General features: G+C 43.4%; 2 protein-coding genes across 3 annotated transcripts; one reads left to right on the top strand and one right to left on the bottom strand.

The window, feature by feature from the left end:
* Positions 1-36,649: 36,649 nt before the first annotated feature.
* On the top strand, positions 36,650-51,638 carry CDC23 (cell division cycle 23). 2 transcript variants are annotated; one of them, XM_063121016.1, is made up of 16 exons: positions 36,650-36,791; positions 39,497-39,569; positions 40,595-40,732; positions 41,007-41,049; positions 41,853-41,958; positions 42,626-42,758; positions 43,091-43,268; positions 43,349-43,446; positions 44,251-44,332; positions 44,459-44,612; positions 44,962-45,081; positions 46,495-46,570; positions 48,144-48,205; positions 48,552-48,630; positions 48,710-48,829; positions 49,719-51,638. In XM_063121016.1, exons 1-16 carry the CDS (start codon positions 36,658-36,660, stop codon positions 49,887-49,889), a joined length of 1,767 nt encoding a protein of 588 aa, XP_062977086.1. In that variant the 5' UTR covers positions 36,650-36,657; the 3' UTR covers positions 49,890-51,638. The 2 variants fall into 2 exon arrangements, with proteins under 2 accessions (XP_062977086.1, XP_062977087.1); XM_063121017.1 differs by lacking the exon at positions 36,650-36,791 and having other exon boundaries at positions 39,504-39,569; positions 40,599-40,732.
* A 940-nt stretch (positions 51,639-52,578) lies between these two features.
* KIF20A (kinesin family member 20A) lies at positions 52,579-69,595 on the bottom strand. Its single transcript, XM_063121048.1, has 18 exons — positions 69,429-69,595; positions 68,511-68,597; positions 67,592-67,711; positions 66,132-66,270; positions 65,846-66,033; positions 65,263-65,407; positions 63,914-64,114; positions 63,513-63,624; positions 63,252-63,323; positions 62,679-62,822; positions 62,128-62,293; positions 59,994-60,155; positions 57,886-58,025; positions 57,655-57,757; positions 56,048-56,237; positions 54,450-54,541; positions 54,121-54,258; positions 52,579-53,246 (listed from the first exon to the last, which is right to left on the bottom strand). Exons 1-18 carry the CDS (start codon positions 69,579-69,581, stop codon positions 52,905-52,907), a joined length of 2,694 nt encoding a protein of 897 aa, XP_062977118.1. The 5' UTR covers positions 69,582-69,595; the 3' UTR covers positions 52,579-52,904.
* Positions 69,596-71,729: the final 2,134 nt, after the last annotated feature.

Below are 71,729 nucleotides of genomic sequence, written 5' to 3'. Positions count from 1 at the left end.
GCTTAAGGGCACAATCCTACGCTGGCTTGGAAATGCTGGGAGTTTTAGGCCTTTTTTGTTGGTGGTCTAAACTAGGGCTGTGCGTGGTCCCCCCGATTCACCTTGGAGGCCAGTTCGGAGCCCCCATAAGAGCCCCGATTTGACTCGGGGTGCTTCGGGGGTTGCCCGCCTCAGTGCCAAAGGTGAGGCGAGATTCAGGCCCCTCGAGGCGACTCAGCCTTGCTGACCTGGAACCGACTTAGAACCAAGCAGCGGTGAGCAAAATTAGCCCCCCTTACCTCGGTTTCGGGGATTCAGCCCGAGGCGGTGCACAGCCCTAGTCTAAACATGAAAGGATTATGCCCTTAATGACATCACATCCTATGTTTGTCCTGTATCTTGAATTACATATGGTGCTTTTTATGAATGTAGGTCACACACATCAGTTGTTAAAACTGCTGTCAAAGTAAGTGTGCAAACTAAGGGGGGCATGCCGTATTTTCTCTTTGAGAAAGAGTAGTGTTTTTAATATGTAAGAACACAATCCTATGCCTGTTTAGACAGAAAAAAAGTCCTACAACTCCCGCCATTCCCCACCCAGCCATGCCAGGAGTTGTAGGGCTTTGTGTGTGTGTGTCTAAACAGGCATAAGAATTGTGCCTTAATGTGATTTACAATCAATGTCTATGCATAAATCAACTGATATTGACTGTCACTTTACCTTTTGAAAAAGCCAAAGATATCAGTTCTAAAGTCCACACAAAATATCTGCCATATCTGATGATCCTTTAACTGGAGTTGCCATAGACTGAATTTGGGATATCCTGCTTGCAGAGAGTGCTCTACTACTGAACACCTTTTGTGAATACATTCTTTGTCATATTTCAAGGACTAATTATGCCATGTTCCGCTATGTGCCTAGGCTGACAAATACCATAGTGGTGACGAGATCTAAGGAGTGCAGGGTTCCTGTGTCTTTAAAAGCTGTGCTGAAATGATGATTTTGGCCAGTGTGGCTCATTTACTCAACTATTCAAGGTGCAGGAGCCTGTCGTCTTGGCATGCCAGGGTCTCCAAGGGAAATAGACATGCATTTCCCTGCTATTGGCATGTGCCAGCATTGTGACAATAAAAATCCCATTAGGAAGACTGGAGCTTTTCTGCATTTATTTATTTATTTATTTATTTATTTATTTCTGCATTTGAATCCCACCTTTTTTCCTCCAAAGAACCCAAGGTGGTATATATAATCCTCTTCCCCTCCATTTTATCCTCATAACAACAACCCTGTGAGGTAGGTTGGGCTGAGCATCTGTGACTGGCCCAAAGTTACCCAGTGAGTTCCATGGCTGAGTGGGGACTAGAACCCAGATCTCCCGACTCCCAGTCCAATATTCTGGCCACTACTATTTGGTAGCTTATACCCCAAATTTCACTTTGGCTGTCCTGCAAGTGGTTTATAATGAGAACAAGATACAATGAAATAAATATATCTGTGCTCTGAATCTGTGCTTGGATGTGGTAATGGACTAGATGATGGCAAACAAATGGACAGATGCGCCGCACAAGACACAGGTAGGGTTGGTTGGTAATTTGTCCACCTGGCTGAAAAGGGCTGCAAGATTATTAACTGGGACTGGGCTTTTTTTTTTTTTTAACCACATTAAGCCTGTAATGTCAGCTGCATTGCCTCCCAATCCGTTTCTGGGCCCAATTTAAAGAATTGGTCTCATCTCTGAAAGCCCTAAATGGCTTGGGACCAGTTACTGAAATACCACCTTCTTCCATATATGCACCTATCTGAACATTAAGATCTTCTTCAGAGGTCCTGCTCTGGGTGCCCCCATCAAATGTGGAAAAGCTGGGGGCCTTTTCAGTGGTGGCACACCAGTTATAGAACAGCCTCCCCAAAGAGGATTGCAATACTTGACATCATCTTTGTGGTCTTTTTGGTGCAGATGAAGGTCTTTTTATTCACCCAGACCTTTTCATTAACTTGTGCTGTATTTTATTTTTTTTAGTCTAAAGCCCTCCGTTTAAAAGTCTGGTTTTCAACTGTTTTTTTAAATTATTTTAATAGTTATTTTAATACTGTATTTTAATGATATGTTCGTTCCTGAGCTGAATGTCTGTTTATGAGGCAGCTATATAAATAGAATAAGAAAGAAAGTTTTAAGAAACGCATAAAAAAGATTCAGTTTGCTAGTTGAGGCAACATACCCCTAATTAAACTAACCAATTTAGCATAGATTAATAAACATATCTCAGAAGCAGTAGAGTTTATCCTGCTACTTTAAACAAACTTTATACACATGGTATCTTAACAGTGTGATTGACAAACATGAGTTGTTTTCCCCGACACAGTAACTCATCCGGCTGTGTGTAGCACTCCCTGAAATGGAAGAGCTACACCGTGTAACTCCCATTACCTTTCCATTTTAATTAAATGTTCCTCGGATAAATCTTGTATTTACATTCTTGCAATGTGCTTCTAGTACTGACTGCTCCATTTAAAAACCGACTGGACACAGTCCAATCATCTCCAGTTAATGTACCTGCCACTCATTGAGAGCTAAGACTCCTGGGAGATTTGCTGAATGCGTCCTTTTGTTTGCTACAGTTATTAACTGTTATGTCTCTGAAACTGAATTATTAATATTCATTAAACATCTATATACACCTTTTGGACCATTATCTTTTACCAGAAAGAAAGAAGGCAAAACTCCAACATTACAAATGTCTTCTTCAAGACTACTTAGAAAAGTTCTAGTTACATAGGGATGATCTACACAGAGATGGTTTCTGAGGCAATCATATATATATATATATATATATATATATATATATATATATATATATATATTCAAAGTCAGGAGTTAGTTGGTCATCCCTTATTCCTGTTGACCAATACGTCATTGGAACACTTGACATGCAGATTTCACAAATAACAACAGTTTTCATTATAATTCAAAGTCAGGAGTTTATTTATGCCCATAAAGAGTTTTATTTAAGAATTTATTTAAGAATTAGGCTATCTTATAAAACAATGTACTATAACATTTTATTTTGAATATAAAAATGTCAAGTATAAATCATTTTGCAAATTGGAGCAAAATGAAATATGAACACAAAAAAGTCTCTGTACACCTGGATGTAGTGGTCGGGTGGTGGTGGTTTAGACAGCCATATGTATTACTTCTGTTATGAAGAACACAACTAACATTTCTCTTCGCCTCCACAACCACTATTCCATGATTTAAAGCTGCTCTTACATTCCCAGTCCATTAGAAGAATAACAACAAAACTGGTTGGCAATCTTGATTATTATTTTTAAAAAGCCACCCACTTAAATCACAGCACCTTCGTGACTAGAGGAGTAAAATGGAGTTTGCTTCTGCTGCGCTCATCATCTACTACTCTCCGAGTGGTCCTTTGGGCCCCTCTTGGCTCTGGGCCTTGGATTTGGGCCTCAATGTGCAGCCCTAACTGCAACAACAAGAACTCTTCATGCAACCAGAAGCTCTGCTTTAGGGCCCCTAATCACGCAAGGAGTTCTGCTCATGTTCAAGAAATAATGAATAGACTTTGCCGCATCAGGGAGGCCATTGTCTACTAAGGCCCGCCCCTGGCCACAATTCCACTCTGCTAGGCATGAAGCAATAATGATTTCTATCATCATCATCATTATCATCATCATTATCATCATCATCAGGAACAGGGGATGGGTGTTTTAGCAGATTGCAACACAACAGCAAACAATTAGAACAACCATTTCTTCAGAGTTCTGTTGGTGTTTGCTTGGGAAAAAATATTTTAGAAATCCCTGGACGTTTGACTGGGAGAAAACCCAGCTCTTCCTATGTGTTCCAAGAAATGTGTTCCAAGAAATGGGTCCACAACCAGTTGGCACAGGGATCTGATTAAAATGATCTTCCCAAAAACTAGATTAAGTGATACAGATCAGCCCCCATGTAGGGATGGTGGATAAACTGGAGGAAGATATTCCCTCTGTGTATTGTTTTATAACTGGATTATAGTAGGGGGCATTGAAGGGCTTGCTGGATCCCACCCTCCAATCCCTATTACTAATACCACGCCTTTTCTGAATAATGCAGTATTTCTACATTCTAACCCTCAGATAGTTAGAAGAAAGTCTCTTGCTTGCTATGGCTTCTTGTCTCTTCTGCACCCATTTAGGTATTTTTCTTGGCTCTAAGAGATGGCAATAATCAAATTTTACCTACAGTCATTAAAAAGAGTACTTTTTCATTCTTTAGGAAATTGCTGTTCTAACCATAATGATGCATTAACAAAGCCTCCTAGCTTCCCATCGGCAGACCGTACTAAAAGCAGTGTTGAAAATGAAGCTATTTCTATTTTCCTTTCAATGATAGCTAATAGCAGGTCCAGGGCTCTTGGGTTTCTGTCTAAATGTAAAGGAGTTTCTAAGTTATTCTGTGTAAAAATGAGTATCTATGGCATTCACTTAACTATACTGCAGTGATTGGTGTTGATTCACCATGCTACACCTTAGCTTTCAGCAAAGAAACATCTCAAGTGGGACCTGCAACAAAATCTCGCAGTGTGGAACATTCCCATTCAGCAACAGCTAGCCAGCCAGCCAGGCCTTGTTCCAGGATATGAGAGGCAGTATGCCTATGTACATCAGTTGTTGGGAAACGTGGGTGGGATGATACTGTTGCATTCATGTTCTACTTGTGGATTTCCCATGGGCAGCTGGTTGGCCAGTGTGTGAACAGAATTTTGGACTAGATGGACCCTTGGTCTGACCCAGCATGGCTCTTCTTATGGTCTTATCATACTCCATTCCCCCCCCCCCCCCGCACAAGCTGGGTTCACTGAGTGTGCTCAGTCCTCAGTGAGCTATTTTTGGGAAGTGATGTCCCCTTAAGAGTTTTTTTCCTAAATATTTTTGTGGTTCTGCAAACCTTTGGAAACAACCCACTGTTGTTTCCCAGATCCTTTCTACATGAGGCATTTATTGTGTGCTTGTGATTTGCATGTGCTTTATATGACATCATCACCCTCCAGGGCCTCACCCATACTTTGCAACCATTATAGCTTGTTTTTTTTAAAAAAAAAAAAATATTTATTTATTTATTTATACTTCCCAACAGCCTAGGCTCTGTGCAGCATGAAACTGTGGTGTATTTGTGCAATTCTGCTATACCACAGCACCACCTAGTGGTTGTATAGTGCAACATCTAGAAAGGGGAGAAAAACCTGCAGAAAGAAAAGAGAAAGTAAACCTGCAGGGGGGGGGGAAAACATGTGTAAAGGCCACTCTTAATCCTGCAAAGAATATGGCACCAGAAACCTCGGTAAAGTGGCGGGTGAAAAGCTTCATAGAAAAGTCCTCAGTGGCCCCTTTTTGACTACAGTCATGTCAGAGCTCTCCAACTGAGTTCACTATTGGAAAGAGTGATAGCTTAGGAGGTACTCTCACTGAAATGAGACTAGTTATTTCCTGAGTAATATACAGTCAGATTCTTGTATACCTCACTTTCACATCTTTCAAAACCAGTCTGTTAGAAATATTACAAGATACACAGAGCTTGCTGCTGGGCCATGGTTAATCCTTATGTGGAGTACAACCATTTCCCCAGACCCACTCACATCATTGGTTGTTGTTGGTAGTGGTGGAGAAGCACCCAGTTCCATTGAAAACTCAACAATAGCTAAACAAAACATGCTGTTGTGTGGCAAATAACAGCCAGCGGCTCAGCGTATTTTCAATTGCAATTTCAGAAGAATGTGGGAAAATGTGGGGCTTGTTTCTTCTGCAAATTTGAGCTTGTATTCTTTGTTTAGTGCTCCTTCCCATACACAAGGAGGATAGATACTATGCCTGTTTTTAGCACCAGGCACTTATGCATACCATGCTAGTGAAAAGTAGTTCTGCAGCCACTTTTCCCTGGAACTATAGGGAATTTCAGCAGGTGTCAGTTGTACACATGCAGCACCTGATGAAATTCCATCTTCATCCCAACAGCTAAAGTTGCAGGAGCCAAGCCCTCTTGACCAGATACAAACAACCCCTGCCATCCAGACAACACGACAAACCATGTCACCCACCCACCCACCCCGCCGGGCATTGAATATTCAAAATGGCTGCCAGCATGCACCACAACCCACTGTGGGTTAAATAAGTATACAAACTATTTAAATAAGTCGAGGTGGGCTGCGACTATGGTGCGAACAACTGAGTCATAATCTCAGCAAACACAGGCTTGGGAACACTCATTTGCTGAGATAATGGTGTGGTGTATTTCTGCCCTAAGGAATCAAACCTGGGCCATAGCTAGACGGAGTGAAATCCCGGGGTGATCCCTGGGATCGTCCCTGTACATCCACATGATGCACAGGGGATCCCAGGATCAGGGAGGGATGATCGCTCCCTTGCCCTGGGATCTCACCCTACCCTTTAGACCCAGTTTTTCCGTGGTCTAGGGCTCTGCCTGAGACCGCAGAACATGTAGCTGGGCGCTATGGCTTATCTTGGCTCCTCGTGAGGAGCCGGGACCCACGCACGGGGCACAGAGTTCCTCAGGAGCACTGCACCCATCGGGGGTGGGGTGGGGTGAATGGGGAAAGTAATGATTTTTTTTAAAAAAAAACACCTATTGCGCACGAGTGCTGCTGCCTCTTTAAAAATAACAAAACGTTGGGCTTGTCACCTCTCCCTCTGAGGTTGTCACGCGCTGCGTGTGAACGGAGAGGGGATCTCGCGATAAAAACATCACGTGACCTTCAGTCCTCCATCGCGCAATAACAGGTAGGTCTAGCTAACTGCAGTACAGGATGCTTCTCTGTAAACATGGCCTTAGATTCTGTTCAGTAGCAGAAACTTATTTATGGTATCAAACCTGGGCAGGCGGATGCCTTGGACGTCGTTTAACCAGCCCACAGTTATTTTGGGTGAGACATGCCATTTAATTCCCACAACTGTAGTTGATTGTGACCACAAAAGTTTCCATTCTCTCGAATGGATGGAAGGGCTCTCAGTCTAGATTCTGCAGTAAAAACAGTGCAGCTGACGGGCCTGATCTGATCTAGCAATCCCAATGACAGCCATAAAACATATACGATGATGCTGTAGCTTGCAACACTTATGACTTAATTTTTTTCAGATTGCCTAATAGGGCATCTTACACAGCAACCTCCAGGAAATAAGTTTTACATTTGCGGCTAATGTACTGACAGCATATAAACCTTAGTGGCTGATTTACTGCTTCGTGATGAGAATGTACATGGAACCATCTTATCTTTTATCTGAGTCAATGTGGCCAATAAAAATAGAATTCCAATACGGCCAATTAGTTTGACTTGAAAGTATCTCATCTCATGGTGAGGGTTGTCATCCATCCAGGGTTTTCTGGGAACCTCATGATGCATGATCAGGTTCAGGGCCCGACATTGTTATTTGGAGCCAAGTGCAAACTTGCAACACCCCTCGCCCCACATACCACAATCCCATCCCATACATGCAATCTCATGAATAAGGAAATATTCATTATTTTATTTTATATTTTAACCCTGAGATCACATTTTTCTTCATATCTGAAATTACACCATGGCCCACAATGGGGTTTTTCTAACAACTCCTCCAGCACAACATTTTTGGCTACTTTTTGCTTAACTGTTACATAACACCTAGCCTGAAGAAGAATCCTACAAAGTACGCTGACTATTTTGTAACTGCTTGGTTGGTTCTAACAAAGGACTCCTGTTGAGTGTTTTGATTTTTGATTCTAATGGACCAAACATTTCATAATAATATGAATTCACTTTAAAGCTTTCTTTTCTGTTCTGATTTCTCAATGAAAAATCAGAAACCTTTTGTTATGATTTTAGGTCATCCTGGCCTTTAAAAAAAGAAGCCATGAACGAGATAGTGTAGCGCTACTGCATTTTGTAAACATTCTTCTGAATATAATGCAGGTTAATACTGAGATTACCCAACCATATTTTGAAAGAATTAGATTGCACTTGTATCTGGGAGCTTTTCTTCATCATTGGTTGCCACAGACACAGAGCTTTTCTATACAAGGGATTGATTGTGTGCTTGTGATTCCTCACTCATGGCAGTTTGTGGGTACTTCACATGACATTGTCATCCTCCAGTGCCTCTCCTGTACTTTACAACCATCATAGTGTTTTGTTGGGGTGTTTTTTTTTTCCTGTGGAGGAAAGTTTGGTATTTCTATGAATAGCAGCATGAAATCATGGTGTATTTGCACAATTGTGGTTTACCACAGCGCCACCTAGTGGTTGTGTAATGGGATACATAGAAAGGCAGAGAAAGAAAAACCCTGGGAAAAAGCACATCTAAAGAAGCTGATCTTAATACCACAAAGAATCCGGAAGTAGAAGCCTGGATAAAGTGGTGGGATAAAAGTCTTATGTAGAAAAGCCCAGCATCTGTATATGGAAGTTATGTTCACCTTTTTATTGTTGTTGTTCATATGCTTGTTTGTGCAACCCTATGCATGTTTGGACAGAGCCAGTGGTGGTGTAGTGGCTAAGGTGTTGGACTGGAAGTCGGAATATCCAGGTTCTAGTCCCCACTTGGCCATGGAAACCCACTGGGTGACTTTGGACCAGTCACATACTCTCAGCCCAACCTACCTCACAGGGTTGTTGTTGTTGTGAGGATAACATGGAGAGGAGGAGGATTATGTACGCTGCCTTGGGTTCCTTGGAGGAAAAAGGGTAGGATATAAATGTAATGAATAAATAAATAAAAAAGACTTGTAACTCCATGCTGGGAGTTGTGGGACTTTCCCCCCTGTCTTAACATGCATAGGGTTGCACCCTTACTCATGTACATTTGAGGCTTATAAATCCTACCAGCAACCTTAGCTTCCACTATCCCTGGGATCAATTATAGTGTTCCATCCCTCCCTCCTGATTCTGCACAGCACAAGGAATTATATCTAACATAGCTTCTTATAGGCTCCAGCAAATCTCACAAGGTTTAGAAAACTTTCCATATATATCCCAAACATGATAAAGAGGTTGCCCTATTGCCCCCCCGTAAAGTGCAGCTGTCCCTCCTCCCCACTTGTGTCCCCCATCAGACATGTCACCTGCCCAATTTTGAACTGTGCAAACCACCAGCACCGCTTCTCCACTCTTTTTGGATAAGTCACAAGTGAGTTTTGGTCTGCCTTGATGCTAGACAACAGGCAGTTTTAAATGTCCATATATTTAAATTAGTCCTGGAAGATTTTCTCCCCCACCCCACCCTCCCACACATAGTATTGCAACCTTTAAAAAGTATATAAAACGATGTATGTATTGGGGAAGGATTTGCATCTCTTATCCGTAGAGGCTTAATGGATATTATGTATTAGATGCTTGTGATCCCTGTATGCCAGAGGGCTTTTGTGCATGAGGCTTTTAATCCACCACTTTACTGAGGTTTCTGCTTCCGGATTCTTTGTGGAATTAAGATTGTTCCTTTACACATTTTTTTTCTTTCCCTGCCTTTCTATATGTTCTGTTATACAACCACTAGATGGCACTGTGGTATAACAGAATGCGCAAATACACCAGGGCTCCATGCCACCATTCACAGAAATACCAGACTTTCCTCATTAGAAAAAACATCAACACTATAATGGTTGCAAAGCATGGGAGAGGCCCTACAGGGAGATGCTGCTGTGTAAAGCACCCTCAAACTACAGTAAGAAAACATGAGCACACAATAAATGCCTCATGTAGAAAGGCTCAGCATCTACAAAGCACTTACAAACACAATGCAGGCACTAGCTTAGGGGGATTTGTTGTTGGGCATTTTCCGCAACAACAAAATATTGCAATTTGGATCCTGAGCAAATGTGATTTCCTGGCAATAAAAATGCTACTTTGAAGGGAAAGAGTCATCTTGATAATCCACACTAACTGTGTTACTTTGAAGAAAGACATTTTGTTTTCCTGAAACATCTGAGTAATAGCTGCCCTCATTACCACCACAAGATCCATATGGCAAACTGCCACAAAAGGGTTTGGAATGAGAATAAGTAAAAAATGTGGACACAATGATGTTCACTTTTTGCGGATACTGTATACTCATAGAACTTGTCTGGACCTCATATCTGAGTCATGTCTTATTATGGAGTCCAATTGTGCTTCCTCTGGCATTTTGGTCACATCTCATGATATACTTCATGTTCCCCTTTAAATCCCAGCTCTTCAAGTCAGGTGAGAATCTAATATTCTTTCTTTATCTTTTAAAGCAGAGTCTAGCACTCAGCATGGCAGAGGAAAGCTTTGTGGATGGTGTTCTATCTCTGCTCTCTCATAAACACGCTGACACCATCTTGTCTTTGGGTGTCATCAGACTAGCGTTTTATTGCACACTCATTACTGGGCACTCACAGATTTTTGCAGGTCCTATTCATGACGTCGTCTGTGTCCTGAGCACCTCCTGCCTGTTCTAGCCTTCTTCACGCAACACCCCCACCCACCCCGGTAAATCCAAATTATTTTTGAGACAGAACTTGCCGCTTTCTCCTGCTGTGTGTAGGAGAAGCAGCAGGATTGAAGCGGCCTACTGAATGGGCCACGTGCACATCTTTTGAAAGAGGAAGTAACAAGGGACAAACGTGCGAGTGGAGAAGCGATGGTAAGCAAACACAATTTTCCCCTGTATGCTGCTGCTGTTTGTAACAACAACTTCTTCATTCAGCCTTCCAGTACTTTCTTTACCACAGTGTATAGTGCTCTTTATTGACCCCTCTGGTACCTGAGAGAATGCATCATTGACTTTTTCTACATATTACAGATGGGAAGGGGGAAGCTTCTTAAAAGCAATAAATAAGGAAAATTAACCAAAACCAAATGTACTATTAGGCCTATAGTCCATTAAAAAAACTTACTCATAAGCATTTTAATCAATTAAGTCTGCACACATTTGCATTTGAATAAAACAATAATTCTGAAGAAAATGCCCTTTTCTTTGTTTTTAGATGATGCCTACATATATCTAAGAACATAAGAAGAGCCCTGCTGGATCAGACCAAGGATCCATCTAGTCCAGCACTCTGTTAGGCCATCCAGCTGTCAACCAGGGTGCAACAGCACCTTCCCATCCATGTTCCTCAGCAACCTGTGTACATAGGCTTACTGCCTCTGATACTGGAGGTAGTACATAGCCATCAGGACTAGTAGCCATTGATAGCCTTCTCTTCCAGGAATTTATCCAACCCCTTTTTAAAGCCATCCAAATTGGTGGCCATCACTCCATCTTGTGGTAGCGAATTCCATATCTCTAAAGGGTGGGTTGTGGGCAGCAGTCTGATGTGAGCCAGGAGCCAGTAACTGTGGGACGAGCCACTAGTCAGGACCAAAATGAAGTCAGGAACAAAGGACAAGGCAGAAGGCTTGTTGCTCAAGCAGAGCTTAGCTGGAACTGGAAGCTCTTTATATTCCTCTTGTCCAGAAGGATCCAATAGCCAGCCATGTGGGCTGAGTCAGGCCAGAGACTGAAGGTGAGAAGACTGCCATTCGCAATTCAGTGGTTCGCCACACAGGGTCAGCCACGCACAAATTCCAGCAGCTCCTAACACCACAGTTGCTTCCAGATGAGGCTTTTATCGTGCCATGACTCAATCATGAAATGTTATGGGGGTTCCAAACAATGACATCTTCCACTTGCAGCCCTCCATGTTTTCCCACTGTTTCGCCCCCCCTTTTTTTCTTGCCATGGAAAATGTTAAATAAGAAAAGACAGAATAGCTGCACAGTGCATTCTGACTGCTGGCACTAGGAACCTGCTGTCGGGAGGTATCCCATATCAGAAGAGGCATTCTGTCTTCCTGTATATGAAAGAAGGAATGCTTCTTCCTAGAAGGAGCTGGCCACTCATAGCTTTTTAAACTAAGTGCTTGTGTTAGAAATAATTAATTTTTAAAAATTAATCTGGCACACCTTTTTGTTATAAAGTATTTATTTGTTTGTTTATTTATTTACAATATTTATATACAGCTCCCCATTGAAAATTTTGGAGCGGTGTACAAGGTTTTCAATTAAAATGATTAACTGTTAAAACTATGTAGATGTACTCAGCGTCTTTATTTATTAAAAGGCAGCCAAAGGCAGTTAAAGAGGTTTTCATCTGATTCTTAAATGCTGGCAGTCCGAAGGCTGCATGCAGGAAAGGTGTCCTCTTCTTTCAGCAAAGGTTATGGCAGAAACACTCACCATCTCCACACCCCATGCATGCACAAAGCTCTACGAAGGGAGGCTGCATCTCCAAGTGATCCAAAGAGACAGAGGAGACGTCGGAGCTGAAGTGCCACTTTGCATCGCCTAGTGAGTGCTGCGGTCATTTGGAGGCAAGGTGTACTGCTAATGGGGAACACCGTTCAGAGGAAATTTGCTGTGGCAGACTCCATTCAGTCTAGGCCAGGCTTAGAAAATCCAGCTGACAGGTGACAGGGCAGAGCTGGGGCCCTGCGTTCCTGTAGGGCATATTGCCTTTCAGTTGAACGAAGCCCTCCCTCTCCCCCATCTTCTTCCTCCTCCTTTCTAGGAATGGTACTTACAGTCAAGAGCCACTGAAATTAAAGGAGACAGTGCCAGGAAAGAATCTGAGAGAATCCAAATATTATACTCTTAGCCCAATGTAGGCTCCCATCCTAGCCCATTTAGACACCATGTCAGCTGGGACTGATGGGAATTTATGTCTAAAACATTGGTTGGGCATAAGTAAGAACCTTTCTACAAGAAGCTTTTATTGCGCTCTTGTGATTGCTCACTCATGATAATTTGTGGGTCCTTTACATAATGTTGACATCCTTCAGGGCCTCTCCTGTGGTTTGTTACCATTATTGGAGGGGTGTGTGTGTTTGCTTTTTTCTTAATGGGGAAGTGTGGTATTTTTTCTGAATGGCCTCTATAACACTGTAGAAAACCTGTGCAATTCTGCTATACCACAGCACCAGCTTGTGGTTGTATAATGGAATAGATAGATAGATGAAAGAAAGAAAGAGAGAAAGAAAGAAAGAAAGAAAGAAAGAAAGAAAGAAAGAAAGAAAGAAAGAAAGGCTGTAAAGGAGCCAATCTTAATCCTGTAAATAATTCAGAAGCAGAAGCCTCAGTAACAGTGTGGGTTAAAAGCTTCATGTAGAAAAGCCCTAAGTTCCACTGATCCCATAGTTCTTACTTCCAAGTAAGTGTGCTTAGAGCAGCAGCCTTCCTTAATCTGATGCCCTCTAGATGTTTTGGGTGTCAATTCCCACCAGCACCAGCCAGCATAGTCAATGGTGGTCAGGGGGTATGGGGGCTATAGTCCAAAATATCAGGAGGGCTCCAAGTTGGGGGCTGGATTAGGGCTTCTACATATGTCTGTTTGTGCCCGTGGCATCTCTGTGTTTTTTGAGCCCATGCTGACCTGCCAAGGCTTGAGCTGGTCATTTGACTGCCACCACTGCCTCCTGTCATGTGCTGTGCTGAGCCCAGATTAGCTTTCATTAGAACTGCAGCTGCTTTTGGCAAGAACAGGGGCTGTGGGCATGGGGAGAGGACAATGGGGGAACAAAAGGAAATGGATCACGGTATACATTTGAGTAGACCCAAGGAAGCAGTAGCCACTGGAGAAGGTTGCCTAAGCAATCCCAGCAGCCGCTTTGAGTAGCTGTAATCTTATGGGTGCCAAAGAAACAGCATGAGACCGAAGGGCTGAACTTCGCATCTTTGGCAACAAGCGAAGCCTCATGAGCTGCAGCTCCTTGCCGCCCCGCACGTACACACGTACTCATGGCCCTGAGTATTTCTGTAGAAGTGCTAACAGTTGCAAGTACAAACTGAAAAGGAAGGGAGTTGTCTCTTTTTGTGCCGGTGTTTAATTTCTTTAGCTATGTTGCAATTATTTACTTTTTTGTTCATTCCTTTCTTAGTTACCTGGCTGTGGTTAAATACAACTGCCCCCACCCGTAGAAAGGAGCTCAGTGAATGGCCAGAATTGAATAAAGTTACCAAGTATTCAAAAGCTTCTTAGTAATGATGAGTCACGGTAAAACTATACCTGGGGTTAAATAAGTGCATCTTATGTGAATGTAAATATGGGCATGTTTTTAAAAATGCAAATTGCATCTGGTGGGGTGGGGGGAGTTGCTGATAAAGATGTGTGGGAATTTAACCATTTCCTTCCCTGCTGCAATTCTGAAGAAAACTCCTCTTCTGAAGCTAATATTTGCTTTTGGGTGGTGGTGGAGGGAATATCTCACTGATGCCAACACAAACACTAGCATCAGAAAAGGGGTTTCCTTCAGAAACACAGCAGAGGACGAAAGGATTGAATTCTGCCTCTGTGCCTGCTCTGATCCTATTAATTATCCCACCCTGCCAGCGGATGCAATTTGCATTGGGGGGGGGGAGGTTAGATGGGAAAACTCGTTTAGCTTCACATATAGTTCAGCCCTCATTTAATACTTAAAGGGGAAATGATATAATAAACTGGGAGAAAACCTTTAGTTGTTTGGAAACCATATCCATTACAAGTGTACTGTTATCACAAAGGCAGAATTTCTACATGACTTCTGAAAAAATGCCAAACTTATTTATTTATTACATTTATATACCGCCCCATATCTGAAGCTCCCTTGTGATGCCACTCCCCAAAAGCCACCCTCAGACTTGCCACTGTACTTATGTTCATGTAGTGTGCCATCTCATCTATGGCCCTAGGCATTTGGTTTTGTGTTAGCACAAAAACCACTAGGTGGCACCATGCAGGGAGGCTGGAGTGCTTAAACAGGGCATCAAAGAGCTTCTTTAAACAAGCATTTTATAGCACGCATGTTCCTGGCCATTCACGGATGTTCGTGGGTCGTTCTGATGACACTCATCAGCCTCCTGTGCATCTCCTGCTCCATTTTTCCATTCTAGCACTAAAAAATAAAACCTCAGAAAACCCGACTCTTCTGGGATAAATCGATATTTGTCGGGTTTTCCTGCCGTATGCAGACAAAGGTGCGCTTTAAAATGCCCATTAGAGGGTGCTGTCCCAGTCAAGTGCATTGAGGATGTGCAAGCCACATGGTTGCTGCTCTCTTCCTTGTGTAATTACAGCTCTTTGCAGAAGCGGAAGAGATGCAGGAAGAAGAGGAAACACAATTTCCTCCTGGTGTTCCACCACATCTTCTGTTAAATCTACATAGGCTTTATGTTGCTCAAAGCACTGAGCAGATGGAGCTATAGCTGCCAATCTTTAGTCTTAAAGCACCTGAGTGCCTTTATCAGGCACAGAACAAACGGGGGAGTTTGTATCTCCAGTCGATGCAGCTCGGTTCTGTTCCAAAGTAATGTTTACCAAACTTTCTCATAAAGGCTCCCTTAGGAAGGAATCTGGATTCGAGTGCATGAGGCCTCTCAAAATCCTCTGATTCAATTTGCTTTTTAGAGTTGGACTTCGCAATGAACACTGGTAATGATGGCAACAAAAAACGAGTTTCTGGCTGGCTTTAGATGCTGTGCATTTGCTAATGGATTCCTGGGGCCATTTAAAACAAGTAGCTGAAGGCAAGGTGGCTGCCTTTCCATTGCATGAATCAGGGTGCCCTGGAGACAACGCTCGCCATTCAGTCTCAATTTATTAACAGTATCACTCATCTCACCTGAGAGTTATACGAACCCAAGCAGGGGAAGATTTACAGCAGTCTTGACACGTTGAACCTCCATTATGAAATCACCCTGTTGCAATGGTGAAGTCAGAGACAGATCACCAGCTGCCTGGAATTAAGGGCCAGACCAGAATGGCAGAAAACTGAAATCAAAAGAAAGAAAAGGCAGAGGACGCGTCATCTGAGCAGCGAGCGGATCAGGGCAGAAAAGCAGAATCATCAGACCTGGATGAAATTGTATTTCTCTTGCATATTGCACAAGTGCTTCAAACTGGCATTGCATCCTATGAGATTTTAGCCAGGTTAATGTATCTGCTGGGCCACTTAGCTACATGTATTCCCATTATAATCAATAATGCGATTGCAAGTAAGTGGTCAAGAAATGGGGGCTTCTGCGACCAAATAATCTTTGGAGCACTCTTGTGGTTTAATGGACTGACTTTTAAAATGGCCCTTAACAAGTTTGCTCAGGAGTTGGTTTCTTTCAGAGGAGAGAGGGTATGTCTGGACCAGCTTGTTTTGCAGAAACTGTTGCAGAAAACAGTATGGAGGGCTAGGGAGGTTCACACCTAGAATTTACTGTACCTGCTTCATTTCCAGATTTCATCATGTAAAACAGCATGGGAAACCTCTTTCAGCTGAAGAGCCAAATTCAGTTTTGGATGCACTCTTAGGTTTAAGCATTCTAGTGGCAGGTGGGTCTGGAAACAGAGGGGGATGGGCCAAAGGCAAAAGGAGGTGAGGTCAAACTTACAAAAACCACCAGTATTTTAGCTTAAAGCTTTTACTGCAAATAATTAAGGGCTTTTAACCTGCCACTGTACCAAGGCTTCTGCTTCCAGTTGTTTTGTGGGACAAAGATCAGCTCCTTACGCATGTTTATTTCCGGAGGTTTTCTTTCTCTGCCTTTCCATATGTCCCTTTACACAACCACTAGGTGGTGCTGTGGCATAGCAGAATTGCACAAATACACAAAGGTTTCATTCCATTCACAGACTTTCCTCTTTAGATTTTTGTATGTGTGCTGGAATCCCTCTAACCATAATAGCAGAATGGCATGTTAGGTGTCAATGGCTCCCTAGAGCTGGTTCTTTTTGGACATCATATTGTTTCTTTAGGGTATAGCTGACAACATGTGTGGTGTGCACATTCAGAAAGATAGCTGTGGAACTCCCTGCCAATGGAGACTAGGTTGGCTGCCTCCTGCTGTCTTTCTGCCAGCAAGCAAAGATGTTATTTTTCAGACTTTCAGTGTGGAAAAAGGGTCTGTTGGATTGACTGCTGTTTTTACTCTGTTATTGTTGTGTTTTAAATGTATTAGTTTTATTATTGTTTTAATGTGTTATCTGTACAGCACCATGTACATTGATGGTGCTATATAAATAATAATAATAATAATAATAATAATAATAATAAATTTTTTATTTTTATTTTTTAGTAGTTCCTATTATTGCATGCTGCCCCGAGTGCCATTTTCTTGGTAGAAAGGTGGGCTACAAATCAAATCAATCAATCAATCAATAAATAGTTACAAGGTGCATATTAATTTGTAAACATTATTGCAGATAGCCAAAGGCCTTTGCAAACCTCACCTGTCACAAATGTATAATTTTAGGGTGACCATATGGAAAGGAGGACAGGGCTCCTGTATCTTTAACAGTTGAATAGAAAAGGGAATTTCAGCAGGTGTCATTTGTATGCATGCAGCACCTGGTGAAATTCCCTCTTCTCACAACAGTTAAATCTGCAGGAGTTATACTAGAGTGACCAGATACAAAAGAGGACAGGGCTCCTGCATATTTAACTGTAGTAATGAAGAGGGGATTTCACCAGGTGCTGCATGCATACAAATGACATCTGCTGAAATACCCTTTTCTATTCAACTATTAAAAATACAGGAGCCCTGCCCTCCTTTTCATAAATAATTTACAAAATAAAATGTGCATTGATCAGATACATAAAAACCTCACATAATTATAAGTAATCTCCATACAAAGGTTTACTCAGTTTAAGTCATTAACAAGATTCATTAAAAAGAAAATGCATGTAATTTCTTCTCCTAGCTGCTGTAGCAAAGTAAGGACACCACATAACTAATGTAACACAGGTTATCAAATCTGCCACAATTACTTGAGGTGTTCTCTAGAGGTAGCGCAAAAGAATATTTGATTTAAAAATGCCCTTGGGTCAGAATATGGTGGGCAGAATAATAAATAGTCAATTAGATTTCCAATATCCATAGACACATTTTTGTTTTGTGCCAGGATAATTGTAAAGCAGTATAGCAAAATCTACTCAGTAAAATGATACCAACATGGAACATTGTTATTGGCCAGGGATGGCTCCAGGTTTTGTGGGACCGATGCACAATGCACCTTCATCTGCCCACCCCACCATACCTGAGTAGCTCCTCCTTACTGTGGCTGCTGCCCATTGTCTTGCCCCCATGACTTTCTGGGCCCAACCTGCACCACCACTTAGTCTTAGAGGAAGGGGATGGGTGAGCAGGCAGCACCTGCAAGGAGGAGCAACAGCAGGATCTGTGGGTTGGCAGTGCGCCCCCTGCAGGTGCTTAATGATACTGGTCCCTGATTGGAACGGATATTGTCCGCATTCCAAGGGTTACAGATCATCCTAGAAGATCCTTCACCCTGATGTGTTGGGCCACAACTCATAAGAAAATAAGAACATAAGAAGAGCCATGCTGGATCAAGCCAAGGGTCCATCTAGTCCAGCATACTGTTCACGCAGTGGCCAACCAGCTGCCAGTGGGAAACCCACAAGCAGGACAGGGGTGCAACAGCACCCTTCGTCCATGTAGGTGGTGTATATTGGCTCACTGCCTCTCTGCTACTGGGCGTAGCAAATAGCCATCAGGACTAGTAGCCATTGATAGCCTTCACCTACACAAATTTGTCCAACCCCTTTTTAAAGTCATCCAAATTGGTGGCCATCAGAAAATCTAGTGGAAGTGAATTCCATAGTTTGACTGTGTACTTTCTTTTATCTGTCTTGAAACTCCAATTATCCCCAGGACCATGGTGACTGTGGTCCGACACCAGATTGGGGAAAGCTGCCCTAAAACGTTCTAACAAGAAAGCTCACTTGAGTCTCCGTTTCTAGAGGACCAGCTTACATTTAGCCCGTTTCCACCTAGTGCCTTCCATGCAATATTATCTTTCCTACAAAAACCTACGTTAATATCTCCCTACGTAGTTCACAGGCCATCCTGGCTCATAATGCAAACTAGTCTTTTCCTACGCTCAATCTCAGTAGAGAGGCCACATTCAGAATAAACCATGGAGACAATATTTCATTATCAGTTGCAAAAAGTCAATGGCAGTGATGTAGGGCTTGTGCAGATGGAAGAATCGTTTCTAGGGCTAGCAGCCTGGCACCTTTTGCCAGCAAAAGATGTCAGGAATAAATAAACTCTTGCAATGAATGGTTTGCTCCTGCCATTTGTGTAATGAGGAAGGGCCTGTTTTCAATCAGTGCCGCTGCCTGCCTTCCCTTAAGTGTATTCTATCATTGATTGTCCCCTAAGGGCTGGAGACTAGATAGCACTGCATCAAATAATTGGAAAGTCAAACTCTGTGTTCTATTACTCATGTTAACAGGCTCTCCAGATAGTAGATGTTTCAGATTGAGAGCTAATCATCACCGCCACCAAGGACTGTGCGTCTGGTGTGTCTGCCTGTCACATGAGACATCATCCTGGCAACAGCCAATGAAATTGCCTCTCTGGCTTAGCAATGCAAAGTTCCTGATTTGTAAGATGACTAGAGAGAAGAGAGGGAATGAGTAGAGAATTAGAAGGATAAAAGAATCAGAAAGAACAGTTGTCTAACTAACAGTGGTCTAACTTTAGCAACCTAGTGGTCAGAGCAGGCGTCTCAGTTCCTGCAGCTTTAGCCCCCTCTGCAGGGCTGGACTCATCCAGGGAAGCTGAGGCACATCGGGAAAGGGACACTTTGCCCCCTCCCTGCCCTCAGTTTGTTTGTTTATTTATTTATTTATTTATTTTGCATTTATATCCTGCCTTTTTTCCTACAAGGAACCCAAGGCAGCATACATAATCCTCCTCCTCCTCTCCATTTTATCCTTACAACAACAACCCTGTGAGGTGGGTTGGGCTGAGAGTGTGTGACTAGCCCAAAGTCACCCAGTGGGTTTCCATGGCCAAGTGGGGACTAGAACCCGGATCTCCTGACTCCCAGTACCACACTTTAGCCACTACACCACACTGGCTCTCACAGTTGCTTCACTTCGGTTTGATTTTATTCATGTTTTCTTTTATCCCCTTTGCTTATGATCAGATTTTCTCTGCTCAAGCCTTCTCTATTGTAAGTTATTTTCATCATTACAAAAATTAATCATTTCACTGAAATGCAAACTTTTTCATTTTCTTTGGCTCAAATTTCTTTCAGGTTTTCTAGGTGTAATGAATTTTGCATTTTGTTCATATGCTTTATCTTTTTAAAAACAATGATTGCTTGAACAGGACTGTGTTTAGTATACCACCACCTATGTGTTTAAAGTGTTAAGGGTGCGATCCTATGCATGGTGAGAATGAAAAAAAGGCCTACATCTGCCAGCATTGCTGGCTGGGGCATGCTAGGAACTGCAGGACTTTCTTCTGTCTAAACATGTGTAGGGCTGTGCCCTAAACGTTCATTTTTTAGGTTGCATAAAACTCATATTTGAATGTAGGTGTTAAAATAAAACTATAAACATAAAAAATAATGTATATATATGGATGTTGCTTCCTGATCTGAGTTGAGTGTATGCTCTTGTTACAGTAATCTACTATTGAGCTGCATCGTAGAAACCCCATTATACTGATAATTTGGAGGAACAAAACATTTATCTGCAAGACCTGGCAACATAAAGCATATAATCTGTGGTTATCTGCGTATGTCAGGCAGAAGGGGATGCAGCAGTTATTTTATGTACACTAAGGTTTCCACTATCTGTTCTTGAAATTTGCTCCTATTCCCTTAGCAGCTTCATGGTGGGTGGAAATTTGGCAGGTATGGTTTCTTCCATTCATGCAACGCTATGGTGGGAGGAGGAGACGCTGTTGCCAACTTTCTCCCTTCCACTCAGCTTTTCAAATGCCAAGAGCTCTCTTTGAGCCTGGAGTTCGTATAACTCCAAGAATGGCCTCTAATATAATATAATGGTATACAATGGGTAGACCAATGGCAATCTAATAGTACAACCATCTTATGACACAACACCAAATCTCTGGAGCAAGTGTAATGAGGTCGGCAGAATGGATCCAGGTATCAAGTATCACTTTCTGCTATGGATTCATTGTGTGGCCTTGGGCATGTCATTATCCCTCAACCTTAGTTTCCAAGCTCTAATGTAACCCTTGGGTCGGTACCCAGGGCCGGGTTCTATGTCTAGGGGTTGTTAGTTTTTCCCTTAAGGTTAGCTCAGGCTCAAGCCCCCACCCAGGAAACCTGGGACACCAATTTAGAGATGTCTGAGTAGCAACCTCACCCACACACCTGAGGTATAAGTACTGGTATTTATTCAGTTTGACAACAAGCAACAAAAATAGAACATGGGAGACAACCTTTTGATTAACACATTTCCCTCCCAGGGGCTAGGTAGGCCGATGGAAGCCTGTGTCCTTTAGCCTTATTCACAAACCCAGGAGACAGTGAATGAATAGGGATCCTCCAGGCATGCAATAAGGTGGATGGTAGGTGGCAGCAACCGGAACTGGGGTGCGCTGCAAAGAGAGCTGATTCAGCAGCATCAGGAACTGGGGTGTGCTGCAAAGAGAACTGATTCAGTAGGCCCAAACCAGGAACTGGGGTGCGCTGCAAGAGAGCTGATTTAGCAGGCCCAAACCAGGAGCCATCTCCAACATTAACCATGTCAAAGTTCAGCTCCTCCTTCTGCAGCCAGAGACTGTTGCATGCACAACACTATATGCAAATGAGCTCCTTCATGTTAGGGCATGTTTTCCCTGCTCCCTCCCACTGGGTGGCGTGTACTCATTTCTCTACTGCTTTACACTAACATAAGTATGATGGTGACTCTCCTGGCTAGAGGAAGGACCTGTAGGACATAGGCCCACCAACAGTTCCATACTAGTTAGAGAGGGGTCAAGTCCAGTAAAGCAGAGTCAGAGCAGAGCCAAAGCAAAGTAAGGAACTGTCAGGACCCTGGACAGCATACTGCAGGGGATACTGACCAGAGCATTGCCCTGCAAGGAGAGCAAGGGACTGTAAGCAACTGAGGCCTTAAAATGGCTGGCAGCCCAGAACTTTCAAAGGCCCTGCCCCTGCTGGAGCCCTTAAAGGACCCACAGTTATTTTTGTAGCCTTATGCTTTTATGCGGCTGTGGAACAGGAGAACTTGTGGGGGAGTTATTCTCAGAGTCTGAGATGACAGCTATGTCCTCAGGTCAGGAAGCTACATGAGGGTATGCTGAGGGTGGGGCAGCCAGTGGTTCATGAGAACCTAAGTCATCTTTGGCATGCTTCTGAGCCTGGGAATATAATACTGGCCTTCATTGAATGCAGTGGGATAGGATGTAGGGTAAAATGCAGAAGAAGGGTCATAGCTCAGTGGTAGAGCAGATGCTTAAATGCAGAAGGTCCCAGGTTCAGTACCCGGCATCTCCAACTATGGTTGGGAAAGACTTCTCTCTTAAACCCTGGAGAGTCATTGCTGCCAGCCAATGACTCAGTTTGCATATCACAATAAACCTATGGTGCTCTGAGATGTGCACCAGCTGCCATTTTAAATATGCAAGCTGCAGCAGGGACACACCACAGCTTGTTGTGTCATGAGAACCCTGACATCATGGGTTATTTGAAGATAAACAACCCTCAGATAACCCTAGAACAACCCATGGAAGTATCTCTTCAAACTGGGAGAATGGGAATCAAATGCCAAATGCAGTTCAATGTAAGCAAGTGTAAAGTGATGCAAACTGGGGCTAAAAATTCCAGCTTCACTGATGGGATCTAACCAAGAAAAAGATCTTGGGGTTTTGGTGGACAACTTGATGAACATGTTAACCCAGTGTGCAGCTGCTGTAAAGAAGGGGAACTCTATGTTAGGCATTATTTGAATAGTAATTGAGAATAAAACTGCCAGTATCATACTGCCTTTATACAAATCTATGGTGCGACCACACTTAGAATACTGTGTACAGTTCTGGTCACCACATCTAAAAAAGGATATTGTAGAGCTGGAAAAAGTGCAGAAAAGGGCAACTAAAATTATCAAGGGACTGGAGCATCTTCCCTGTGAGGCAAGGTTACAAAAGCTGGAATTGATTAGCTTGGAAAAAAGGACGCTGAGAGGAAACATGATGGAGATGTATAAAAGTATGCATGGTGTGGAGAATGTGAATAGGGAGACATTTTTCTCCCTCTCCCATACTACTAGAACCCGGGGTCATGCCATGAAGCTGATTGGTGGGAGATTCAGGACAGATAAAAAGTACTTCTTCACACAGTAGTTAAACTATGGAATTCACTACCACTAGATGTAGTGATGGCCACCAATTTGGATGGCTTTAAAAAGGGGTTGGATAAATTCCTGAAGGAGAAGGTTATCCATGGCTACTGGTCCTGGTGGCTGTGTGCTACCTCCAGTATCAGAGGGAACATGGGTGGGAGGATGCTGTTCCACCATGTCCTGCTTTGTGGACCTCTGGTTGACAGCTGGTTGGCCTCTGTGTGAAGAAAGTGGTGGACTAGATTGATCCTTGGTCTGATCCAGTAGGGCTCTTCTTACATTCTCATGGTTTTGCCATTCTTACCATCTTTCATAACAAGGAATTAGATGGCACCAGAAAAGCATGGGGCAAGAATAATTGAAGCATAAGATTGCAAGGTAACTAATATTTGCCAAAACCAGCCTTCCAAATGTTTTGGACTACCAGTTTCAAGGACCCCATTTGTTCTGTGTTTCAAATGTTATGTTTAGCACACATGTGAAATTGAGAGCATGTGAATCTACCTATACTTGACGTCTTTGTGGAGATGGCATGCAGAAACATGAGCTCTGGTGCTTTGGAATAAATGGTTATTTATTTATTTATAATGTATTATTATAATAGGTTATTAATAGGGAGGGCTCCTGCCTTGAAAGGTGGCCAAGAAACATTTTAAATAAATACATTCACAGGGAGTTCTGCTGTTTCATTTGCCAGTAGTTAGTATATCATCAATAGTTACGCTATTGAGTGGTATCAAAACATAATAAATAAATAAAGGCTATTGTATCTGTGGAGGCAAGGAAACACTTAGGATGTAATTTAAATAAGACTCATCTCCCAATAGTCTATCTACACTTCTTTATGCTGTACCTAGTGCTGGCCTATACACATTATTATGGGTCTAATACATACTGCTTGTGTGGTATCCCATACTATTATTATTATTATTATTATTATCATCAATCAATTACTATCTAAAACAGGACCATTAGGGCAGGGAAAGGACCATGCAAGGAAAGGGTAGGCAAAGAGGCAAAGAATGGAGGTTTAGAGATCATGGCAGAAAGGATACATTCCAAGGACAGAGAGATTCGGATGTGCGCATTGGACAGGGGAGGGGGCAATGAGAGGGAAAGAAATGTGAAATAGGCTTAACCTGAGGTTCATACAAGAAGAGTAGAAGGAGAGTGGAAGGCAAAGAGTGAGATAAACATAGAAAAACATAGGGGGGAAAAAGAAAGAAGCCAAAGCAAGAAGTGATTGAAAAGCAGAAAGTAGTCATTTTTACCTCACCAATCAGCTAAACCAATTAAGGCCTTTAATGCTTTAAAGTGAGCTGCTTGGCACCTCTTCCTTTCTTTCCCCGCACCTTCCTGACTTGGTTTGGTACCATTCCGCGTTAATGAGGTGGGGAAGATACTGCCTGGAGAAGCCCTAAAATAAGAGCCGGCATTGGGTTCATGCCGATAAGCCTCCAAAGTAATCAGAGGTTAAAGATAATCTAGTTATCTTTGGACAGAAGAGGAATTTAGAAACACAAGAGGTTTCTGTAAAAAGCCATTAAACTGAAGACAACCAACACACAAAATGCAGACACAAATGTGAATTACTAACTGTTCTAAAAGGGCAATGATTTCCCCACCCCACCCCATTCCAATTAGGAGTGCAAGATTTGCTCAGAATCCTGTGTATGCAGGACTGTCCAGCAAAATGCTCTTTGCCGTTGTTATAGTTCATATTATTATTATTTTAGTATAAACTGCAGGCTTGAGGTCTTTAACCTTACAAATAAACCCTTATAGCCTGATAATTGTTGTATCTTAGCAATTTATTCATGTAATGGGCACATTAGCCTTCATCTTTTTATTGATTCTCGGCCGCTCTCTCGCTAGCAGGTTCTTCCAGGGGAGGGCAGAGATTATTAGTCTAAAATCGGGCCGTTGTGCAATGATGTGATGAACTAACTTCTGCTTTTCCAATGGCTCCTCATTTAATGTCAGCTAAGTTAATCTGCAGCTCTCTCTGATGTTATCAGCTTCATGCACGGCGTATTTAATTAGCCTCCTGCTTAAAAGCCAGCCCTGGGTGTCACTTAAAAGATGCATCTATTACATAGTGGAGTGACAGAATGAATTATGAGCTCTCATTATGAAGCCAGTCTGGAGAAATTGGATTAGTGAACTCTTAGCAATCAGTACCCTTTCGCCCTTTTCACTCCAGCTTTCAAGGAAAAGCCCAAAGCGCCATCTTCTGCTCACTAACTGGAACCAAAAATAATGCAAGCACTCAGCTCTTTCCAAGGGGAATTGCTAAGAGAGAGGCCTTATAAATTTAAATCTAGCTGCCTGTCCATCAGCTCAACCTCTTCTGCCTCTGTGTGCATATACCACATGCCAGCCAGAAGTGCCCATACCTTCACACAAACTGCTGAATAGCCAGTCAAAACCGGCACGCTGACATTGGCAAGTGTCATGCCTAAAGAGATGTAGAATGACTACAATTGGAACCCTTCCCAGCATAAAGAGTAACAATGTTCTCTTCTTTGTGCCTCCTCCAAATTAATATGCCATTTTAAACCTCCTTGGGCAAGACAGAAGAGAGAGAAGGGTATTGTGATCCAATTGCGCACAGCAGGGCTGGAGATTCTCTTATATTCCAGGCACACTGCCAATTCAAAATTGGCTAGAAGGCAGGAGAGCATCAGAAATGCTCGCTTGCACTCCCATACGTATGTACAGGCATGTGTATCTGCTCTCATGGACCTCTTCGCAAAGCTAGCATGTGCACCCTATCTTGTACAGATATACTTTCCCATAGGCATGCTTATTTTCACAAATATTTAGCTTCTCTTTCATGCGTGGAGAAAATAAACAATTACTAGAGAGTTGGGTTTGGATGCAAGTGTGGTTTGGGTGGCCTTAGGAAGTCGTTCTGCCTCAGCCTATATTGGTCCTGTTGAGAAGGCGCCTTAAACCACAGCTTTAACCATGGTGAATAAGACTTTTTGCCTTATTCACTGTGGCGAAAGCCATGTTTAAGGTGTCTTCTGAACAGGGCCATTTCCCCGCAGGACTGTTGTTCGGCTAAAACAAGGTAATCCCATGTATTGATTATCACATTTGCACATTTTTCCAAGGATCTATGTATATGGCTTTTTCCTCCACCTTTTCCTCATAACAACCCTGTGAAGTAGGTTAGTCTGAAAGACAGTCACTTGCTCAAGGCCATCCAGCGGATATCATGACAAAGCAGAGATTTGTACTTGGATGTTTCCTGTCCTTGAAGGAAAGACAGAATACAAATGCTTTTGATGAAGTTCCCCTTCAGCCAGCAGGAAGGGAATGGAGGACAGGAAAGTCATCTGTTCTGCTTCCCCGACAGAGGTGAAAACAGCATGGCAAGTGAGGGGGTGTGTGCTTTCATCTCTTCTCTCTATGCTTGGTAGCCCACCTACTGAAGTAGGCTTTGTGACCCTATCCAGGACTGGCAAGCAGGCATGGCCAGGCACCTGCTGAAGGCCCACACTCCAGCAGGGGCCCACCAACAAGAGCCCCTGAGACTTGCTCCTCCTCTTTACCAGGACCTCTTCACATGTTCTCCTTTTCACAGTTTCCTTAGAACCTCTTTTCCAAATCACTGCCTCCTTTTCTCTCCTCACAGTCTCCTCAGAACTGCTTATTTACCTGCCTCTCACTCTGGCCCTGTCATGACCATGCTGGACAACATCTTGCCCACCCCTGTTATAGTGCACCGCAGAGCACTAAAAGTCCCAAATTTAGTTCATTTGCAAGCAAAATTTGACCCTTTTAGTGCTCCATGGCCACTCCGTAATGCTGAAAGGGTCAAATTTAGCTAGCAATCATGCTAAATTTTACCCTTCTAGCACTACGGAGTGCTATAGAGCAGTAACTGCTGAATTTTTAAATTTCAGAGTGTAAAAATGCCCCCTGGACCTGCAATTGGCTACTGATTTTATAACCTGATTCTACGCCGAGTAAAGCATGCTTAAGTCTACTGATTGCAATTGGTATAGCTGCATCTATCTTTGAAAAGAACCTAGCTGTTTGGTCTTTCAAATATACCAAACAAGGCAGCCTTTGCGATATTAGGGGATGGCCACTTTAATATCTGTTTTCTTTTTCATAATTGACATTTTAACCTTTTAACTTAGGGCTCATCTACACCAAGCAGGATATTCCACTATGAAAGCGGTATATAAAAGTCAGGAGCCACACTACTGCTTTATAGCAGTATTGAAGTGCACCGACAACTGTTGGGGCTCATGACACATCTACACCAAGCAGGATAGAACACTATGAAAGTGGTATATAGTATGTGTCAATGGGCTTCAACAGTTGTCAGTGCACTTGAATACTGCTATAAAGCAGTAGTATGGCTCCTGCCTTTCTTTCTGACACTTTCTGCATAGCTTAGGGCTGTCAGTTTTTGAAATCTCCTTGAACATCACATTTAAATGACCATGTTAGCACATGCTGAAGTGTGAGCATGTGTGCTGTATTTTATAAGGTGTATTGCTTTTCTTTGATATGTCAAGAACCTTTAGGCAACCTGTTATGTTTACAGTTTGAAATGCCTGATCAGTGATGTATGTGAAGCATTAGTTCATTCTTTTCTCCTGTGTTATCCTGCACTTTCCCCCAGTCTACAGTAGCCAACGCCAACAACAACAACAACAACAACAACAATAATATTATAAAGGGGGAGTCGGCTGATATTGGGTGTATTGTATGAAGGTGATTAAAATGGGACTCCCTGCATTGCAGCTTCCATGGTTTTGGGGGACAGCAGCTATGTGCACGTTTTATTTTAAACATGTCACAACCTCTTATATGACCAATTGGCATATGTTGGAGGATTATATGCCCCTGACCAATTGCATGGGCCTACGGCCTAGTTGGATTCCACCTGGAGTTGAGCCTTCAGTGTGGTAGTTCCTCTCTGTAGAATTCTCTACCTCCTGATGTCAGGCAGTGTTCCCTGATTGACCAGCCAAGGGTCCCACCTTGCTCACCCCTGTTTTGAGAGCACTTTAAAAGATTGATTATTTTTGCTTAGGACACAACCATGAGCATAATCTCGTGTGTGTGTGTGTGTGTGTGTTTAGGTGAACAGCAGCCACAGGAGGGGTGGGAACAGATGGGGACCACAATGCTGGGGGAAGTGGTTAACCCTTTCCTCTCATACATTTTCTCAGCCAAAGTGTCTCCCCGCTCAAAGCTGCTACTTGTCCTGTATGAGGAAACACCTTTTCCCTCACAAGGCAAGTAGCAACTTGGGGGTGGGGTGTTAATCTGGAAAATGGATGTTTGAAAAGGTTAACTCTCCTTCCTCAGTGCCATGGTTCTGATCTGATTCAGTACACGCATACTCCACAGATTGTATTTTAAAACACACGCACACACAAAGAGAACCAAACTAGATAAGATGCAGGAGATTCGTGATAAGATCCTTTTCATGAATCTCCAGCATCTTATCTAGTTTGCATCATTTCTAGCTTGGCCTTTATCAATGGGTGGGCAACCTGCAGTCCATGGGTCATTTACTCTGATGCCTAGCCTGACATCTTTAGTGTAATCATTGTGGGACTGAACCCTTCTTGAAAGGAGAAACATGGCTTTGACTAAGGGTGGACAACTTCTGGCTCTCCAAGATTATCCCTGAAAAGGATGCAACCTCCAATTAAAAATGTGGATTTGGTTTTTCCAGATATTGCTTTATATCATCAGGCTTATCTCTGCTAACTTGTATTGAATTTTGGTCTTTCCTGTCTGCATTGGCTCTCCCACCTTTGTCAACTTTGGAATCTTCTTGCCTGGCTCCTCTCTCAAAATGTGTTGCATTAGGGTATATTCATACAAAAATGTATAGATTTCCTCACACATTTTTTACAGTTAAGAGATGTGTGGCACATAATGTCACATCAATTACACTTTGAACCATTTTCCCATGCTAAATTGACTTTATGGAGCAATCGAGATCTAAAATATGGTTTAAAAAACGTTTTGTGCTGGACAAGGACAGATAAGGTGATTTTTACTTTGGATCAACTGGTGCGTGCTGATGATGATTTGGTCCTGCATGCCAAAAATGACTTGCTGGCTTTTGCTGAATGGCAATCCTTACAATTGCAGCGTTTTTTAGTATCTAGGTTTGGCCCAGCTGTTTTTACAGAGTCTCTGTCATTATTGGAAGAACTTATTGAGGCTGGTTAGGCAAAGCAACTCACAATCCATGTCTATAAATACTTGTTATTGGTGAATAAATATGATATACACAATTTTAGGCAGGAATGCAATAGGGAATTGCATTGTCCCATTCTGGCTAATTAGTGGATCACTGCTTTGGTGTCTATGCCTGTTGCATCTATGGATCTTAGGCTGTATCTTATTCAGTTCCATGTCAATTGGACCCCGCAAAGTCTCTTTAATGAAGGAATGTCTAATTCAGCTAATTGCTGGTAGTGCAGTGCAAGCTAATACTTCTTTTGAACATATGTTTTGGTAATGTCCAGTAATTGCTTCTTTTGGGAAGGAAGTTATCATACAGATAAATTTTGTACTGGAACAGGCTTTAATATTTGCTGATGTACATGCTCTTTTAAATTATTCAACTGCTTCATGGAAATTAATGAAAGGTCTATGTAAATAGATTCTCCATGCCCTCTTGACAGTTAAAAGACTAATATTACGATGTTGGGAGGATAAACACTCACTTCTTCTAATGTAATGGATTGAGGACCTGATAATACTTTCAACATTTGAATAGGTGGCATATAGGTGCCACTTTCAAATGGATACTTATTTGGATATTTGGTCTGTTTTTGTTGAAGCCTAATTGCTAGTAAGTAATATATATATATATATATATATATATATATATATATATATATATATATAGCATTTCATATGTATTCATTGGTATGGATATATACAAATTCATGTGTGTATATTTTTTTAAAAAAACTTGTAGCTCTCCAGATGTTTTGGGCTACATCTCCCTCAGCCCTAGCCAGCATATCCAATGGTGAGGGATGATGGCAATAGTAGTCTAAAACATCTGGATGAGTACAAGTTGTCCACCCAGGCCCAGGCTATTAATTCCTCTCAAGCTAAGGGCCTGATCAGCATAACAGCCTGATCTTATGCAGACTTAAGTCAACACCTGGGCTTACATGAGACTAATTTTGCACAGAAGTTGGCTTTAAGTCACAAAAGGCAATATCCATTTCAGAAAACACCCCAGATGTTGGTCTGAATAACAGCACACTGTACAAACAAGTAGATAGCTCTCAGTAACCACAGATGAGAAGAGAGCATGAAATATTCCATACAGGTTCAGATAAATGTGTGAAATTCAGTAATAGCTGCTTTTAAGAGACCTCATAATATTTCCCCATTATGGTAATTACAGAGAGAGCCTGGTGACATCATGCTAATCAATGTGCTTGTTTCATGATGCAGGGGATCTCTGACCCAAATGCAGACACCTGTGACACCATGATGGCCTCACTTAGAACCTTTATGGTTGTGACAAAGGGATGATAACAGTAATCACCATTAACATACATTTCTGAAGCAAAGGGGTGGGTGTGGGGTGGGGTGGAACTCCATAATATTCATGCGTCCATCTCTATGGAGACATTCAAAGTGGTCAGAGGCTGAAAAACCACAACCATCATTCTCTGAAGTAAAGACTGCTTTTCGGAGAGGCTGCTAGCAATACACGAATATGGGCAGGAAGAATTTTTTTAACTTTATTTTATTCAATCATTGTGCATTGTACAATGAGCTTATAGTCAACAAATACAATAACAGTCAACTATTCAAACAAAAATTATAAAAAGAAACTGTTCCCATTCTTATTTTAATTACAGAATTTTTATACTGTTTGTTTTACACTTTGAATTGTTTTAGTTTTTGTGAACCGTCCAGGGAGCTTCGGCTACTGGGTGGTATAAAAATGCAAATAATAATAATAATAATAATAATAATATAGAATGTCCTTACAGCACCAATAATTTAATTAGATCCCCCCAGAATGATGTTTTGGATGTCAGAGGCTTATAGGCCACCATCACTTTGTTGATAAACGCAAGGAAGGGAAACCAGATTTCCATGAAGTGGTTGTGTTTGGCTGACCCTTTCAGAACTCTGTTATGGTGAGTTAAGGCTCATCTACACCAAGCAGGATATTACACTATAAAAGTGGTATGAAAGCGGTATATAAAGGGCAGGAGCCACACTACTGCTTTATAGTGGTACTGAAGTGCACTGACAACTGTTGGGGCCCATAACACATCTACACCAAGCAGGATATAACACTATGAAAGTGGTATGAAAGCGGTATATGATATGATTCAATGGACCCCAACAGTTGTCAGTGTACTTCAGTACCATTATAAAGCAGTAGTGTAGATCCTGCAGTGCACTTCAATACCGCTATAAAGCAGTAGTGTGGCTCCTGCCTTTTATATACCTCTTTCATACCTCTTTCATAGCTGGATGTCCTGCTTGGTGTAGATGAGCCCTTAGTCTCTCTGAAAGTGCAGTTTTCCAAATACTGGTGAATCACCCCTGCATTGTGCAACAGGCACCTGTTTTCCAATGTTGTATTACTTCTAGGCACGTTGCTAGCAACAAAAACAGGATTACCTCACAGTGTGGCAAATTGCCTCTTACGTTATCTATTAGAGATAACAGTGCTAAGAGGGGTTCTGGCACAATGATGCAACTAACAATATCTGAAATCACCCCAAATACTCCAAACCAGAAGTGTTGAACCTGGGGACAGTCCCACCACATATGGATCAGTGTCCCAGCATTCCCAAACCCCCTCCAGCAAAGTGGCGACAGGGAAGGGTTCAACTGATGAAGTCTGGCTGAAGTGAAGTGTCATCTGTAAATTGTTTTAATTGTTGACTCTTTCAAATTAGCGGAGATAGTCTTAAAAAGTAGTTTGGTCCAAAGTTTGATCCAATTGTCTATTTGGCAATGCAGATCAGTTTCCTAGACTCTCTTTAAACTTTGCGTGTCACCCGTTGTTGCTTCCAAAAGTATGATAAATGATAGATAAGAGTCCTTTCGTGTTCTCTGTAGTTTGAAAACACAAAGATTCAAAGTTCGTTAATGACCTGGTTAATGCCATGTTTTTGGCCACCTTGTGAGTAAATACTTTAATTTGGAGTTTCTGCATCCACCCAGCTTGTGTTCCAACTAATACATCATTCAGTTTTGAAGTTGAAGTGGGTTGTCCTTTGTCAACAAGATCCCTCAGTCTATAAAGTCCTCTAGCTTCCCATTCCCTGTATTGTCCATATTTGTCCCATTGACAAAATACCAGGTGGTCCAGGAATGGGAGAAGAGGAGAGGGAAATGGAGCAAGCTTTGTCACCCATTGCTTCAAACTGAAAAGGTAGCCTGGGTAAATGACTTGGTTATGTGTGCCAGGTTTGATGGCCTAATAGGAAGGAAAACTTTTCCCTGTAACAATGGAATTGTTTGTACATTTTCCATTTGTATCCAGTGGATATCTGACATGTTGTTAATAAAGTGGAGTAATTGAGAGAGTTGGGCAGCATGATAATAAAGCTTCAAGTTGGGAAATTCCATGTCCCCATTTTTGGTATTCCTGTAAAGAGCTAGCTTATGAAGCCTAGCTTTTTTCCCCTCTATGAGCAAAAGCTTCAAGTAGTCTTTGACACCTCTTAAGCAATTCTTCTGAAACCTGGACAGGGAGAGTCCGAAAGAGGTGTTGAGTAAAATTTTACATACAGAGGGTTAAAATGATTGCAAATGGTTAAAAACTTTGTAATCATGTTTCTGGACTTGGCAAGATTGCAGCTGGAGCATGGAGGACATGGCCTACATGTCAGAGGATAATTGGATAATTGGACAATTAAGTATGTTGCAATACTAGTGGTGAAATGTATTTAAGATGCACAGTGTTTAATGGCATCTTGTTAGGCTTAGGCTTAGGCAGTTTATATTTAGGTGATTAGGTGTTTGGAGATCCGTGTTGATGATGATTATAATGACCATGCGTGTAATGAAAGTTTATACTAAACTGATAAGAAAGCCTCAGTAAAATAACTTAAGGACTGTAAGTAAGTAAGGACTGTGAGTATTATTTATTCACCTCAACAAGTCTCTCAAGGTAAAGTGCAAGGACTTTGCAGCCAAAATTTTCGTTGCGTGCTATGCACTTTATTCTTATCATTCGGTTAAGAGGAACAGGGATTTGGGTAGAATCATTATTTTTAGTGTGGCAGTTCTGCCCAGCCAGGAAAGATTTAATTTGCTCCAGGTATGGAGGTCCTGTCTGAATTCCCATATCAAGGGGGCATAATTTCTTTTTCTCAGTTGGGCAGGAAGATTTTTACGGAGTGGCATGAGGAAAGCTGCTCCACACATCTGGTGTGTGCTTTAGTCATTGGCAGCGAAGAAGAAGAAGAAGAAGAAGAAGAAGAAGAAGAAGAAGAAGAAGAAGAAGAAGAAGAAGATTCTCTAGTCTCTAGTCCATGTGCTGACTTGAACAAACTATGGAATGCTTCTGTGCAAACATGAACATTTGAACCCCAAACAGATCCTCTGAGAACTTTATGGACATTTTACTCCCTCCTTTCAGCGCCTCCTGAAAACATCTTTATTCCAAGAAGCCTTTCTCTAGCATGCAGCCTTGGATTACTGTTATTGCTTCTTTTAAATTTTGTTTTAACTGTTTTTATTCTGTTTTTATTTTTATTTTACATTGTACACCGCTCCGAAATTTTTCAATGGGGAGCGGTATATAAATATTCTAAATAAATAAATAAATAAATAAAAAGGACACCATGCTAAGGAACATTTTGAATACACATTGCAATTTGGCCGTGGCCATATAAAAGCTGTTATATATGAGAAACCCATTGAATGCTAAACATACCCTCCAGCTATGTCCCAGGGCACACCTCATAATGCACTCTGTACACCCAGACCTTACTGTACAAATACACCTGCTCCAAGCTCTCAGGTAGGAACACAAGCCTAAACAAGATATGCCAGCTACTACTCCTAAATTAAACCAATGTGATAAAAGGAATATTGATACATGCAGGCTGATCCCCAGGGAAGATCTGATACACCACAAGTCTAGCATGTACCATAACAGAAACATCTCAATTGATGACTTAGAGCTCCCAGCTAAAATGCCTTTGATTCATCTTAAGTGATCCCCAGAAGGACAATTCTTTTGAGCTGGTCCGGGGTGTGTGTGTTCGGGGAGGGATATGCAGGAGCGCAGACACGCAGCAACACATGGGGGGATATGAACTGTATGGAATATGCACTCCTGCGCAGAGATATGCTTGTATTAAAAAAAAAAACCTCGGTGGTAGAACATACTGATACCCATGCATATGCCCCTCACAGGTAATTGGCTGTTTGCTGAGCCCGGAACTCATGGCAAACAGTAACAACCTCGCAAAAGGGGGGAGGCACACCGTGAACGTTCTTTGGAATGGATACAAGAGAGATGGAAAAACTGTGACAAAAGCAGTCAGGGATATTCCCATAAAACTGAGAGGTGGAGCCAAGATCACCGCAGGAGCAGGTGAACGTCATGTGGCCTGTTAGTGATGTCTACGATACAATCCTGCAATAACGGCTGGTGTAGACTCCCCCTATGTGTCTGCTATCAAGTCTACCACAATGCCAAATAAATAATCTGACCTGAATTCCCTCCAGGCTTCAGTGGCATATCTGACCAACTGGATAGTCCTCCCTGTATAAGTGTAAAAAGGCCCATCTCAGATGCAGGAAATGGAAAAATACACAAATCACTGGGAAACCAAGGGGATATCTCTTTTCCCTGGAGAAGTGTGTGTGATGTGTGTGTTTATATGGAAGGACACAATCCAATAAAAATTACTGGCTGGGGCATTCTGTCGGACTTTTTCTGTCTAAATATGCAGATAGGATTGCACCTTCAGTTAGTATTGATACATACTTCTTTAACCCCAGTTATAAAAACAGACATTTTGACTACTATCAAGTCATTTCCATTGGAGGTCACTTAAGCACCTTTAGATTGTTCTTCTAGAAACTTACTTAGTAATAAGCGCCACTAAAATGAATGAGCCATCTGAATAGAATGGCTACATTTGGGCTGTGTAACAATATGAAAGAACTGCTGAATGGATAGTGCTTCCTGGGAGGAACCAGAAAGGCATTAGGGCAACCCCCACTTCTTCTGCCCTGAAGAGAGAAAGGCCACAACTTGAGAGAGATTTCTAGGTATATATGCACACACATGGTTGGGGGAGGGAATTATAAACAGGTCAGAGAGAAATGAAATGCAGAAAGTACAGGCAGTGATAATTATATTATTAACAGTGGCCATTCACAAAATGCTTGATGGTGATAGCACAAGACATCCTGGCATTGGTGAGCTAATCAATACATATAGTGTTTTTTTTTTAATAAAGTATCCTGATTTAAGCCACAGGGGATAAAAGTCAACCTCTTGATGAATTGTAATCCAGCATTTTCACATTGCAGATGCCCTTTCAAGTTCCCAAATGGCCACTTTAAGATCAGTGTGCCCTGTGTCTCTTCCCAGTTTTTGAATATTCACATTTCTGATGTCAGATTTGACATCTTTTGCATAAGCTCGTCTGGCCTATGTAGAATATGAAAGGGTATTGCAGATGAAGGCATTGCAAGATGAGCAGGTAAATTATGGGTGACGTTATCATATCCTATGATCATGTTGCCACATGGGAAAGGAATTAGCATCTGAGCTGCCTGGCTAAGCTGCACTACTTGCTTATAGCTGTGCACTTGTGGCACAGAAAAAATGCTATGTCGCGAGTGTGTGTGTGTGTGTGTGTGTGTGTGTGTGTGACACTAACCTGTTAAGATGTGAAGGAGCAGGAAACAAAGCCCCCCCCACCCCCCACCCCCCACCCCAGCCTCTTACTGATAATATAATTGTGCTTTACAAATACAAACTACTTCCTTGCGTCTGGGTAGCTCAAAAGGAAGGATGCTCTCAATTCCCAGCAGCCCTGCCTAAAGCACAGAATAGGGCTAAGCCCCTTAACAGTGCAGTGGAGGCTGGTGGCTCCGATTTCGGTGGGGCTGTGAATCCATCCTGGGTTTCACGAGGTGCTATCCAAGGTGCTGAACCCTAATCCTTAAAAAATGTTCTGCACCTTGGTTAGCTCCTTTAGAGTTCTGGCAGGTTCTGACTGAAACCCAGGCTGGATTCACAGCCTCACCGAAATCGGAGCCACCAGCCTCCACTGCAACGGTCTTTCTACGGGAGGGAGCAAAAGGGAAAGGGCCGTTCTCCCACTCGGCGCTCCCCCAACCGTCCTCAGCGCTGTCAGTCTCTCAGCCAATCACCGTTCACGAGTTCTAGTCCTCCTGTTTTCATTAGCCCGGGAGCGCAAGAAGAACCGAAGGGCGTTCTCCAATGGGAACTTAGTTCTGCGCCGCGCGCGCTCCGAGGAGCGACTCGAGGCTCTGGTTGGCCGGAGCTAGTGACTCTGGGAAGATGGCGGCGGCGGCGGCGACAGTCGGGGCCGGTTTTGCGAGTGCGGATTTCTCCGACCTGCGAGAAATTAAGAAGCAGCTGCTGGACGTGGCGGAGCGGAGCCGAGAACGCGGCCTGCAGCATAGTGGGAAATGGTGAGGCTGGGTTGGCGCGAAGTGGGGCCCTGCGGCTGGGACCCTTGCAGAGTGGGTGCTCGCTGAGGGGTTGTGTACGGTCGTGAGGAATGGGCTATGCGGCTTGGGGTAGGATCTACACTACTGCTTTAAAACTGGCAACCTCTGTAACCCGTAGCTGTAAAACCTTTTGGCAGCTTGTATCGGGCGCCCTAAGTAACAGAGGTGATAGTCCAGAATGTTACATTCCAGCTAGTATCTGGGAAAACCACTTTCGTACTGTTTTTAGTGACAGCAGTGATACATTACCCCACCCCTATCTATCTTCCGCTGCCCCGGAATGGCCCCCAGTTGACTCTGCCACTGTGGAAGACTTAATCCTTCAGCTTAAGCCTGGTAAGGCTCCCGGCCCTGATGGTATACCATCGGAGCTGATTCAAAGTAACATCAGCTGGTGGCCCCCCTTGTTGGCCTCTTTATTCTCTTTAATTAACCAATCAGGCATTATTCCTGCTGTTTGGCTGAAAGCTTTTATAATTCCAATATATAAAAAAGGCCGCAAAGATGATCCATCTAATTACCGCCCTATTAGTTTGTTATCGATAGTGGGGAAGATCTATGCCAGTTATTTAGGCCTCAAACTAAAGGCATGGACCATTGAGCATGACATACTGGGTGTTGAGCAGATCGGTTTTAAACCCGGCTGCTCAACCCTTGACCACTGTCTGGTCTTGACTCACCTGGCCCACAAATATTCTGCCCCTAAAGGCGGCAAACTTTTTGCAGCCTTCATTGATTTAAAATCGGCTTTTGATTCTATATCACGCCCGCGTCTGTGGAACAAATTGGAACAGCTTTCTATGGATAAGAGACTCCTGTTTTTGATTCAATCTCTTTACTATAACACCACTGCTCAGGTTCGGTGCAGCCCATTAGGTCACTACACAAAAGAGATTGCTGCTTCATGTGGGGTTAGACAAGGCTGTGTGCTCGCACCTCTATTATTTAATCTGTATTTGTCAGACCTCCCCCACGTATTGGAGCCCTTCCCGTCCCACCCACCTAAAGTTTCTCTGCTTCTGTATGCAGACGATGCAGTTCTGATCTCTCAGACTAGGGTGGGCCTCAAGAGATTGCTGTGCGGCTTTGTAAACTATTGCTCAGAAAACTTTCTTTCTATTAATTATACTAAATCTAAGGTTTTGGTGTTTTCCAAATGCAAGGTTAGATTTTCTTGGGCCATGGAGAACTCCACGATTGAGCAAGTGGGCTCCTATAAATACTTGGGTATATGGTTCCATGAAACCATCTCTTGGAAAGAACAGGGAAAACTCTCTAAGACTAAAGCTGAACGACACCTAGGTGCAATTACTCGCTTCTTTTTTACAAGGGGCGGGCAATTCATTCCGGCAGCTGTCCAGGTTTTCAAAGCCAAAATCATCCCTCAGATTTTATATGGGGCTCCAATTTGGTTCCCATGCTTTAAATCCTCCCTTGAGGGTATTCAGTCTTCTTTTCTTAGAATGTTATTTGGTGTTCCCAAGTGTGTTTCTGGAGCTGCTCTTAAACTAGAAGTTGGTCTGAATTCTGTTAATTGCCTGGCCTGGATTCATGTTATCCATTTTTGGCTTCGCTGTAACATGGCACCCCCATCTAATTCTCTAGTATCTAAGATTCTGTTAGACCATTTTGAATCCCCTTGGGCAAAGGCCATGACTAGTAAAATCAAGTCAGTAGGCCTATCCCCACAAAAGCTACTATCAAGGGATTTAGCTAGTGCCAAATCAGTAGTGAAACAGAGACTGCTTGATATAGATATGCAAGTCCTTCAGAGTGCTGCACGGGGCCCATGCTCCCCCCTGTCCCTAGGACTACCAGCCTCCTTTTGTAAAGATGGGATGCCTTATCTACGCTGGTTGTCTATTCCTAAATACAGGAGAGCATTCTCATTAGCCAGACTTAATGTTCTTCCCTCCAAACTTTTGGAGGGCAGATTTAATAAAATTCCAGTGCTCAACAGATGCTGCCCCTGCAACAATAGTGAAGTGGAAACTGTATCTCATGTTTTACTGTTTTGCAGATTTTATCTAGGGGCTAGAAATGATCTTCTAAACCCTATTTTACAATTTTATCCTGGTCACCCAACTGAATTCTTAACGTCTCTTTTACTTTGTAATATAGACAAATCAACCACTGAGCAAGTGGCCAAGTTTTTGAACCTGGCCATTTCTTTTAGATCTTCTATGATCGCCTGACTTTTAATAGTTAATAGTTAATGGTATGTTCAGTTTGCTGTATGTAAAATTTTTATCTGCTGGAATGGTCTATTGACCACAATAAACTGTTGTTGTTGTACTGCTTTAAAACGGTTTATAACAGGAGTGACAACTGTTGGGGCCCAGGACACACTGCATATACAGTTTTCAAAATCCTGCTTGGTGTAGATCTAGCCATATGAACAGTTAAAGGGACACAGAGAGATGTTAGTTTGTAAGGGTTGCATAATGTTAGCATCACGGATTTGTGCACAATGTGATCTTTAAAGTGCCAGTTATATTAGAATGCAGCCTGCCTGCAATGTGAGGATGTACAGCATGGGGAGTCTCTACATGTGTGTATGTAGTGTCTGATGCAGCATGGCACTTCTTACGTTCTTAATAAGTTATTGTGTGCCAGTTTGCATACAGGCAGTGTTTTCTCTGATGCAGTGGACTTTCTTGTTGCAGGGCCTCAGAGCTGGCTTTTGCCCTGGACCCTCTGCCCTTGAATGAGCTGCCTCCTGCACCCGCACTCACAGAGGTATGGACAGGAGGAATTATCTCCGTAACACTCAGAAATCAGAGGAGGTTGCCAAAACACACAACCACAGCTTTGCAAATCAGTTTGTAAGGCTCAATACTAGGGTGCTTCCAGATGAATTTTTTGTTGTGCCAAGGCTGTGGCTCATTCATGGAATTTTACAGAGGTCTAGATGACAATGTCTCTGACTTGTAACCTTCCTGTGTTTTCTCACTGCTTCGAAAAATATGGAATAGTTGAACAATGCCTTCTAATTGGTACTGCTAGGAATCCGCCCCCCACTCCCGGACTCTGTTCTCAATAACATAAGAGTAAGTCTCATTGAACTCAATGTAGAGGATTGCAATGCCCAACTCTAATCTACTGCAGACTTATTTAGGGAAGGATGAGGCACGTGAACATTTAGGTTATAATGTATTTATATGCATATTTATTTAATGCTGAATTATTTGCATTTGAGTTGTGGTGAAGGGCTCTGAGTCAAGCCTGACATTAAAGGATCCCAGCAGTGGTGGGGGTGAGTAGTCAAGTAACCTGTTTTTGTGCAAGCAATTTTCTCTCTTAGACCTTTCTTCTTTGCCTAAATAGGCTTAATCCCTTCCTTTTCCTTTGTTCTCTTATCCCTGAGGCTTAAAATGCCATAAAACTGAGCTAGATTTCTGTTAACTATTCTCAGAGAAGGTCAAATCTTTAGGTGTTGGTTACTTGTGACCCTTGAGATTTTTGCTTTACAACTCCCAGGTCCTCCATCATTGGCTATGCTGACTAAGGATGATGGTTATAGGCCAAAACATCTGGAGAGCCACAAGTTGCCCACCCCTTTATTAGAAAATGGGGTTTTGTCTGACACAATTTGAGAATTTCTGTTCTCAACCCAGCACTTTAATTTTCAGTGTTGTATATTGAAATCCTGATGTTCAAGAAGAGGATTTCTCTTCTTTTTCTGAAGCTTTTCTTGCCTAAAGAAGAATTGTCTCAGAAATTAATTACATTGGAATTCAACATTCTTTTCCCCTTTTTCCTAGGAAGATGCCCGTGATTTGGATGCTTACACCCTTGCTAAATCTTACTTTGATCTGAAAGAATATGACAGGGCTGCTTACTTTCTCCGGGGCTGCAAGAGCCAGAAGGCTTATTTCCTGTATATGTACTCCAGATATCTGGTGAGCCAATAGGATGAAGCAACCTTTTTTTCTTGCTTAATTTTTGTGAACCGCCCAGAGAGCCTCTGCTATGGAGCAGTATAGAAATATAATAAATTAAATAAAGTGATTTGGGGTTTGTTTGTTCGTTTTGTCATAAAACATCCTGCAGAATCTAAAAAAAGAGAGATTTATTTCTTCCTTTCTGCATTTAGAAGGATTAGTGATATGAATATGTGAACACAGCATGATATGAAATTGCTTGTTCTTAAAATTAGTTTTTGTTTGTTTGCAGTCAGGTGAAAAAAAGAAGGACGACGAAACAGTGGATAGTCTGGGTAAGAGAACCCAAAACAAATCTACCTTCAGTTTGGTTTTGACACTTGATTTGGAGTTTAGCAGGCTACAAGAAACTGCAAACAGATAATATCAAGCCGATTACTTTCCCCATCATTTATTTTTCTATATTTAAACTAGTTTAGCCTCTAGCAGTCACTCTGCAATTGAATTGTTTTAAATACATATACATCCCTCTATAATATCAAACCATTACTATAAAACCTAGTATTTATTATTATTATTATTATTATTTATTTATATAGCACCATCAATGTACATGGTGCTGTACAGATAACACAGTAAATAGCAAGACTTGTCATATTGGCTTGATCATTCTTCAGATCTAAGCCTGCAGTTCTTGGAGGCAGTAAATCAATGCTAGATGCACCTCCCAACATTTTTGTACAATGTAACAACAAAGTGAGACAGTATGTAGCTAGAAACAATGTAGCTATGTATCATCTTACTGGTTTTCTTCTATGATTTGGACTTCTTGATTCTTCTTGCGAGAGAGATTTTGAACGCCTGAAATCTTCAAACAAAGATTTGAAATGTAAAATACATTGGCTGTACCTACCAATGGGTATGATGTGAACTTATCACCTCAACCCCTGGTATTCTTCATGCATACAGGCTGGATGCAGAAATTACTGAATGGACTGGACGTCTGCGGTTTGGCATTCAGAAGATTGTCTTAGTTTAATTTAACTGTTTGTTCTGCTCTCATTCTATTGACTAAAGCCAGACTTTGATTTGGGAGAGATGATAAAACCTACTGAAAGCCAAATTTCTTTCTTTACAGGTCCTTTAGAGAAGGGACAGGTGAAGAATGAAGTTCTAAGGGAGTTACGGGTAGAGCTTAGCAAGAAACACAAAGCCCGAGAGCTGGATGGATTTGGCCTGTATCTGTAAGTGTCTAAGATAGGAATTGATACATGGTATAGGGAATAGTCATACGTTTGCATCCAAGTATGAAGCTGTGACTCTGAAAAGAGTAGGGATTTTTTATTATTTGTGTGCATGCTGTTCACCACACTGAGGGCCAGTTCACATATAAGGATAAGCCAGAATTGCTGTGAATGCCTACTTTTGGTAGCTTTTGGTGTGTCCTGGTTCAGGTTGTGCAATCATACCTGCTTAGTTTTCCTTGTCAGCAAGATTAGCTAAACGAATAGGCAACTTCCAGCACTGTTTTTTTATCATTATTTTTAGCATTACATTTGAACTGGCATTCCTGGCTTGTTATTCTAACAAACTGGAATCTGAAGCCAGGGTTTGTTCTTGACATCTAATTCCTGAATTGTTTGGGAGTGACATGCCAGGCATCGCAGTTTAAACATAATGCTAAATGGATCAGTGCTGGAGGTTTCCTGGTTTGTTTAGTCACTTCCGCTGGCGGGAGAACCAAAGTGGGAACTATTGGGCAGCATACACCATTATGGTGCTCATAAAAGATGAGCCAGAATTCTCAGCAGTTCTGTGTACTGTAATATGCAAACCTGGCCAGTTTGGGGCATGGTGGTGGCATAAACTGTTGCCCTTGTAGTGTTACTCTTTTTCTTTGCATCGCATTAGGTATGGAGTTGTGTTGCGAAAGCTGGACCTAGTGAAAGAGGCCATTGATGTGTTTGTTGAAGCTACCCATGTTTTGCCGTTGCACTGGGGGGCCTGGCTGGAGCTTTGTAACTTGATCACAGACAAAGAAATGGTAAGTTGTGGGATTTTCAAGCAGGGTGGTTGTGGCAATTTCAGGCCCAGTCCTTGCTTTCTCATATAGTTTTGTTCCATGAACAATTGACTGCTCTGGATTTGATACTGTATTTTGTTGTTTTCCTGATGCAGAAGCACTTCATTTTAGCTGGCAAATCTTAATAGTTGAATAGCACTTGGAGTTGTTCAGATTAATTCTTTCTGAAGATCCATTCAAGTGAGTGGGTGGAGAGAGTTGGTGCCACATTCTAGCCTTTCCTGCAGTTTTGGGGGGCTGCTATAGACTCTTTATCTAAGTGTGTCCCTCTTCTGTTTGGTGGTTGCTGCCAGCTGAAGTTCCTGTCCTTGCCAGATACCTGGATGAAGGAGTTCTTCCTGGCACACATCTACACGGAGCTGCAGCTGATAGAGGAGGCCTTGCAGAAGTATCAGAGTCTTATTGATGCTGGATTTTCCAAGAGCACCTATATTATCTCTCAGATTGCAGTGGCCTATCACAATATCCGAGGTAAGTGAGTCTTTCAGGCTTGGGCGATTTCCTGTTTTGTTCCCGACTGTGTTTATTGTAGCATCTGGGTTTTTCTTCAGATATTGATAAAGCTTTGTCCATCTTCAATGAACTAAGAAAACAAGACCCTTACAGGATCGAAAATATGGACACCTTCTCCAATCTGCTATATGTCAGGGTGAGTACTTTTTTTCTTAATCATTTCCTTCTAAAATGCATCATATCCACCCTGTTACTGGCAATCCTACAGTGTGTGGCCAGGATCTGTCTGTCTAAATCTCTAGAACATTGAATACATGAGAAATACTAATAGCATAATCTTAAGCATATTTTCCTCAAAAATCAGTCCCATTGAATTCAATGGGACTTTTCCCCTGGTATAGGTGTGCTTATGATTGCACCTTAAAACACATGGACATAAGGATGGGCGGAAACTGCTCTATCTTAGCCAGTCCAGTAAGAAAATGTCCATAATGAAGTAACAGTTTAACAAAGAGAGAGTACAGGGGCAAACAGAACCATTCAACATTTACTATATGGAGAGGTCGACTAAGCTGCCTGGAACTAGCTTGTTATGTCACTGGATGTTGAAAGAAATTGCCAGAAGTGTGTGATAACATATATTGCTAATGACTTGCTAACATCCCACAGCACAGTACTATGTTGTCACCATTTTTCTGGAGGAGTAAGTAATAACATTGAATAGCTTATTTCTAGTAATAGATTTTAAGAGATCAAATAGTGGTTTTTATTGTAATGTTTGTTTGATGCTTGTGTCCCTGTTGGCTTGATCATCCAGAGGCAGCAAAGGTGTATCACTAGACTTCATATTGGTGGCACTTTTGAAGGGTTTGTGGGTCAGATCCAGAGTCTAAACTAACAAAATACAGATTTGTGTTTCTTATTGGGATATGTTTCTAATTCTGCAGCTTTTCCCTCCCATTCTTGTCCTCATGCTTATCACCTTCCTTGATCACACTAGGGTATGAAGCCTGAATTGAGCTATTTGGCTCATAACCTATGTGAGATAGACAAGTACCGTGTTGAGACGTGCTGCGTAATAGGTGAGAGACCTTCCTTCTTGCTTGCCTTAAGAGAGGTTGGAGGGAGTTGTTTGATCGTTTTTCACAGGAGATACTCCCCGGTCTTGGGTTACCTTTTGTTCACTGACCATTTTTCCTTTTCCTTAGGGAATTACTATAGTTTGCGCTCTCAGCATGAGAAAGCAGCACTCTACTTCCAAAGAGCATTGAAGCTGAATCCTAGGTATCTTGGAGCATGGACCCTCATGGGGCATGAATACATGGAGATGAAAAACACCTCAGCAGCTATTCAGGCATACAGGTGTGTGCACAGATTCCTTCCAAAATGACGGTTTAGCTCTGGCTTTTTCTTAGTCGGTAGTGCTTTAAAAGATCCTTCTTCCATAGTTATTAATTCTCTCTCTCTCTCTCTCTCTCTCTCTCTCTCTCTCTCTCTCTCTCTCTCTCTCTCACACACACACACACACACACACACACACACACACACACACACATATCACCACCACCACCACCACCACCTTCTGCTTGTGCCTTTCCAATGTTTTTTACCAAAGCAAATTGTTATGATCCTTTAGAAGTGTGTCTCATCTGTTTGTCCCACATATCTTTATGCTGTCAAATTATTCCTATATCTTCCTCCCCTCTGATAGACATGCCATAGAAGTGAATAAAAGAGACTACAGAGCATGGTATGGACTGGGTCAAACCTATGAAATCCTCAAGATGCCATTTTACTGCCTCTATTATTATCGACGAGCCCATCAACTCAGGTAAAACTACCATCCTAGAATAGGTATCCCTGTTGCTGCATCTAATTATTTTACTAGCTGTCATTATCAGTGGGTAGAGTTATATTCCTATAAATTAATTAGGGTGCAATCCTGTGCCTGTTTAGACAGAAAAAGACCTTTTTTTCTGTCTTTCTGTCTGTCAGTTAATTACATTTCTATACTGCTCAGTAGCTGAAGCTCTGTGGACGCTTCACAGCAATTAAAACCACAACATGCATAATAAAAAAATATATAAAATTTTAAAGTTTAAAACTACAGTATAGAAACACAAACCAAAATAAAACCTAGCAGCAATGCAGAGATTTAAAATATAGTAACAGATTTAAAACAACAAAGCAATATATTGTGCACTGGAAAGTGAACAATATAGGTGCCAGGCGAGCCTCTCCAGGACGTTTATTCAAAAACCAGGGTGCCACAGCAGCAAAGGCCCTCTTTTTGGTAATCACCTGCCTCACTTTCTTTGACAGATGCTCCTGGAGAAGAATCGCTGAAGGTGATCTTAGGGTCCAGCCAGGTATAGAATCATAGAATAGCAGAGTTGGAAGGGGCCTACAAGGCCATTGAGTCCAACCCCCTGCTCAATGCAGGAATCCACCCTAAAGCATCCCTGACAGATGCTTGTCCAGCTGCCTCTTGAATGCCTCTAGTGTGGGAGAGGCCACAACCTCCCTAGGTAACTGGTTCCATTGTCGTACTGCTCTAACAGTCAGGAAGTTTTTCCTGATGTCCAGGCGGAATCTGGCTTCCTGTAACTTGAGCCCGTTATTCCGTGTCCTACACTCTGGGATGATCTTTAGATATGATTCTTCGGATAACCTGGCCCCAAGCTGTTTAGGACTTTGGGTGTTAATACCAGCACTCTAAAGTCCATTCTAGTTGGGGAATGCTGTGAGTTGTGGGACTTTTTTCTGTCTAAACATGTGTTGGATTGTGCCCTTAAGCTATTTGTTTGTAGTCATTCATTTTAAAAAATAGTGCATTGCCATGGCTGCCCACAAATGATGACATCTTTTCTTTCACTGCAGTCTACGGTGGATTTCCCACAGATAGAGGATTACAACTGTCATTTTAAAAAGAATCTGGTCATGATAGTGGCAAAAATGCAATGAGACATTGACACTTCATATAGCTCCCTCCTTGTTGCTACCAGAACCTGCCCTCCCTCTAGTTCAGAGGGAAAAATCAAAATTTAAAGTAAAGTTTTGAAAGTAGAACAGATTATTCTAATATCAGAACATAGGACCAAAGTGTCAAATTTTGGACTCTTATTTTGGTGTATTGTTGGATTCATGGGTGAGACTTAGTGTTCAGTGGGTGTAAGACGGCTTTTGAATTCTGAGTGAGTTGGGTGTTCTTGTCAGCTAGCTGACTGTCTTGCATTTTTCACAGACCGAATGATTCCCGTATGTTGGTTGCACTTGGAGAATGTTATGAGAAATTAAATCAGCTAGAAGAAGCCAAAAAGGTATGTGGAGGCTCAGAGTTGCAGTGAAGGGGCATCTAGGCTAGCAGCATGAGTCAGATAAAGGAATTACAAGTGTTTCAGCAAGATTGTTATGTCAAAAACTTTTAAAGTTGGTTCTTTCCATGCATCATATTTTGAGAACAGACTGGTGAATGTACTTTATATGGTTGGGCGCTAGGTATTGGGGAAGGATACCAGATGTCATGTTTCCCATTCACACATTCCGGCAAACTGACATGTGACACCCACATCAGTGAGACTTCTTTTATTGGGGGAAATCTCACAGTGAAAAGCTTAATGGTTACACACTTCAGAAATACTTAAAACTGATTGATGCCCAGAAAGCTTTAGGTTCCAAGATAATGTACAGACAAAATACTACTCTCTACAATAACAACCTGGTTTCCCCAGTTGCCATCTCAACAGTTCCAAAAATGGGTTCCAAACCTGACCAAGGGAGAGGAAAGATTCCTGATATGAGCCTTCAGGCAATCACAATGGGAGAATTCTATCCCAAGGGAGCTAATTCAAACGCAGCCGCATGTTGGTAACTCAGGAAACATGGCCAAAGCCTTAGCAAGATCATGGGGTGGGTAAAAATTGCAGGCACAAGAAGTCCCATGCTGCTGCTTTAACACAGGGAACTCCCCGCCACCCGAGTCCGCAGAGAAAAGTCCAACAATAAAAATCAACCCCAGTCTACCCTTACACTGAGTGGTTGATGAACAAACACACACAGTCTACAACAAACAAGAGTTCAAGTCTATGAAAAGCCTCACAGTACTTTTCATGGCACAATCCTTAGAAATCCAAAGTCCAAATAAGAGAGAGTCCATGTGCAGAGTGCTTTCAAAGTCTTAAACGGTGATGGATCCAAACAGGGATTTCAGGCCATGAGTGAAAAGAGGATTCTCACAAAGGCTCCTCACCTTTGCTCCAGCTTATAAAGGGAGGCCTCAAACCACCCAACAGACAGGGGCTCTGGCCTGTAAATCATGGCTGTGTCCAAACAGGGCAGCACTGCTCAGCCCACCAAGATGATGCCACAATCTGAGTGACTCCTTCAACGACAACCCCCATCTTTCTAAACACTCTTATCTGTTTCCCAGAGAAGTCTTACAGTCTCAACATTGAGACAAGGGTGGGTGGGTGGAACTACTCCCTTCCACTCTTTCTATGAGAAGTCTGGCAGAGATAAGCTTGCACAGATTCTAACATTCTAAACTGGTTCTAATTAAATTTAACTATAATTAAACCTATACCTGACACCAGAAACTGAGCATTTTCTGGAATGGAAAGGGTTTTTTTCTGTTTGTCCATTACAGGGAGCAATCTTTCAAATAGCTTTGTTGTTGTTTGCAGTCCTAAATCTGTTCCAAAAAGCAGACTGTTACTTAATGCTTGGACCTAGTTTTATTGGAATTACAACTCCTAAAAAAATCTTGCAGCTCTGATGTGCTTTGTCTTATTTGTCCACTTCTGCTGGAGGGGGAAGCAATTAATGGGCATGCATTTTACCCCTGATCCTGCACTATATACACTTCACATTCACTTGTCTCTTTTGTCTTGACAGTGTTATTGGCGAGCATATGCAGTAGGAGATGTGGAAAAAATGGCACTGGTGAAACTAGCAAAGTGAGTAATGGACAATGTTTTATTGCTTCTAATTACTTTCTCAATAGGTCATCAGTAATATCAACGAGGACATTTCTTAATGTTATGGAAGTGCCCCTTGGAAATGCTTGACTAGCAGATCCAAGCATTAAGGTTTTGTTTAATGGCTGTTTTGCCCTGTAAATGCAGTTCATGTGTGATATACTCTGTGGGCTAACTTCTGCCTGATAATACATTGTAATGTTTGGAAAGTACCATCAGCTCCATACTCAAGGCTTGCAGGGGATAATTGGTACTTCCTGCTCTTGTTGTCGCCTTAGTACCCTTCAGCCAAGGACATCTTTTTACTTTATTTGTTCTTTCCCAGGCTTCACGAGCAGTTGAATGAATCAGAGCAAGCTGCTCAGTGCTATATCAAATACATCCAAGATATCTATTCTTGTGGGGTGAGTCACTTCCATATGACTTTAGGGTTGAAAGAAAGGGATATACAGCCAAACCCTAAATGCTTTTGTCCTATTCTAGGAAATAGTGGAGCACCTGGAAGTGAGCACTGCCTTCCGCTACTTGGCTCAGTACTACTTCAAGTGTAAACTCTGGGATGAAGCCTCAGCCTGTGCCCAGAAATGTTGTGCGTTCAATGATGTGAGTAGCCAGTCCATCATCCTCAGACTCTGGCTGGGGTCTACTGCCTACTTCATACTTCTACCTGCAGTGGGGGGTTGCCTCCATCTTGATGTATGCAAACCCCATTCATATGTGGTTAGGGCAGAAGGTGATCTCCCCCAAGGTATTGCAGATAATGTATAAAAGTGGACTGACAAATATGCCACCTTAACTTGAGATAGTAAAAAAAAACCCACCCCAAAACAAACACCAGTGCCATTTTGAGAGCTCCTGGGTCAGAAATGGGTTTTTAGAAGTTTGATCCTTAATTTGTACTCTTAAGCAGTTTCTCAACTGAACACTTAAAACAACCCTAACAAATGAGAATCGTGGTAGTGATTGCTTGCCACTGCTCCAAATAGACCTCTTTCGTTGGTGAAATGTTACACTGCACAACAAGTTTGGCTAGAATTCCTGGTTGGCCTCTGCTCAGACACGCATGTAAGCTGTTTCTAGATACTGATCCAACTCGCATGGAATGACAACCCATGTGGGAACAAGCAAGCTAGTTGCTTCATGATTGCTCACCAATTCTGCTGTTTCTGGTTTACAAATCAACCCAGGAATGCCCTATTCCTGGGTTTGCTGCAGAGTCTAACCCCACCATTCTGTTGTTGAGGAAAGAAGAACTCAGAAGTTTAATAATTTGTAGCTGAGTTAAAATTCTAGGTTGTTTCTCTCAGTAACCCAGAGTTTTGTGTCCGTACAATGCAGCAAACAATCCAGAAATGGGTTCAAAGTAGTAACAAAGTAGAAGTGCCAAGTGGTCACAGGTCATCACGCTTGCATGCTCACTCCTGCTCAGCCCCAGGTACCCATGACTTAAAAAATGAAAGCTCTTTCTAATGTAGCTTGCTTTCTCCCCCAGACAAGAGAAGAAGGAAAGGCCCTCTTGCGGCAAATCTTACAGTTACGAAATCAAGGGGAGACATCGTCCACAGAGATTGCCACGCCCTTTTTACTTCCTTCTTCACTATCTGCGAACAACACTCCAACACGTCGTGTGTCACCACTGAACTTGTCTAATATTACACCTTAAACTGTGCCTGCCTCGCTAAGCTGGCCTATCTTGAAAGGTAATCCAGCTGGAACCTGGATTTTTCCTTTTAATAGTACCACTATAGGGAGGGTTCTGTATTCAGTGCTGCCTTCTTTGGAAGGCTGAACGTTTATAATTCATTCTTGGGGCTAGCTATCGTACCGCACCTGTCAAAGATGTTGGTTCAATTTATATATTGAGTGAGCTGACTCCACGCTAATCTTCATCCATTTTCTCTTCTTACTAGTACAATCTCAGTGTAAGAAAAGAACACGTCTTTCTATACAGCAACATTTTTGGAATTGATATTCTGCCCCTTTTCTCTTCACTGCATTCCTTTTTCCAGTGCGTCATAACATGAAGGTTGCCAGTGTGTTAATTAGAAAGCATCTTAGGAGGCTACTGATCCCATCCTTTTGCTTTTAACTTTGAGCAGCACAGCTGCCTTGGATTAAGATTTTGTTTTCATTGATGGTGTTATGCAAGCTAGTAACAGAGTGGTGATGAGACTATCATCTGTGTTTAAACCAACAGTGCTGTGTTGTCGCTGCTTTTCCATATCTACTGGCTCTAAGAACAACAATTACTTTTTGAAAGGAAAGGCAAAACACCTATTTGTTTTTTGTTGCTCAGGAATAAGGCAGAGCTATTCCTTAGGAGGAGCTCTTCTTCAGTTCTTTGAACTAGGAGCTAGTATGCTGTAAAGAGGTGTCCTAGTGGGATGCAGTTTAAACATTGAATATGAACTTGTAGCTTAAATTTATGGTTGTGATCAATTTTAGGTGTGATAAAGAACATCAACGGGCTAGCTTATGCCAATGATGTAAGAACTCAAGGGAAGCAGAATGAGGACTCATTTTTTTTGTTTAAGCAGGTAATACGATCAACCAGACTTAAATTCTACTTCCATCATTAAATTGTTTTTATCTGCACATCTCGTCACTTATTTCAGTAAAATGTAGAACAGTGGCTTCCCTTGTACAGCAGAGACGATGGGCGGCAGCGTTCATGTTTTGTAACTGATTTTTCTTACCCTTCCAACGGCATCAGGATGGTAGAAAGAGCCCTCTGAGGTAGGCTAATCAGTATGCATTAGCTCTTTAATGAGCTGCATACTTGAGCAGGTGTTTTGAGCCAGTTGTTGTGGCTTTATGTCCAACACTGTACCTACCCAATGTGCCTCAAGTGTTAGATGTATTCATCACTGAAGGCCAAAGGACATAATAGTTTGAAACAAGACAATTCGTGAATAACAATCGCAGAAGAAAAATTGTTTTCTAAAACACTGTCATGTTAATGTAATCAAAATGACAACATCCCAAACTTCTCTACCTGTATTCATTTTTGGCTGCTCCTTGCTGTAACGTTCATAGAGACTGATGCAAAACACAAACATCTTCTGTAAAAGGGTCATATCTCCATTTAGAATATCTTTCGCAGGTTGGAGAAATTGTAAATCAGGGCTGGATAATGTGTGGCCCTCCAGACATTTTGGCTTTCAACTCCCAGCAGCCATATCCAGCACACCCAATGGTTTGGGCTCATGTGAGTTGAAGCCTTCTAGACGTTTCAGCCTACAAATTGCCCAGTGCCTGTGGTAGACGTTTAGTGTGAGGGGTGCATGCAAGTCATACACTATTTTCTTAATTGGTGTCATCCTTTAGAAGGTAGTGTAATGTGCCCTTTACCATTTTGTAAAGGTAGTGCTGCAAATCTTGAGTTGATGACTGAACCAGCAGCTAATAAATTAACTCTCTTGGGTAATCTGGGAAATGTGTGTGTCAGATAAATGAAGTGATAGATTTGATGATGTATTAATTCTGATTATTAGTATCTTAAATTTGTGCTTAATTTCAGGTTTTGTTCTGCTCTTCATACTATAGTTAATTATAAATTCTCACTACTAACCAGGAGTAGTTCTAAACCAAGAATTGTTTGGAATAAGCTGACTATCCAGAAGTATATCCATGTTTTTAAATGAGCCAACAAGCTTCAGCCAGGTTTTGCAAGAGATAGAAATTTTCTTTCTTGGCTAGCCAAGTTCTAGAAAAATGCAAAATTATTTACATTAACAGTGCTTGGCTCCATAAATAATGTATAAGTTTAGCTTTAAATCAGTGGATCTATCATGGACCAAGCAAAGTGGGTGTATACCCTATAAGGTCTCAGCGTTCCATGCTTCAGGATACTTAAGGAAACTTAATTCCCTCTATATATCTACCAGGTTTGCTGGAGTAAATTGGTAGTAGTATTGGAGTAGAACAATCAGGGTTCAGAATAGAATGTGCCTGTGCAGTTAAAATAAGACTTATAGTGCTGGTTCACACATCACAACCAACTGTAAGTTAAACAACCCATAGTTAGTTGGGCCCCACTGCTTCTACTTCATTTCCACTTTTATAAATGCAGGAGCAACCTGCTCCTGGGTTGTTGAGGGGGAAACAACTCAACAACAAAGCTTAGGTTAAACTCCTGGGTTGTTTACAAAAGCAGAAATGAAGTAGGGGGCAGCATGCTCACTTCCAACCGCCTGTGGGTTTAAAAAAACTATGGGCTGTTGTTCCATTTAAGCCAGGTCATTGAGACAGATTAATGATAGTATGGCTTCTACTTAAAAAATGGCTAACAAGGCAGTTCACCTCTTTTTTTAGGTATAACTTGTTTATACAAAGTTTTGGAAATAAGCATGCAGAAACATGTAAGCAGCTTGAAAAATAAAGTAGAGAAGGATTATAAATCCAGGTTACATATACACTGGAATAGCAGCTGGCCTGAAAGAAACAGGGGACATGCATAGTAACCATCTTTGGGAAGCCAAAGATTTACAGAACTCTCAGGCTAAACACAAAATAATTTATATACACAGGGTTGGATCCAGACTGCTTATGCTCAGAGCTCACCCACTGAAATCAATGAGGCTATTCTGAGTATGACTAACCCTGGATCCAACCAATTACATTTAAAGGCAGCAACCGGTTGCTAATGCCCTGCTACGACCCTACAGCGCAAACACATTCAGTGTTTTTTGCCAAAGGTTATGGGCTTGAATGTTGGAGGCGCCCGGGCTCGTAAGATACGAGTGTAGGGGCTGTCTGTCGTCATAGCAGGCTGGGCTGTGGAGCGAGTTAGGAAGTTGTGCAAGAAAGGTTTCTTGACAAGAGGTTGACTTCTGGGCTGCATATTTTCATTGTTGTCACAGAACCGTTTTTTGACGGAAGAAGTAGATGGTGGTGGTAGCGCTGCTGCTGCTTGGAGCTTTTGTACAGTTTGATATTGCTCGGCAATACAGGTTGCTTTCTTCCGCATATCCAGCTTCACTAGCATCATGTTGTTCTGAAGCTCGGCTAGGGTCTGGTCCTGGAAGAAAAAGCCAGCAGAGAGATTAGATTAAGTTTTATGGAGACAGAGAATCGGTTCACACAATCAAAACAATTCATGGTTTGTTAACCATAGGTTGTTTGTTAGTAGGGTGACCCTATGGAAAGGAGGACAAGGCTCCTGCGTCTTTAACAGTTGCATAGAAAAGGGAATTTCAGCAGGTGTCATTTGTATGCATGCAGCAACTGGCGAAATCCCCTCTTCATCACAACAGTTAAAGCTGCAGGAGCAGCTTTAACTGAGCGACCAGATACAAAAGAGGGCAGGGCTCCTGCAGTTTTAACAGTTGTGACGAAGAAGGAATTTCACCAGGTGCTGCATGCTTACAAATGACAGGAGCCCAGTCCTCCTTTTCATATGGTCATCCTATTTGTGAGCATGCCTGATCAACCAGGTTTGCTGATTCCCACCCAATTCAGATTTCTATTAACCCAGGAACACCCCCATTCCTATGTTTTATGACGTGAGAATCTGGAAACTGTGTTACTTAACTACTAAACAATCCAGAGATTCTGGGTTTGCACATCACAAAACACAGGAATGGGGTGTCCCTGGGTTAATTGAAAGTGGAAATGGCGAGTGGGTGGGAGGCAGCGTGCTCACTTGTTCCCACACATCCTTGCCAATTCCCTGGGTTAAACAACCCCTGAATTTGCCATAACATGTGAACCAGGTCAGAGTATTATACAGTAGTATTAATTTTGGGCTTTGCTGGCCACCCTGAAATAACTTGTTCTAGAGGGCAGGATAAAAATCATCAAGTGGACTTGTCATGGTTTCTAATAGGAGATTATCTGCTGCACTAGAAAGAGCCTCACGTAGCTGCTGAAATTTGGGAGATTCCCACCCGTACCTGCTTGCCCAGGATGTTGTCACACTTGTAGAGGGCCTCACGGAGCTTCCCAGCACTTGTGCTGTGGCAACACGCTCTTTCGGCAGACTGGAGGGACTTCCCAAGTTCCTGCAGTTCAGAACGCAGCATCCGCACATTCTGAGGAGGAGGGGAGAGACGTCAGGACAGGGCAGCACCCAGCCCACAAACCACAGCAGAAAGTCTTGGTCACGCAGGACAAGGGGGAGCTTACGCATCGGTGGCAGTTAAGGTGAGGCAACACCCCCCTCACACACACCATGCTAGGGAAGCAGCACATGGTTCAGTACTCCCTTCCATGTACTCCTAACCTTTTGGCCTTCTTCTAGCTTACGGTCCACATCTGCTGTGATGGACTTTGCAGAAGGCGGAGGCTCAAGCATCTTCCGGTACTTGCGCAACTCTGGAGACAAGCAGGACAGAACACACCACAATAAAATTTGCCCAGCAGTAAAAATTTAGGCCAGTTTTCAACGTTAAAGCTGCCTCCTGAAATGTGCGATCATGACGTTTCCCAACAATGCCAAGAAACCCCCCAGCTTATTCCCACACCTTTAGGGTTGAGAAGTGTAGCAAAGCAGATTTGAATCACAGCAATTCTACTTTTAGAGAAGCACAAGTTCAGCCCTCTCCCTTCCACTACAGAGCCACGTGCCCTGCAGCCAGAATACTGTACCCAAAAAAGTGACCAGGTCAGAGACGAACAACATAGCTTAGCCTATAAAGTGAAATGGTGAAGATTAAGAAAAGATCCTATTAGGCATTACACAAAAACAGGAATTGTAATTTTTGCATGATCTGCTGTGCAGCATAGAATATACTGTGATCTAAAAATCCCAGCCTCTGTTTTATGTATGCTTCTAGTCCTCAAGGTTGTGGGAGAAAAGTCAGCACATGTAGGCAGTGGCTGTGAAGCTGGACTGGCTGGAGATTCAAGTAGTCAAACATGACTTATTTTGCTCTACTTTCTCCCTTATCTGTATTTAATATTTTTAAATAAATTATCACCAATATCTCTTCTTTACCTTCCACCCCTTTAGATGTTGCAAGCTATTTCAAAGGTTGCAAACTCGTTATTGCAATAGTATTGTAAATAAATCACATTCATGGAAATAAAGCAGGAGAGGGGGAGAGATGCCGAAAAAGGAAGTGATCCTGAGAACCCTGCCATTCATTCATTCTCTTTTCAAAAGAGATCTCCCCCCAAGATAGGGATGGGCTTGTAGCCCGAAGGAAGAACACATGCTTTGACTTGCAGGAGGTTCCAGGTTCATCCCTTGGGTTTTAGGGGATCAGGTAGCCAGAGATGGGAGAGAGATTCCTGCCAGAGTTCCTGGAGAGCCACTGCCAGGCAGGGTGAATGGACAAATAGCCTGACCTGGTGCCAGAGAGCTTCCTATCTTCCTGGGAGCACAAGGTATATGTCAAGGAGGAGCTGCTGAGGAGGACAGGGTGGGTTCCTGTACTGTTTAGTGGATGGGCAGAAGAGGGAGTCCAGGCAGGCAAGGTAGATGCACCCTAACGGTCATGGCAGCTCACTCACAGAAACTCATTCCCCCAGGGGCTATGAGGGCGTGCTTTTCTTTTGTGTGGCCTGCTCCCTTATCACTACACCAGTGTGGCGTAGTGGCTAGAGTGTCAGACTGGGAGTTGGGAGATCCGGGTTCTAGTCCCCACTCAGCCATGGAAACCCACCAGGTGACTTTGGGCCAGTCACAGACTCTCACCCTAACCCACCTCACAGGGTTGTTGTTGTGAGGATAAAGTAGAGAGGAGGAGGAGGAGGATTACGTATGGCGCCTTGGGTTCCTTGCAGGAAAAAAGGTGGGATATAAATGTAATAATAAATAAATAAATAAAATCATGGCCTTGGTTGGAGTCCTTGCAGCTTCGGGGAGCGGGGTCTCACCTTCGGTGGCGGCGCTCAGCTTGGCTCTCATTTCCAGCAGCTCCGGGTGCTGATGCTGGGCTGAGGCCACTCGCCTGGAGCGCCGCGGAGTCTCCTCCTCCATCTCCTGCTGCTTGCTCTCTTGGGGCTCCTGCTGCTGTTTGGCTTCTTGCAAGGCAGCTTCCAGCTCTTCGATCTTTTCATCCCGGCTCTGCAAGGAAGACGCAAGAACTGATGTTGGGAGGAAGTGCAGCCTGCGAACTGGGAGGCGTCGGAGGGAAAGCGACGGCAGCAACAGGCTCAGAGGCTCTTAGAGCAACCTTCGCCCAACTTGGTTGTTCCAGATGTGTTGAACTACAACTCCCATCATCTTCATGCACCTGCATACCCTCCTCCCTTGTCTTCACAGCATTGCTGGCAGGGAATAATGAGGGGAGATAAACTACAGCAGCCCTTAAAATGCTGGATTTTGGAAAAGGGAGTGGGACCCTCTTGACATCAAAGTTTCAGCCAAGTGCTGGAAAAACGACCCGTCACATCTACAGCTCCCCTGGCTCCCGAGGAGCTTCAGATAACGTGTGCTCACGCACTGTGGCTGTCCCACTTTATCCTCACGACAAGCCCTGGGAGGTAAGGAAGGCTGAGAGATGGCCCCCATACCACCTTCAGTTATGTCATGCTGCCTGCACTTCAAGAGCAGCAACAGAGCCCCTTCTCAACTGCCAACCTCTGGCGGCAGTTAAGTGAGCAAGTACGTGATAAAAGGCCTTTTCTGCGGTGGCGCCAATGCCTCGAACAGGTTGCTATGAGAGCTTGGCCAGGCCCTAACATAGCAGGCTTTTAGGAAGGCCCTGAAAACTTGTTTTATTGGGCCACTCTGCGTTTTTTAGCTGCAATTCTGTTTTGAGATCTTAGTACTGTCTCGGCTAGATGGTTTAATTACTTGTGTTCGTTGATTTTATTAAATGTTTTACCAATTCATCATCGTATGGGACTTTGTATAAGCTGCCTTGGGAGAGCCCTTACCCTGAAGGGCTGCTTAGAAATATTTGAAATAAATAAATTCTTTTTGTAAGTTAGAATTGTGCCAGTCGTGTATTGAATTAAGACACTGGAAGACATTTTTGTAGCCATCTCCAGTTAATGAGGACATTATTAAACTTTGCAGAGGCACTAACGCTTACATAACATTGCTTCTAGCTAGGACTACTTCCTTCCTTCAAGCCAGCGCAAGACGGTGTTGCCCTCAGAAGGCTTGGTGATGCAAACCCCTGCCTCCAGGATGCTCCAAGGCAGGGGTGTTGCACCTGGGGCCCATGGGCCAAACCCAGCCCTCCGGGGTTCCCCAGAGGGACGCACCCTATACCCGAGAACTGCCCGTCGTTGGGTGGCTTTGTGCAGTTTCGTCCTCCTAAAAGGTTGAAAAGTCATTCTTAAGATGGTTACTGGGGCAGTAAGGGCTTTAAGATAAAATATTCTGGTGTTTTGGCCCCATCCACCACTGTAATGAGGCTCTCGAGAGCTTCTCCAGAATTGAATTCAGCAGGCTGAAAGATTCAATAGCTGTACCCCTCCTGCCTCCTTCCCGCAGGTGCTCTACACTCTTCCCCCGCTCCACACACACACACCTCAATCTCCTCCATGTAATAATCAGTCAGCGACTCCTTCAGGATGTTCAGCCTGGCCTCATACATGTCCTCCAGTGTATCCTTTTGGCTGTCCATCTGATCGCTGCAAGGAAGGAAGGTGAAGGAGGGAGAGACGGCTATGTGAGACAGCAAAGCTTCACACACAAGGCCAAGGATTCAACAGGGAGGCTCCTTGAAAAGGGCGGGACGTGGCTCCAGCTACCCTCGTACCTGCTCCACTGTTCCCTCTGCTTCACGTGCTCCATCACCTCATTGCAGATCTCATCACGGAGACGCATTTCCAGCTGAAGCTTCTCCTGGCGCTCCTTCAGCAGCAGGTTTTGCACAGCCTCAACCACACGCAATAGGTCCTGGGGGAATGTAGAGAACACAGCAACTGTAGCCTTGCTCACGCTTTCTCAAGAACACGTTGGGGCTCAAAGCGGGGATGGGCATGTGGGTTATGTCCCCAACATCCTGCACACACTGGGCTCTGACCATTCATACCCCAACAGCATTGAGCTGTCTAAGGTGATGCACGTTGGGGCAAAAATAAACCCCAACTTCAAGTATAACCTAATGGGCTCTGAGCTGGCCGTGACCGAACAAGAAAGAGATCTTGGGATTGTGGTGGATGAAAATGTCCACCCAGTGTGCGGCCGCTGTAAAGAAGGCAAACTCCATGTTAGGCATCGTAAGAAAAGTAATTGAGAATAAAATGGCCAGTATCATACTGCCCTTATACAAATCTATGGTGTGACCACACTTAGAATACTGTGTACAATTCTGGTCAACACACCTAAAAAAAAGATATTCTAGAGCTGGAAAAAGTGCAGAAAACGGCAACTAAAATGATGAAGGGGCGGTTACATCAATTGGGATTGTTTAGCTTGGGAAAAAAGGAGGCTAAGGGAAGACCTGATAGGGGTGTACAAAATTATGCATGGTACGGAGAATGTGGATAAGGAGACTTTTTTCTCCCTCTCTCATTAATACTAGAACCCGGGGTCATCCCATGAAGCTGACAAATAAAAGGAAGTACTTCTTCACACAGCGCATAGTTAAATTATGGAACTCGCTACCACAGGATGTAGTGATGGCCACCAAATTGGATGGCTTTAAACGGGAGTTGGATAAATTCCTGGAGGCAAAGGCCTGATGGTTATGTGCTATCTCCAGTATTCGAGGCAGTAAGCCTGTGTGCAACTGTTGCTGAGGAACATGGGTTGGGGGGGTGCTGTTGCACCATGTCCTGCTTGTTCATCCCTGGCCGACGGCTGGTTGGCCACTGTGTGAATGGAGTGCTGGACTAGATGGACCCTTGGTCTGATCCAGCATGGCACGTCTTACGTCTACACAGAGACGCTGATAAGACAGGGTCCCAGATTGCACAAACACGAGTTGACCTTGACACTCCATGCGGCAAAGTCAGGGAATGAAGGGGTGGGTCCCATGGGGACACGTGCACCCACTTTGTGGAGCTCTCACACATCCTGAAGAACTCATGAACAGACTGAAAGTTTTATACTATCACATTGGAAGGACAAATCCACACCTCCCTTAATGCAATGTATCAAGGACCTAATAATATTATCAACTTAATTTTGATAATTATTTTTTGATGTGTGGTTTTATTCTGGTTGTGCTTTTTATATTGTATTTTGTATTTGTGTTTTAAATTTGTTGGTTGTTTTTATGTTCTTCATGGTTTTAATTTTTGTGAACCGCCCAGAGAGCTTCGGCAGTATAAAAATGTAATAAATAAATAAACTTTTGAAAGGGTGTTATACAGACGTAACTTGCAAGTGGATAAATATCCGGATATCCGGTCTGCTTTGCTTGAAACCTTTGGATAACTCCCTTTTTTTGATGAACGGTACATATGATGGAAAATGATGATAATCTTATATATGTAATGTGTGTGAATGTGTGTGTGGGGGGGTCCCCTCGTTTTCACGATGTATTTTCTGTTCTGATGATATTCACAATAATTTTTTTTTAAAAAAAACAAAAACAAAAAAACCCCTCATGAACAGGGCTTATGGGAGTCAAGATTAAGGAAGTGCCACAGAGACTCAACTGCCTAATTTATTAGGATTAATAAGTACTTAGATCAACTACTCAGACTCCCAAAGTTCTCTAGTTTTCCCCATTAATAGCTTTGAGTGCTTTCCCGGGTGAGAAACGAGGCTTAGTTTACAGTTAGTGGCCTATTTGCGACTCAGTCATAGGCACACGGATTTGGGGCTGAGCCAGTTAGAGGCTTTTGAGCTGCTCCAGCCCTCGGCCCTTGGCAACAGGAGGGCTGCCCAGTGAGCAAGGGGCAATCCACTACTTGCCTCTTTATCATACACGGTCACGTCTGCTTCATCCTCGCTCTCGTCGTCAGGTTCCATTTCTTCTACAAGGGCCCTCGGGGCCGCCTTGGATGTCCGAATGCCGTGTTCCTTGATGAGAGAATGGATGGACAGGGCTCCCACCTTCGTCGGAGCTTGTATGAGCTGGAAGATACACAGTGTCACTATTGGCATGTCCAAAGAACATTGGCGCACACACTCGTTTTCTTCCATCATTTGACAGAGCAGTAGACCAAAACCCAAGTGGGACAAGGCAAAGGGGTCCTGAACATGAACAGAGCAGCTTTCCCCTTTGATAGGAAGCAATTCTAAAGAATCATCATTATCACATGACAGAATGCCTTTGAGCATGTGCAGAATGATTTCATTCTTAGGGCTTCCCTGTTTTAGTGGTGGTGGTGGGGGAGAGAAAGCTCACTTATAAAAAGTATGTAGGGAAACTTCCCCTACCCATGCAAGGTTTTCCTAGCTTTAAATCCTCCTGTTCTGGCAACTGACCAAGAGGAGGATGTACCAGTTGGACTAATAACAATCTGGCCAAGGGGCCATTCTAAGGACCAGTTGGCTCAATGAACACATTCTCCTGAAAGCTCTCTGTCCAGCACTGCCCAAAGACCAAACCATGAGGGAGCCTTCAATTTGCACAGCCTAAAAGCTAGTACTCTGCTCCAGCTGATGTTTCTGCTCCCCAGGCGGTTGAAGAGATGGCCAGAAATTCTCCCTCCCATGATCCCCACTCCATTTGTTTTTGTGAACCACTAAGAGGGCTTTGGTTATTGGGCAGTATAGAAATGACATGAAATGAAATAAATTCATCTTTTAAGCCAGGGTGACCAAATGGGAGAGGCGGGTAAGAAATACGATGATGATGATGATGATGATGATGGAGGCTCACAGGTCACATCCAGCCCTGCATTCTCCCTCATCCTGTGGACATTCTGCTTCTCACCTGGCAAGGTGAGAAGCAGAAAGAGGACTGGGAAGCCTGTCTCCTCTCATCACAGGAACAGGTGCTGGTCAGGTGAGACGCAGCGCAGAGAGGGAGCGTTCCAGTTCTTTCCCCAGCACTCCAGTCACCACCCAATCGCAACACTGAGAAACTGGCTCGGCTCCAGTTCTTGTTTGGATAAATTCCTGGAGGAGAAGGCGATCAATGGTAACTAGCCATGATGTGCTACCTCCACTATCCAAGGCAGCAAGCCTGTGTGCACCAGTTGCTGGGGGGCATGGGTGGGAGGGTGCTGTTGCACCGTATCCTGTTTGTGGGTCCCTGGACAACAGCTGGTTGGCCACTGTGTGAACAGAGTGCTGGACTATTTATTTATTATTTATTACTTGTATATCCTGCCTTTTTTTCCTCCAAGGAACCCAAGGCAGCATACATAATCCACCTCTTCTCCATTTTATCCTCACAACAATCCTGTGAGGTGGGTTGGGCTAAGTCTGACTGGCCCAAAGTCACCCAGTGGGTTTCCATGGCCGAGTGGGGAGTAGAACCCAGATCTCCGGACTCCCAGTCCAACACGCTAGCCACTATACCACACTGGCTCTAGATGGACCCTTGGTCTGATCCAGCAGGGCTCTGTTGTTTTTATACGGTTTTTATGTTTCTGGTGGTTTTTTAAATCTTGTATACTTTTTTTTTAATATTTACTATTTTAAACTGTTGTAAACCGCCCAGAGAGCTTCAGATGTGGGGCGGTATATAAATGTAATAAATAAATAAAATAAATTCTTATGTTCTCCAAAGCAGAGTTATAATAAATGCTATCCAAATAGCTAGTAAGGAGGGTGCATCTGTAAATTACACCCCCCATGAGGTACCCATTGTACTTGCATCCAAGCCCCCCTCAGTGTGTGAATTACAGGAGAGTGAAAGCTGTGTGGGCTTGTGCTGCTAAGGCGAGCCAAGAGGAGCTGGGGGAAGGATGCAGGAACAGAGAGACTGAAGGAAGGAAACACAGCACAGGCAAGCGTGAGCAAACACACCCTGGGGTGCAGAGAAAGAAGAGAAAGCATCCTATGGACTGAGGAGGGACACATTCAAGGCCCTCCAAAATCAGTGCCCCCACCCCTCCAGAGCTAGCCAACTTCACCTCCATGCTTCCCGTCTCACCTGGCTGGCAATGGCAGAGAACTTGGCCACATGGAGGGTCTCATCGTACGATGAAGCGCAAGGGTTGATGTTAACGATCATACAGGACTGCCCACGGCCTGTGAAGAAAGCCTGGAACACGCGCGTTAGCTTGCTGTCTCGGAAGGGCACGACGCTCTGCTTCAACCTGCGGATAAAAGGGAGAGGAGAGGATTCGAGCTAAGCGAATGCAGACTCAAAAGCACCGACCCCACCCTCTCTGTCAAATCCTACATGTCCCAGAGGACTGGCACACAGTCGGCAACATCTCAGATGAGACCGGACTTAGGGACAGAGGAAGCTGCCTTCCCCGGAGTCAGACCACTGGACCATCCAGCCCAGTATTAGCGACGTCTCCAGGGTTTCAGGCAGGAATTTTCCAGCTCTATGCGGAGGTGCCGGAATTGAACCTGGGACCTTCTGCATGCAAAGCAGGCGCTCTACCACTTCTGGTACAGCCCTTCCGCAACTTAATGCAGGAAGGTCTACACACAGCCATTAGGCGCTAACATAGAGAAAGAGCTTGGACTTACCTAGTCTGCTGGTTCTGGCGCAGCAGAGTGAGGCAACGCCCCAGCGTATGCAAAGACGTGTTGATGTTATTTGCCTCTTTCATCCGGTCCCCAGCTCTCTGCTCTTTGCAGCGCTCGGAGCCGGCCAGGTCACATAACGACAGTCTAGAAAGGAGAGGATGGTGTCAGGAGTAGGATGCCAGAATGCCCGATCATAGTTCAGCCTGGCTTTCCCTCGCTCACTGAGGTTTTCCTTCCACCCTCGTCTCAGGTAAGAAATCCTGACCGCCACGCTGACCACTGTCTGACACATCCAACTTAGATCCAACAACAATTCTACTGTCGAGTCAGTTCTAGGGTCTACCTAGTTATGATCCATTCTCATTCCAGGTCTGATGAACTGTGGGGATGGGGGGAAATCCTCTGAAATGTTCGACACCGAAACAAAGTTGTCATTCTGAGAAGTATCTGCTGATGTTCCGCGCGGTGGCTTCCCACCCCCCAGAGGACACCTCCCACATCCCTAGGTGAAATCATTCTTCAGCCAATTGATAGGTGGGCTCTCAATTCTCCCCATCCAAAAGCATGACTTACTCGCTGATCTTTGGGACCATTTCACCACTGCTTCCCTGTAGGTGTAGAATTCGAATGGAGAAGATGCTGTGGCTGTGGAGAATGAGAGAGGAGCAATGAGAGAGAGGAAGCCTGGGCCAAGTTCTCCATCCCCATCCACTCTCACACACACCCCAGCCTCAATGGAAATGTCGTCGCTCAGAGAACACACTTTGCCAATCCTGACAGATGACTAGTAAAGAAAACAGAAATGAATAAACTAAATAAAACAATCTTGCAGACCTGCGGCTGGAGTTCTGGTTCATGTGGGTGCTGGCAAAGCTTTGATTTCTCCGACCCAGTTTCAGCAGCTTCCAGGCCTCATCAGCATCTTGAACATTGATCCAGTTCAGATCTGGGGATGGGAAATACAGGTCATGGTGCAAAAATCCCAGATTTCTCAGGCTCCGCTTCTATTTATTTATTTATTTATTTATTGCATTTCTATACCACCCAATAGCCAAAGCTCTCTATTTAGGAATCACCCTGTGGAAACTTCACAGCTCAGCAGAGGGGCTTATATACCATTTCCGCATTGCTGCCACCCACCCAGAATTAAGGCTTATTACAAGATCAGTAACTCCAGTGGGGAAATAGTTGGCTGACCTGAGAGTTAAATCCTGGATGAGGAGGCCAATCTCTACCTTTGACGTAGGGGCTGCCAGTCTGATCTTCGCACAGCCGCAGCGTGGGTCCCTTGCGGTTTCGGCCAGGCACAGCAGTTTCCAGCAAATCATAAATCAGTTCGTTGTAGATCTCAAAGAAGGAGACCCAGATGGAAAATTGCACATCCTCTTGAGCCATCAGTGAGACATTATCTGGATCAGCCCAGCGAGGACCCATCTCTATTGATGGAAGCCAAATATATTATTATTATTAATATTTATTTATAAAGCGCCATTAATTTTCATGGCGCTGTACAGAACAAAGCAAGACAATCTGCCATATGGCTTACAATCTAAAATCACAGTAACAGACAGGGGAGGAAGGGGGAAAACCAACCGGGGTAGGGGGCATAAAAACTAAAATATAGACTACTACGACCACGCTATGATTGAAAAGGATTTGGCGCAGAACCATTATTATTATTATTATTATTATTATTATTATTATTATTATTTATTTATTTATATAGCACCATCAATGTACATGGTGCTGTACAGATTATACACAGTAAATAGCAAGACCCTGCCGCATAGGCTTACAATATAATAAAGTTGCAGTAAACAATAAGGAGGGAAAGAGAATGCAAGCAGGCACAGGGAAGTGTAAACAGGCACCGGGTAGGGTGAAGCTAACAGTATAGAGTCAGAACAAACTCAATATTTAAAAGCTATAGGGAAAAGAAAAGTTTTTATATATATTGTCAGTTATGCAAAAAAACACGGTGGACCACAACCAAGAGAGGCTTTTGGAGAATACATCCCAAAGGCACACTGCCTCTTCCACATATCCTAGCCTGGCTGCCCATGACTTTGGTATTTTTTCCTCCACTCTTAACACAGTGATTATCCTATTAAAAAAGTGGCTATGGATTTCTCTCCTTGCAACATTTCTCATGTGCTTCTGAACCAAAAATGAAGGTTTTAACAATGGCACAGATTTCGACTTTGTGGGTCTATGCAGTTAGAGAGAACTGGCTCTGCGGTCAAGCAACTGCCACATCAAAAGGTCTTTAGAGGGCATCTTTCAAGCTACTCAAGAGGAAGCCCAAAGGCCACATGCATCTAGCTTTCTCCCCTAAAGTATATTGACATGTCTCCTGCCTACACATCCTGCCCCAGAAGTGTTTTGGGATGGACTTATAGGTGCTTCTGCTGAATTCCATATTTATGTTGGAAGGATTTACTTTTGCTTCACTCCTTACTGGAGGTGGTTCTGTTTGTTTTGAGCTGCAAGGTTCGATACCACTTGGCGTATTGCTTCTCAACTCTGATTATGCAAAAATAGAAAGAAAACCACCCCAGGACTGGAGGTTCAGAGCCGTCGGTACCTTCCAGCTGGCTGCTGCTTGTCTGGTTGACAGACGGGTAGCTGGAAGAGAGGCCACCGATGCCACTGTCAATGCTCCCGCTTGTGCCTGCTTGGAGCTGGGACGTGGTGCTGTGGCTCTTGTTCAGAGAGGCAAACAGCTCCTCCTGCAAAGTCCAGGGAAAGGTAGAGTGAGCACCAAGTTCCTTGTCATATAGACCAGAGGCAGGCAATCCTCGGTTCAATCCCCAGCTCCTTCAGGTAGGGCTAGGAAAGAATCCAGCCTGAAGTCCTGGACAGCCACTGCTGCCAGTCAGTGTCAGCAATGCTGGGCTAGTTGGAACAATGGTCTGACACGGTATAAGGTAGCCTCCAGTGTTTATTGCCTTGTGCCCTCCGGATTCTTTGGCTTTTTGGCTACAATTCTCATAACCCCTGACCATTTCCTCTGATGGTGCGGATTATGGGAGTTGCAGTCCAACTTATCTGGAGGGGGACAAAGGGTTGTATCCAACGCTTAGAGCAGAGCTATTAAAATGAATGGACCTTAAATTAGACTAACATCAGATACAACCCAAAGTTGCCTAACCCTGCTATAAACTCACCTCCTTCATCCCGCCACATAGCAGAGCCTGCTTCTTAGTCTCCTCCTGACGAATCTGCCTGCTGTCCAGCCAGGTAACCTCGCTCGAGAGGAAGGGCTTCAAGTCTGTGGCCCGGTACAGCCGTGTCCCGATACTGTTGAATATGATACCCAGGGAACGAGGCAGGATCCCTCCATCAGTACCACTTCCTGCAAGCCAAGGAGGAGGAAGTGAATTGACCTCCTGAGACAAGGTGGGCCCTACTAAGCAGAGGCTGTTGCCTGGAGCACCAGACTGTGTGTCTTACCCTGGATGGTATGAGTCTTCCCTGAATTAGTGACTCCATAGGTGTAAACAAGCCAGTTCTGCCCATTGAGCACATCCTTCACCACTTCCTTCATTGTTGCATCAAAGAAAGACTTCTGGTCCACCTCTGGCCCAAAGATCTGCACCCCAAAGGCCACAGGTTAATGCCCTTCCATTCACAACAAACAAGGTTAGTTAGAACGAACAAAACAGGGGAGCATCAGTCTGTTTTCCCACTACTTCCCCAGCTCTCCAAACCAGAATGCGATCAGATTATGCATTCAATGAAAAGGCAGAGAGAGAGGGAGGGAGAGGCGTGGACTAAATAGGGCTGATGTTGCATCACAGTAGATTGTTCTGGCCCAGCTGGCCACTGTCTTTGTGCTAATCCCCTCCTAGTCTTTGCATTTAGAACTCTTTGTTTCCCCGGTATAGATCTGATCGGGCCATGCTATCCACTATCGTGTACTGACTGGTTGTCCCTAAGAAGAACTTGTAATCGGGCTTGTACCAGTTCTTCCTCAGTTTAGGAAGAACCCTCCTTCTGGCCTGGTTTCTGCTGCTATGTTGAGTTGCAGCCTGGAAGGCCTGCCTTGGCATCCACCTCAACTATACTGTTTATTTTAGTTCAACTGCTTTCATTCCTCCTCCTTCTACAGTTAAATATTTGGTCCTCTGCATTTATCAGTTGCTTGCTGTTCAAGTTGACTTTTCAGTAAAGTTGAAGATTTGACTTACATGGAAGTGTGGATTGGATGAAAGTTTAGCCGCCTAGACAGAAGCACTGCCCTACACATATCGAGGCCAGAACACCCATAATCCCTACAATTTCTCCATCAGTCTAGACCAGGGTTCCCCAATCTGGTGCCCCCTTCCCCACCCTGTCCTACCCCCAAATGTCTTGGACTACAGCTCATAAGAAGAGCCCTGCTGGATCAGACCACGGCTCCATCTTGTCCAGCATTCTGTTCAGAGTGGCCGATCAGCTGCCCAAGGGAAACCCACGAGCAGGACAGGAGTGCAACATGTTGTTGTGAACCACCCAGAGTTTTGGCTGTTGTGCGGTATAGAAATGAAACAAATAATATAACAACAACAGCAACAACAACACCCTCCTACCCATGTTCCCCAGCAACTGGCGTACATAAGCATATTGTCTCTGATGCTGGAGGTAGCATATAGCCATCAAGTTTAGCAACATTGATACCCTTCTCCTCCATGAATTTGTCTAACCTGCTTTTAAAGCCATCCAGGTTCGTGGCCAACTCTACATCTTGTGTAAGTGAGTTCCATAGTTTAATGATAGGGAGAAAAATGTCTCCCTATCCACTTTCTCCACAACATGCATAATTTTGTGCACCTCTTTCTCACCTTTTTTCTGTGCTGAACAGTCCCTGACTTCCCCCACCCATACCGGTCTAAGAAATACAAGCCCCATGCCACTAAATGGGAGATACATACCCGGGTGAAGGTGAATTTGTGCACTGCTTGGCCAACCCCTCGCTCCATATTTCTCATGGTGAAGGAATCTTTAGGGGCTTTGAGGAGAAGTGTCTCAGGATTCTCAATACAGACGCAGCCCTGAGAAGTACAGGTAACATTCTGGATCTTAACACGCCCATTGCTGCAAGCACGATTATACCCCGCCTTTGATCGAATGCAAGGTTGGCTTCTGGCACATTAAAACAAGATAAAGAAAAAAAAAAACCAACCCAGTGCCCTTATACTAAGAAGCCCAGCTGTTCTCTTATTTTTGAGGTACCCCTCACACACCTTGACCCCAGAATCTCCATTTTGTCCCTGAAGCCTGGCTAAGCAAGGCTTTAAAATCAGCCAGGGCAGAAAACCTATCATTTACCTTTGCTGGTTTCTAGTCTAATTAAACCATCAGGAGCTATGCCTTGGCATGCAAAGATGGTGGACTCTAAAATGAGCAAGTATCTCTCTGATTGTTGAGTCCCTATCCTAAAATCATGCTACCCAAGAAAAATTCTGAACTGACCAATCAGAGTCCTAGTGGGAAAAGCACATGAAGTACAGCCAGTAAACGCATTAACCAGCATTCCCAGCCATTGAAGATAAGAATTTTCATGTAATGTTTACTCATGGAACCCTTATGCCTATTTTCCCCAACCTAGTGCCCTTCAGATATTTTGGGCAACTCCCAGAATTCCAGGCTTTTGGTCATGCTGGGGATGATGGAAGTTCAGAACACCCAGAGGACAACAGGCTGGGGAAGGCTGCCCTATACCATCTGCACACAGAAGTCTCTCTGCCCCAATGGCAAGAAGGCGCAGTGTCCTCGATTCCCTGGGCTCCACCTGGCAAAAGCACTCCTGAACCACGCAGGTGGCGCCCCCTGCTTTGTCCCAGCACTCACTTGATCCTCTTGCTTCTCCACCTCTGTCGGCTTCAGGGGCCGCACTCTTGCATACACCTTCACCTTCCCATTGTCATTGGATATAGCCTACAGAGAAGGCACAGGTATTGGTTAGGCTCATACTTCAGGATAGTCCTGCAATACTGGCCCAGCCACTCCCACCCACACAGACTTGGAAATAAGACCCACTGAAGTCAGTGGGAGTTAATTCTGAGGAATCACACAAACAGGATTGGGGCCGCATGCTTAACTACATGAAGGCCCTTCAATATGAGCTCTGCCCATGCTCTCTGAGATTCATCCCTTAAGCAAATAGCCTAGGCTTGGCAATTACTGTTCCCTGTGATGCAGGACTGGGAAGCAACCATGGTCCTGTTCAGAAGTCACCTTAAATCACGGCTTTAACCACAGTGCCCCTGTTCAGACAACACGCTAAGCATTTTGAGCTAAACATTATGGCTTAGTGTGTTACATGAACCATGACTTAGTGTGTCACGTGAACCATTTCTAACCATACTGGGTCCAGCTCCAGCTGAGAGCCCCCTCCCTCCTGCTGTCAACTGTAACTGCTGAACTTTGCAACTAAGATTGTAGTGCCTGAATTTGCTTTCCTTTTCCCCCTCCTCCTCCTCCCTCCCAATCCCCTTTCCTTTTGTGTCATGTCTTTTAGCTTGTAAGCCTGTGGGCAGGGACTGTCAAGAAATACTTTTGTAAGCCGCCGTGAGAGCCTTTTTTGCTGCAAAAGGGTTAGTGGCCTAAACATGGCTTAACATGTTGTCTGAACAGGCCCAGTGTGGTTAAAGCCATGGTTTAAGGTGTCTTCTGAACAGGGCCATAAAAAAACTAAGCTGCTTCCCCTCTCTGTAGAAGCCATCCTCAGGAGGTGAGAGTTTTTCTTCCTCACCTCATTACTCTTACCTGCTCATGGCTCACATAGATGGCAGAGAAATCTGGCAGGAGAGCTCTGCGCAAACCAGCTCCACTCTCTGCCACCGTGGATTCCAGGACAGGAGAGCTTGCAGCTTCGTCGTCAGACAACAGCCCTACTGGGGAGACCAGTCTGAGGGCCATGATAACCTCCTACTGTTACTGCAAGGGAAGCCCAAAGGGAAAAAAAGGAGTCAAAAAAGAAAAGACAATAGCACATATTTCCCTTACATGGCTTAATTTTTAAGAAAGAAAGAAACATACTGAATACTGTTGACACACTACTAGAGTTTAGCAACGAAAAGAACGGTTGATGACATGTTGACAACCGCTCGTCTACAACTTTGAAACTGCAAATACTGCATTTGTAATGAGTAATCCACTTACTATTACTATTGAAGTTAAGAAATTGAAAAATTTCTGCATCCCATCACTGGAAGTAACAAACCAGGTAAGATTATATCACAGGTAAGGGAGGCAGGGCACATGAATGGGAACAGAGGGAGGAAGGGTAAAGATATTGCCCTATCTCCCCCCCCCCCCCCGTCGACATTTTGTCACAGGCTCCCACTGACCCAGTTCTGGAGAATAATGGTTAAATCGGGGGGGGGGGGGGAGAGAAGAGGCATATTTTGCATTAAAACCCCTCCATTAATACCTCTCACACTTCACACTGAAAAAAACACGAGGACACACACAGAGAAATAAAGTGGCTGGAAATTCAAGACAACTCATGTAGTACTCCTTAATATCAGCTCCAGGGATTGCCTCAAGAATCCTGAAATGAACAACTTGAGAGAATACACATGCCATTGGTCCTGTTTAATACAATATGGTCATTCTGAAGTCTTACTTACAACACAAGGGAATTCCAGGGGAGAAAAGAGTTATATTCTTTGCAAAAAGAAGCTTGGCAATATCTGATTCCTACCTAATGACAATTGTATGGATCAAGGAATTGACTAACCAGTTAATGGGAGGACTCGCACAGAGACAGGAAAGACAGCCAGCTACAGGCCAAAGCTGAGCAAATTTGTCTGAAGAAGTTTCTGTTGAATTATGAGAAGTTTGGGGTTTTATTGCATATTGATTTTATTATGGCTGCAGCCAATTAAACCTCAACTGAACTGAACTAAATTAGAGGATAATAACCAGGGAGCAACATCCCCACAACTTCTACTAGTTCATGGGTTCTCAACAAGGGGGGAATTTTAGGGTTCGGGGGGGGGGGGGAATTGGGACCACTATTCAGCAACGAATGATGTCCTGTAGGTTATGTCTTCCTACACATGTTATTAAAAACGTCCCAGAAAGGTGTCATGTGTCTGCAAAAGCCAGGCCTTTGCTCTCTTTTCCCTCCCTCCCTCGCAATCCTAGAAGTTTCAAGCTTCCCATTTAAAGGGGCAATGCAAAGCATGGGAGCCGAGAATGTAAAAGGGGTCATGCTTTGCATTGCCCCTTTAAATGGGACTAATATAGGAAAAAAATAAAAGATTTTCAATATTATATGCATATTATTTGGAATGCACCTTTTGAGTTAGACTGTCTTGGGAAGGGGGGAATTCTATTTTGAACAATGGTGAAATTCTATTCTGAACAATGGGAATGGAGCAAAAAAGGTTGAGAACCACTGTAGGTTGGATACCAGCATTATACCTTAGCTGGACTGCAATATAGACAAAACTACATATAAAGAATCTCCAGAGGCACATAAGAAGCTGCCTTAATAACGTCAGGCTAAGGGTCTAGCTAGCTCAGTTTTGGCCACTGACTAGCAGAAGCTCCCAGGTCATCAGAAACAGCTTTGCCGGGGGGGCGGAGCTTGGCAGCCATGGCGGTGGCAGGTTTCTTCTGAGGCTCTGAGCGGCGTTGCCGGAAAAAGCAATTATCTATTTTTTAATGGGCATAAATCTTTGAGCAAACGACAGGAAATGATTATAAAAGCTATCGGAGCTGGAAAGTGTTGAGAAGAGCCGATGGGATGAGGTGAGCTTGACGGAATGTCTTTATAAACTGCAGAGGCAAAACCGAAAGTAAAGTAACATGATTGATGTCGCAGTTTGAAAAGAAAGAACTTATGCTTGTTAGACGTTGATCTGATTTACAGCGATCCTCACTTCTCATCCTTTATCTTAAGTTGGAAAGATTGAAATACTGGCTTTGAAGTTGTATGCTGTAATCTTTGTAAAGTGGAAAGTGGAATCTGTTTGCGGTGTGCCGAGAAGGGGGGGGGTGAAGGGGAAGAAACAGCATTCTGTGAGGGAGATGTGGGATTTTGAGAAACTGTGAATG

The sequence above is a fragment of the Elgaria multicarinata genome, chromosome 3, assembly GCF_023053635.1.
Source record: "Elgaria multicarinata webbii isolate HBS135686 ecotype San Diego chromosome 3, rElgMul1.1.pri, whole genome shotgun sequence".
NCBI lineage: Eukaryota > Metazoa > Chordata > Lepidosauria > Squamata > Anguidae > Elgaria > Elgaria multicarinata.
The sequence above is the reverse complement of the archived record's forward strand: the minus strand, read 5'-3'. Positions and strand labels throughout refer to the sequence as shown.

Coding starts and splice junctions, on each gene's coding strand:
- CDC23 (XM_063121016.1), top strand. CDS start 36,658: ATGGCGGCGGCGGCGGCGACAGTCGGGGCCGGTTTTGCGAGTGCGGAT. Junction 40,733..41,006: donor ATATGTACTCCAGATATCTG/GTGAGCCAATAG, acceptor GTTTGTTTGCAG/TCAGGTGAAAAAAAGAAGGA. Junction 48,206..48,551: donor GCACTGGTGAAACTAGCAAA/GTGAGTAATGGA, acceptor GTTCTTTCCCAG/GCTTCACGAGCAGTTGAATG.
- KIF20A (XM_063121048.1), bottom strand. CDS start 69,581: ATGGCCCTCAGACTGGTCTCCCCAGTAGGGCTGTTGTCTGACGACGAA. Junction 64,115..65,262: donor AAGCAGCAGCCAGCTGGAAG/GTACCGACGGCT, acceptor TTCCATCAATAG/AGATGGGTCCTCGCTGGGCT. Junction 54,259..54,449: donor AGCTAGAAGAAGGCCAAAAG/GTTAGGAGTACA, acceptor CCTCCTCCTCAG/AATGTGCGGATGCTGCGTTC.